The 72,089-nt window shown below is 41.3% G+C and overlaps 2 protein-coding genes and 1 pseudogene across 2 annotated transcripts; 1 reads left to right on the top strand and 2 right to left on the bottom strand.

Annotated features, from left to right (window-relative positions):
• The first annotated feature begins 22,674 nt into the window (after window positions 1-22,674).
• On the top strand, window positions 22,675-23,952 carry LOC147430082 (uncharacterized; annotated as a pseudogene).
• Window positions 23,953-25,016: 1,064 nt separating this feature from the next.
• Window positions 25,017-26,451, bottom strand: LOC147430081 (uncharacterized). Its single transcript, XM_086495099.1, has 4 exons — window positions 26,057-26,451; window positions 25,685-25,982; window positions 25,310-25,537; window positions 25,017-25,238 (listed from the first exon to the last, which is right to left on the bottom strand). Exons 1-4 carry the CDS (start codon window positions 26,449-26,451, stop codon window positions 25,017-25,019), a joined length of 1,143 nt encoding a protein of 380 aa, XP_086351225.1.
• Window positions 26,452-33,049: 6,598 nt separating this feature from the next.
• LOC147430080 (tropinone reductase homolog At5g06060-like) lies at window positions 33,050-40,557 on the bottom strand. Its single transcript, XM_086496261.1, has 5 exons — window positions 40,262-40,557; window positions 39,919-40,126; window positions 35,572-35,791; window positions 35,390-35,496; window positions 33,050-33,320 (listed from the first exon to the last, which is right to left on the bottom strand). The coding sequence occupies exons 1-5, from the start codon at window positions 40,348-40,350 to the stop codon at window positions 33,129-33,131; spliced, it is 816 nt and encodes a 271-aa protein (XP_086352387.1). The 5' UTR covers window positions 40,351-40,557; the 3' UTR covers window positions 33,050-33,128.
• Window positions 40,558-72,089: the final 31,532 nt, after the last annotated feature.

Raw genomic sequence — 72,089 nt, 5'->3', positions numbered from 1 at the left:
CAACGGGAAATGTACCAGGACCTATGGGGATAGAAAGACCGCAACCGGTATTGGGACAACAACCACCTTTACCAGGAGCAAGACCAGTGGGCATTAGATATGCACCAACCTTAGAGAATCAGGAAGAACAAGCCTTAGTGCCTGTTCAAGTCTATTATGAAGAATCGGGTGCACACATGTCTCCGACAGTGTATTACCCACCAGAAGAACCCAAACAACCAGAACCATGGGGCATGATTGGGAATGTTGGAATACCAACAATTACAAGTGCTTTTGATGAAGAGAGATACAATTTGGACGCAAGAACCTTGATGTTCATAGCTCATGGAGGGTTAACAGGACAAAGACCATCCTACCCACAAAGGACGAATCAAGCGGGACCAAGACCAGCACTAGGACCCTGTTACAAGTGTGGAGGTGACCATCTGATGAATGTTTGCCCACATACGGAAATCATTAGAATTAACGCTTATTGCACTGAGTGTGGGGTTACTCACTTCATTGAGGATTGTTCAAAGAATCCAAACAAAGTGCAAAAGACAACATTGAATATGTTAGAAACTATTCCTACCAGCAGTGGGTCTGAAAATGAAACTCTGATACCAACGCAAGTTGTTACTAGAGCTCAAGCTAAGAAAACCACTAGAGAACCTGAGAATGGAAAGTTAGCGGCTGAAGTGGTTAGTCAAGGACCGCGGAGTCAGAAAAACACATGGAAAGCTAGAAAAGCACGCATGAAGTTGAGAAAAGAACGTGAAGACGCTATTCTAGCTGAGGAACTAAAGCAAACTAAAGCTAGATTAGAAAAACTTGAGAGTCAAAACGGGAAACGAGAGATGAGCCCGGAAAGAACGAAACAAAAGAGTATCAAAGAAACAACGAGCTTAAGCTCCGGGGGATCAGTGCTAGTCGACAAGGTACACGAACCATTGGACGCACTGATGAGAGCTTACGAAGCTAGGTTAAGAACAACCAAACACAAGAACAGAGGTGGATGACATACCCAAACGCAGAATTGGAAAAGCAGAGACTTGAAATGTGCCAGAGAATGATCGAGACTGCACAAGCCTTATTAGAACCACCAAAAGAAACAATGAATTGTGGAAAGGAAAACCCAATTCAGCAAGAGACTATCGTTTCACGGGTAGCTGAAAAGACTCCCAGTGCACAAAAGCCTGAAAATACACAAAAGGATGACCGTATAGTATTGAACACAAGCGATCAGGAGATAGAGAGTTTTCATCCAGTCATATAGAGGTCTTACGGAAGAGATGAGGATTACAATGAATTTTGGAAACAAGTGAGAGAGGCAAACTTTGCAAACGAGCTAAGTTGCCAAGCTAATCAGACAAATGGGGAAAGGGACATCAGAAATCCTCCCATTGTGGAATTTGAGGCAGGATCTCAAGTAGACTTGGATCTGCAATCTTACTGGGGAGATGGGGGCTCTGTTAGAACAATGGAGAGCAAACCTCATTCACTGAATACCTTACCTTCATACTTAGGAGAGTATGAAGCAAAATCCGAGATTAGAGCACTTCCCTCAAGAAAAATCTCATCAGAAAAAGTCATGGACTCGCAAGGATTGATAGAGATTTTGTCAACACCAGTGACATGCACTATCACTCTAGCTGAGCTTTTGAGGCTAAGACCACATATGTGGACCACTGTAGGAAAATGCTTGGAGAAATTCGGGATAAAAGATCCAACATCGAGATTGCAAGAGAGCATTGAGGAGCTGAGCAAGCCACAAAAGAACGCTAAGCCTGTACCCTTAAACAAGGTCGGAGAGTATTGCGAAGGTGAAGAGGGGAATACAACCTTACCAGTTGAATTCCAAGGAGTGAAGACGATGGCAATACTAGACAGCGGAGCAGGGGTAGCCATTGCTACAAAAGAAATCTGGAAAAAATGGGGGAAACCAGCAATAAGGAAGACTAGGTTGAAACTCCAATTAGCAGATGGACACATGGAGAAACCTATGGGGTTATTAGAGAAAGTTGTAGTGACTTCTTGCGGCATTGAATACGAACATACTTTTGCTATTGTCGATTTTGGCAAGGAGAATAACTATGATATCATACTGGGAAGACCATTCATGAGACAGTTGAAAATGGTCCAGGATTGGGGCTACGATCACATATACCTGAGAAATATGGAAACCACTACACGTGTGAACCTGAAAGACCATAGCTACAAAGATGTGAACCGAACACCGGTAGAGGAGTTTGATTCAGCTACTTTGGCGGGATCCGAATTTCCAGCTTGGTTAGGTAAACCCAAGGAGTTATGGATGTGTGGAGCTTCGAAATGTGGAAGTCTGAAACGAGAAGAATGTGTTTTAGAAAGGGCTATCGAAGACGAAACTTATGTAGGAGAACCCTTTCCAGAGGACACGTTTGAACCATTAGAATGGACACACATTCTAGCAACCCTAGATGTTTGTGCAATTCCGGATGGTCCCACAACAAAATTTTGCGACAAGGACGGGTACGACGTGGTTCCGTATTTCATGTTGAGAACTGTACTCAAAAAAGAAACTGAAAAGAACGATACACTGGAAAAGGAAGATGAAGAAGAGGTGTTTCACGACATTCCCAATCATCCAGAGTGGGGAAATGAAGCAGACAACGAGTCAACGGACAATTCAAGCGGAAACGAAGAAACTATAATGGATGTCCGATTTTATGATTTTCCGAACCAAACTAAACAACGCCAGAAACACTATAGAGCAAAGAAAAAAACAAAAGGGGTTAGAACCAATCCGATGCCTAGAATAAGAGGAAAAAATCAATTCCTAATGCTAGTAAAGGCTGAAGATTGTGTTAAGGATAAGATTTCTGGAAGAATGAGAGGCAGTGATCAAAAGAGCTTACGAAAAGACAAAAGAGGCTCAAGAAATCAAGTTCAAAAGAATGGAACGAAAACTGAAACAGAAAAATCAGAAAAGAACAAGCGCAACAGAGAACACACGGAGTCCAAGCTAGAACGTAGAAACAAGTACAGAGAGCTCAAGAAAACTCTGAAAGAAGTTTGGACGACAGAAATTGAGAGTGGAGAGGACGAAAACGCCAAAATCAAGGAAAACATGGATGTTCCCTCTCACTATAGGAAATTCACAATAGAGGATAGGAAGGTGATATTAACCCCACCTATTCGAGAGAGGAAGGAGAACGAATCTTATGACGGACCGGAGGATGCAAAAAAAGTTGATTTAGCAGCTCCAGGTGAGACGCCTAGACCGGTGTACATAGCCACAGATTTGTCTCCAAGCGAGGAAGAGAGACTTTTGAGTCTTCTCAGAGAGTATAGGGATGTGTTTGCATGGTCTTATAAGGACTTAAAGGGAGTTGACCCATCGATATGCCAACACTCAATCCCACTGAAACAAGACGCAAAGCCTAGCAGACAGAGACCATACACATATAATGATACTTTTGCTAAGCGAATCAAAGAAGAGATAGATAAGCTAATGGAAGCTGAATTCATATACGAGATTGAACACACTGATTGGGTATCTCCGATTGTGGTAGTACCTAAGAAGAACGGAAAACTCCGAGTGTGTGTCAACTTAAAGAAAGTGAATGCTGCAACAATCAGGGACAATTATCCCCTGCCGATAACTGATCATGTTCTAGAGCGTGTATCAGGGAAAACAGCATACTCTTTTCTTGATGGTTTTTCAGGATATAACCAGCTAGCCATAGCACTGGAAGATCAACATAAAACAGCTTTTGCAACGGAGTGGGGAATTTATGCTTATCGGGTTATGCCTTTTGGTCTAACCAATGCTCCCGCAACCTTCCAGAGGCTGATGACGCATGCTTTCAAAGAATACTTAAGGCTGTTTCTCGAAATATACATGGATGACTTATGTGTACATTCTCTACTGAGAGATGAGCATCTAGAACACCTAAGAAAAGTATTTGAGAAATGTAGGACATATCGCATTTGTCTCAATCCTGAGAAATGTGTGTTTATGGTCCGACAGGGCAGAATTCTGGGACATATTGTCTCACAAAACGGAATATCCACGGATTTAGAGAAGATAAAAGTTATAGTGGATATGCCTAGACCAACCAATGCGAAACAAGTACAGAGCTTTATGGGACATTGTGGATATTATAGACGATTCATTTACATGTACGCTATAATAGGCCAACCACTTTACAGGCTAATAGTGAACTTTGAATGGACAGAGGAGTGTGAGGAATCATTCAAGAAATTGAAAGAGGCACTCATTACTGCTCCAGTCTTGAAATCACCAGATTGGGAGAAGATATTCCATGTGCACATAGATGCTTCGGCATATGCAATAGGATGCATTCTGGCTCAGCCAGAAGAAGGAAACATGGATTTTCCTATCTGTTACGCCAGTCGACAGCTCAACCATGCAGAGAAGAATTACACCACAACAGAGCGAGAGGGATTAGGAATGATCTATGCTGTGAAGAAATTTCGGCATTATCTTCTAGCCAACAAGTTTGTGTTTTTTACGGATCACCAAGCCTTGCTCTACCTAGTGAATAAACCATGCAATACCGGGAGAATAGTGAGATGGTTCATTATCTTACTGGAATTCGACTTCACGGTAGTAGTAAAGAAAGGAAAAACACATCTTAGAGCTGATCATCTTTCGCGATTGACGAATGGAGAAGACCCTATAGGAGTAGATGACGACATGCCAGACGCGTACTTGTTCAACATAGAAATGATACCGAGGTGGTCTCAAAATGTCGTTGACCTATTAACCTATGGAGGAGAGTTCGATAGAAGAGAATACAACCTGAAACATATTGCTATTCAGCAATCCAAGAATCTTCAATTGATTGCAGGAAGGTTGTATCAATTGGGAAATGATCATGTTTTACGACTATGCATCAATCCTGAGGAATATAGTATATATCTGTGCGAAGCACATGTTCAGGAATGTGCATTTCATTGTTCAAGAAGGAACACATATAGGAATTTGTTACAATTGGGAGTCTATTGGCCAGGAATGAAAAAAGCGTACATGAATATGTCACTGTATGTATTGTATGTTCATCAAAACCGCCAGCCGAGTATTCGACATTATATCAGATAATGATCGCTCCAGAATGGAGTCAGTATATTGTTGAATATCTCACAAATAGAACTTTCCCAGAAGGAACGTCAAAAGCTCGTCAGAAATCTGTAGAGACAGAAGCTAGAGATTACGCTTTAATAGGAGATCAACTCTATAAGAGAGGTAAAGACAACCAGCTTAGGATTTGCGCATCAGAGTCTGAGTATGTGATAATCCTGGAGCAAGCTCATGGAGGAGTAGGTGGAGGCCATTTCTCAGGTGATAAGACAGCAAAACTTGTCTTAGCCGCAGGAATATGGTGGCCAACATTACATATGGACGCTGAGGAATACGTTAAACGGTGTGATGACTGTCAGCGGACCAAAGTACCACTTAAAAGAGATGATATGCCGCTTAGACCAATGATGGGGGCAAGAGCTTTTGCAAAATGGGGGATTGATTATGTTGGACCCATTTCGCCTCCTGCATATAAGACTCATGCACAATACATCGTTGTGGCTACAGACTATCTAACAAAGTGGGTCGAAGCAAAGGCAACTCAAAAAGCAGATGCCAGGACCACGGCACAATTTCTATATGAATACGTCTTTGTACGATATGGATTGCCAATAGAAATTGTGAGTGATCGAGGCACACATTTCATAAATGAAGTGATAGAGATCCTTCTAGATGAATTCATGGTAATCCATAGGAAATCAGCCCCGTATCATCCACAAGCAAACGGACAAGCTGAAGCAACAAACAAAACCATATGCACGGTCCTTACGAAGATTGTATCTGAGTCGAGAACTGACTGGGACCAGAAGTTGCATTCAACATTATGGGCATATAGGGTAGCGTATAAAACATCCATAGGAACGACCCCATATAACATGGTTTTTGGGCTAAATGCTATCTTGCCAATAGAATTCTTGATTTCAACCTTAAGGGTGGCTAAGGATCTAGAGTGGACAGGGCACGAGCTCTCTGATAGAATAGATGACCTGGAAAAGCTAGATGAGCTTCGCCTAAAAGCAGTAGCTTCCATCTACGCTCAAAAAAGGCGACAAAAGGAATTTTTTGATAAGCATGTGCGGACTAAAGAGTTTAAAGTTGGGGACTATGTCCTAGTTTACACTCTGAAACAGCATGCTAAGAAGCTTAAAAAGCGAGGGATGGGTCCTCTGGTGATTAAAGATCTATCACCAAGTGGAGCCGTCAAGCTTGCTACATTAGACGGAGAAGAAATGCCCAATTGGATTAGTGGATGCAGAGTGAAAAAGTATCTTTTGCCGCTAACCCAAGACATGCTTCTCAAAATACATCAAGAAAAGCTGCGTGTCCAGAAAAAGAAAAAGATTGAGGAGGAAGCGCAAGCCGAGGCGAAGGAAAGAATGGAGAAAAGAAGACTACTGCGTCAGAAACAGCGCAATGAAGGAGCAATACGAATAAACGCAGTTAGTATAACAGAAATGGGGAATGACAAAGAAGAACCCATCATTGAATGCAAAGTAGGAACCAACCAAATCAAAGCCAGAGCACTATTGGATTCAGGAGCTCAAGCTAACCTACTTCACTCAGTTTGTATAGACAATTGACAAATGACACTAAACTACAAACTGCCAAGCAAGAGTTAAAAAGTTACTCTGAGAATTCAATCAAAACTGTCGGATGCACAGTTTTACATATACAGATTAACCAATATGTGTATCCTCATATGTTTTACGTGGTTGAAGACCAAGCTACACAACATCCATTATTGCTAGGACAACCATGGCAGAAGCAATACAATGCAATGATTGACTGGAGTTCTAAATCAGTGCTTATCAAATACGAAGGTGAAAGTCAATCAGTTAAGTTCACCAAAGGAGCAGAGCCAACTCCAAAGGAAGAATCCACGGACAAGGGCAAACAACAAACAGAGAAAAAGAAGAAGCAATGGCAACCAAAAGTTTCTATACAACCGGATTACTCTTCGACGAGGAATTCTCAACAGTGGATAAGGAAGACAAGCAATAATATAACAGCTCAACCTTGGAAAAAACGGAGTCAAAGTTGGTATGGAGACCAAAAAAGGCTGTGCCAGAGAACAAAAAGGTGGAAAACAGAGTCTTCAATACCAGACAACAGAGTGATCCCCGACAATCAAGGACAGTGAAACAGATCTGGATTCCAAAGAAGGTCATGACGGCACAAAGCTACAGCAAGCAAATTTGGATCCCAAAGATTTGTAAAAAGGAACTCCCTTCATTACAATCAACGGAAACTCCTAGGTATTTCAAGGCGAGGAAATCAACACACAGAACAAAGCAGGTTTGGGTTGCAAAGAGTTTGTGGCAAGCACGAGCAAAGCGGAAGCAGATTTGGATTGTGAAAAAAGACAACAAGGTAACGAAGAATCCATCTACTGATTCTACTAAAGAAGTGCCGAAACCAACCCAAAACCCGACCACCAATCCTTCAATCAAACAAAGAGCAGCTTTATTGGAAAGAATGTTGTATCGTCGCTCTACAATTGCATTGGGAACTTATGACCAAAACAACTACAATGCTTCACCCACAGACACTTCATAGTCGTCCGGGAGGACTCAGACTAGGAGGGGGGGAGGTATACAGGAGCTACAAAGCAGCTACAAGCGGAAAAAAACAAAGAAAAACAAAAATTATATTACAAGGGCAGTGTCTTACATGATTTTGCTATTTTTTATGTTTGATTGCGGATATTGATAATATTTATGCCCTTATATACCTTGTTTTGCAACAAGAAGAGATCAAATGATGAATTTGGGTCTCTATATGTGTAAATATCACTAAATAAGAGTGTTTTTGGAGCTAAAAAGTGGAAAAAAGTGGTAATCCAAGTCCAGAAATCACAAAGAAGTGTATATTCATATACACAGGGTTACCAGCTATTTATCATGTATGTTTGGAATTTTTTGGCTTCAATTTGCTATTTTCCTTTATTTTTTATGATTTTCTTAATAAAAGTAAAATAAAAATAAAAAAAAGCAGGTGAAATGAGATCGGAAAAAAGAAAAGAATAGACGGTGATGGTCCTAATGACAAGGGCAACCCAAGATAAAAATTGGGTACAATTCTGAAAAAGTTGCGGAAAGCCCGAAATGACAGAATTTTGGCAAAGTGGACAGATTTCTCAGAAGCAGGTCAAATGGAGTCCAAATTGAGAAATTTCAAATCCTAAAGTGCATTTCACAACGAGATAGGAGCACATGTCAAATTTGGTAACAAGTGATCCGGGAAGCCCGAAGTTAAGTATTTTTCACTTCACTTTCAAGCTCATTTCCACTATTACCTTCTTGGAGAGAGCAAAGAGCACACAGGAGCATCCGACCTTCTACTGCCTTCTACGACTGCTACGAGAGCTCAGAGGACACCAGACATGAGAGGTAGACTTGTTGCCATAAGCTCTTGATGCTTATCGTTAACTTTTGTCGCGAAAACTCACCAAAACCAAGAAACAAGAGCAGACGGGGAATGGGGAAGAACGCTAGGTAGGGGCACAACCGCCTAACCAAACTTTGCAAGAACTTAGAGGTGGGTTACCCTAACATAGAAGATGAGTTTCTAGCACTCAAAGTTCGAGAAAGAACGACTGGAAAAACCCTAGGTCAACAGAGCCTGCAAGAGGCAAACAGAAAAAAGTTGTCGGAACGACACAAAACTTCTCAGGAAGCTTAACAACATCGAGGGAAATGCAACCATGGAGTATCTCCGGGTTTGGATCACCAAAAGTAGGTCGGAACAACCGATTCGACTGCGGACACACAAAGCGTCATTTTGGCATAACGGCTAAAATTGACGACCAAATGACATGAAACTTCACGAGCAGTTTCAACTATACATGGATGACTTATGTTTGCAAGCAAAACCCAAAAGAAAGCTGATTCACTTACCGATGGTGAAAAAGACGCTTTCGAGCAACCAAATGGATAAAGATGGAGAACGGGGAGCCAAAGTCAAGTTCAACCGAATAGGTGGCTTCACAACATATCCAATGAGCTGGAAATGCAACTCTCAAGAAGAAAAGTTGAAGAAATTCAACTCCAAGGCAAAAAGACGACTTCGGAGACTGAAATGCCTATAAGGGGGCTTTTTAGCTAAACTGATGACTTTTTAAGTTGAAAACTAGTTAGCAGGGCTTAGGGCACTAGCACAAAGCATTCTTTGCACAAAAAGACCAACATTTCAAGAAAAGACATCATACGCGTATGATGTCTCACAGCATGATTTTCACATCCATTTCAACATTTGAGTGCATAGCCTCATTCCACATGTTAATCACATCCTATGAACCAAGTATCATGAGAATTGGAGTTAGAAAACCCAAGGAAAACCAAAAAGACGCAAAGTAGGCCATAAAATTGATTTTTGGTCCTAATTTTGTCAAAATAACTCCAAACTCATTGAAACTTTGTAGGATTGTTGATTAACACATCTACAAGCTATCTGGAACCAAAAAGCACCATTTTGACACAAAAGACATCATACGCGTATAATGTCTATTTGCACTTACAGAGCCAAAAATGCTCATTTGTCATCATACATCCATTATATATATCTAATACATGCTACATATGAAGTTTGGAACCATTTGGTCAAGTGGATCACCCCATTAGCCCAATTAAGAGAAAATCCTTCATACAAAGCCTATTTTTGTCCCAAATCCAACATATTCAAGTCCAAACCAAGATTTGAGTATAAACAGTCCTTCACTAGCACATGGAGAGTCCACAGAACCAATCCCATGAAAAATTGATGAAAAAGACATCATACGCGTATGATGTCTCCAGAGCCATTTTTAGCCCAAAATCTATCCAAACTTCATAAATCCACTGAATAAGCCTATCTAAAGCCAAATCCAAGCTTATAGAGAAAATTGGTCCAAAAATGCAATAAAAGACATCATACGCGTATGATGTCTCACTATGTGATTTTGGCACCTCAGGGCTTCAACCACCAAACAGAAGTGTTCTACATGCCATTTGAAAGTAATCCACCAAGTTTTATCCAATTTGGATCATAAAATCCATTTCCCTTTCAAAATTTTTCCAAGAGCCTGAATTGGACTAAACTGGCCAAAACTTGACCAAATGGGATCCAAACTCAAATCCAAGCATATGACACTCATGTATACACTATCAGCTACAAGCACAACCAATATGAAGTCATTCTGACACAAAAGACATCATACGCGTATGATGTCTCAAGCATGATTTTGAGCCCTGTTTGCATATTTTTTCACCTACATTGCATCCTTAGGCCCTGAATAGCTCATGTTTCAATTTTCAAGTCATTTGAATAGTTAAAAGCTTCATTTCGGCTTTCAGTACTAAAAAGACGCTAACTTCTGAAATTGGAGTTACAGGATCCATGGATTCCGCTAAGTCATCGGCAACTAAGAGAAAAAGACCAACCATCAAGGATGCTCTTGCAGAGGCAGAACCTTTTGATATTCCAACAGAAACCCTCAAGCCAACCAAGACTTGGATGGAGGAAGCAGTACTAGAAAAAGAAGGAATAAAGATCTACCAGGGGACTTTCAGAGATCCTCAAGGGCAATCGGTCGATGTACCTATGATCCCACGAGAATTAGTGGACTATAGCAGATCAGAGAACATAAGCAGATACCTGGAAAAGGCTGACTTACACAGGTTCTTCACCTCGAGACCATCAGGTGTAGACACAAGAAGGTGTATGAGTTGGCAACATCCATTCAGAAGGATGGGAAAGCCACGTTGACAGCCATGGATGGAGAAACAGTTGAAGTACAGATCACTCCACAGCTCATTGCAGATGCATTGAAGCTGCACAACAAAGGGAGTTCTGTCAGAGAAAGAAGGGAAGCCATAGAGGTCTATGGATCAAAGAAACAAAATACAACCTACGGAGATATGGCAGATCAACGAGCTGCAACCCTTTGCCGATTATACAACCAGTTTTTCCATGTGTGCAGCAAAAGACCCAAAAGTATACTACACCACCCCATGCCATTGCGACAACCATCACATGGGCACTAAAGAGCAACATGCCAAAAGAGGTGAACTATGCTCAATACATCCACGAGCAAGTAATCGCCATGCACAACCAGAAGCCAAAGTACATAGGAGGAGGAGAAATCCTAACAAGAATAGCTTATGAAGCTATTGGAGCTAGGGATCAAGGGCCACAGATTCCCTCCCAGAATGAGTGGCTTAGAGAAGCCGATGAGGAGGAAGAACAGCAAGAAGTATCCAAGAGGGCGTCCACAAGAGCACGCCGAAAACTAGAAATAGTTTCAGAACCTGAGGAGGCCGTGGACGAGCCGCTCAAGAAGAAAGTGAAGAAGAAGGCCGATCCCAAGCAAACCAAAAGTCAAAAAGCCGCAAGAATGGAAAGGCTGGTGGAGCAGTTTAGAGCGGAAAGAGCTCTAAAGGGGGACTTCGAAGAAATGTGGGTGCCAGACCCCAGTAAAGTCGGAACCAGCTCAGCCAGGCCACATGTTGATCAATATGATCAATATATTAGAGCTTATGAGGAGTCGGAGGCCATACTGGAGCAGCAACCTGTCGAGCCTTATACTGAAGAGGAAGTACAGCTTTTAAAAGCTGAGCTGCAAAAGGACGACAAGGGGAAGAAAAAAATAGATGAGTCTACTGAACCTAAAGAGACAGTAAGGCAAGCAAACAAAGGGAAAGCCAAGGTGACTGAAGACAATCAGCCCTCCTTTACTGTTGTACCAAGCTCGAAGAAGATGGAAATTATTGTGGAGGAGACCAAAATAGAAATCGAAACAGAAGTTATGGAAAAGCCAGAGGCCGGGACCAAGGAAACGGAGATAGATCCAGTTCAGCAAAAGAAAGATGATTATGAAGATCTGGTCGCGATCGGATACAGTGAAGAAGAGGCCCTGGTGGCAGTTTATGGGATATCCCTACGGATACAAGATGATCGGAAAGGGACGAAAGAAAAGACAAAGGGTACAATGGAGAGTGAAGAAAAAATGGGCGAGCCGAAGCCATTGGAAGTGGTGGCAGAAAGAGCTGTCAAGTTGACAGATGAAGATGAAAAAGACATGCACATGGTGCATGAACTGCTCAGCAAGATTAAAGAAAGATCCAGAGCAAAGGAAGTAGCACTTGAGACAGCAAAACAAAAGGAAGCAGAGTTGCAGAAGCAGTTAGAGAATGCTATGACTGAATCTGAAAGTCATAAAGCATCACTCTACGACCCAGAAAACGAGAGAGACGGCTTGATACTCCAACTAGCCGAAGCTTCAAGAGAGGTAACAAGTTCACAGGAAGCAAAGGAGAGAATAGAAGATGAGCTGGAGGCAGCCAAGGATGAGCTCATTGAGCTAAGGGAAAGAGTCGAACTTCAAGAAAGGACAATCACGAGACTCAAGACCACCCCTAGAGCTAGCAGAGCAGGAACAGAACAAGAGGGAGCCCTCGTACCAGCTCTGGAAGATCATGTCAGAAGTCTGCAAAGAGAGCTGAGGTTAGAGCAAGTGCAAAGATTGCACATGGCGGAGGGATCATTGGCTGCAGAGAAGAGGCTCACATCAGAAAACCAAACACTAAGGACAGAAAATGAGGCCCTCCACAGACAGCTCCAAGACCTCCAAGAGCAACAAAGAAGAGAAACAGAGACACCACAAGGAGAAGCAGGGGGAGCAGCCATAGAGCTACCAGAAACTGGAGAGGCAACCACAATCGAAGATCCAGCCCCAGTTCAAGAAGTGGCCTCGACTTCAGGAATCTCTGAAGGAGAAGAACAAAGGCTCCAGGACCAAATAGAAAAGTCAACAGAGGAAAGTGCCAAGGCGGAAATGGAATGGGAAAGGAGACTCCTCATCTCCATTAGACTTCAAGGTTTAGACACAAAAGTGCTCCATGAAGAGTGGATGCAACCCAGCCTGCCTTTCCCTCTGATGAAATTTGAAGTGATAAAGACGAAAAAGAGAATAGAGGAGGAGCAGTATGTCGCTCTTTATGAAGGCGACATCACAAAGGATGAACAATCAAAGAAGATTGTAGATTCTCAACCTAGATGGAGGAAAGGTTGGCTGAACAAATACCCAGCCTACCTCATCTACTTGGTAGAGGCTCCAAAGGAGATTCGGGAGGATGCAACATTCTGCCCGGTGCCAAGAGTCAGAAGCTGGAAAGAGCATGGCAGGATTGCATAAAAGAAGCCAAATTGGCTTAATTACCCAAGGATGCCAGGACCAAAGGAAGGAGAGAGAATAGGTAAAGCCTACATGGTGAAAACCCTAACGGGCACCATCAAACTCTTTACTGGCTCTCCTGACCTTTCGTGTCAGATGCTAAAGAAAATCTGCAGGACTCTCTTAGCATGCATTGAAGTGTTCGCGCCAGATAAAGCCACGACCTCGAGTCTACTATCGACGGCCGACACAGTGACGGATATGATGTATGATCTTTCATTGCAGCCATCACCAAAGGTGTTACATCTCTTATACCAAAGAATTATGTTTTTGCCTAGCTTCCACATGCAAACATTCGAAGAAGCTTTCTACACCGGCTTTTTCACTCACGAAAGCAAAATATTCGGCCCAACCTTGACCATCGGCAACCTACGCTACGAATCACATTTGCAAATGCTCAAGACGACAGGACTCTATTGACCAAGCCTAAAAGTCATGTCAGGGACGACATGAACGCGGAGGGGGGGAGTGTTGAGCCAGCAGAGGATCACACCCGCATTTTTGCTCACACTCATCATTTTGTAACCATTGATTGTAATAAATGTCTTTTCGACATTAATTTTGATTTGAGCCATTCATTAAGTAACGGGACTCAATTGAGTTTCCAGCTTGTAATTCCGACGTAATTTCACCTGCTGATGTAAATAATTAGAGATGTTCTCACCTCCAAGGCTGAGGTATATAAGCCAAAGTTTTGAAACCTAAAGGGAGATTCAATTATTAATCAAAGTGAGTTTTGAGCGCCGTGACTGTGTCTGAGAGAGAGAGAGAGAGAGAGAGAGAGTCTTATCTCCTTGCTACGCGAGCTACGGGGCCGCCATTGGAGAAGCGACACCGCCATTGTGTTAGCAACGGTGAGAGCTACGCACAGATACCAAGAGTGCGCGCTATCGGCTTCTACGTGTGGTAAGTTCCTACGAGCTTCGGTGTGAGTTTTCTTCCAACTCGTGTGTCGGAATAGAGCGTGCAGCATATCTATAGAACCACAACGAGTAGAGCTACACATTAGTACCATCGGGGTCAAGTTTCGGTCACCTGTATTTTTCGGCCTGTCTTCATACGCGTTTACCGCACGGAGTGATTATAGGTTGATTTTACAGTTCAAGTCTTTAGGGTGTTGTTCTTACCTAGTGCATAGACTTCCCCTTGAGTTTGAGATCGATTCGATGATTCTAGATCCTGTTTCGTATAGCATTCGTTCGTAGTACGGATTTCAGTCACTTGCGTATTTTAGAACTTAGATTTGATTTCCTTAGTAGTGATTGTCATTAGAAGGTCGAGTAGGTGATTTGACACCCACCTAGTTGTTTCCATGCGCCTGCGGGTCAAGCTTCGTCCTCGTCTGACAAATTCTGTTGTTGGTTGAGTTCTCGCTATTTAGCTTCCGCTAGCGGCGTAACCGCCTTAACATTGCTTCCAACAAGCTTCAAATTGCTCAAGAAAAATGAAATAATCCTTATTTATGTCTTTGTGTACCGCCTTCAGCTTTGCACCATCCTCTTCCGGAGTGACAACATTTATAAACCACTTTAGAAATTGATTTTGAAGCTCCAAATTTTGACCAACACGCTTCAGATCATCAAACCAAACCTTTGCTTCTCCACGCATTAACAATAGCATCATTTGCAGCTCTTTTGCATCCGTCAACATATGCATTGATAGCTTCCATAATTCAAAATCTCCTAACCAATCCTCACGGTCTTCAACACCTATAAATATGGGGTCAAAAATCGGCTTCATCATCTCTGCTATCTTCAAATATGACCACCAAATATTCTTCAACCATCCACAAACCTTCTGTCAACTTTGAACATCGCTTCAAACTTCAAATTGGAGCATCAATGCGCTCCTCCATGGGGGCACCAGAAGATGGATAGGGGGAATCTCTATAGCCTAGGATAATCATTGCACCCCAATCCACTAGAGTTCACCTTTAAAACTCACACAATCAACAACACACCACACCAAATTTTGTCTGTTTACAATCGTGCCATAGCACCTCTCTCTCTCTCTCTCTCTCTCTCTCTCTCTCTCTCTCTCTCTCACACACACACACACACAGGCTCAAGGAGGCACGCAGGTCTCAAACACCGACACCACACACTTGGAATAGATCAAAGAGAAGAAGGGGGGAAAGGGGGGAGAAACAGAAGTAAAAAATGATATGGTCTGCTTCAATTGCTGCAAAAAAACCATATACAAGCATCCATAAATCCTACTACTACAACCGGCTTGGCATGACACCATCTACAAACATCCATGAATCCTACTACTACAACCGCCTCGGCATGACACCCTTGAGCTCAAAATTTGGGAAACTTCGGCTTCATTGTTGTGCGGCTCTCCTCATTGAGAGCACGGCAAGAAAAGACTCTTTGATGGCACCTCTTCTAGCTCCAAAACGGCCCAAACACTTCTCCTCCTCCACCGTCGGGAGCTCCACCTCGAGCTCGCCCAAAAACTTTCTCCCCAGGGTTTCCTCTTCTTCTCCCCACTGAATCTCCCCCTGTGGAAAAAAAAAATCTCCAGAGCTCGCTTCTCTCCTTCCAAAGAAGCTCCCCAAAAAGACCCCCTCCCAGGCCATAAATGTTTTTCCCCCCCTTTGGGCATGGTCACCCCCCTTCTATTCCTCTCAAATTCATTTTATTATCGGCCTTCATTGCATGCCTTTGCTATTCCTAGCTGGCTTGAGGCTCAAATCATCAGACGAACACCCCTTAGAAGGGGCACCGATGGCGCCGTCAGTGCTCTCCCCCCTTTGCTCTCACAAATGTTGGGCCCCTTGCTGGTGCATGAACACACCCCCTAGGAGAGTGCCACATCAGCATGTCACTCCACCAAACTATCCACTGCTCATAGCGTGCCACCACAACCACCTGGCTCCACCCGAAGGCGCCAAAACACATTGGGTCTTCGCCGAAGCAACGCCCACACAGAAGCCACCATAGCTCACCACGCTTTGATCTCTACCTCCTTGCTCACACTTAAGATGAGGCCATACCTTGGGCAATAAACCCTGCGCATATGCTTCTTGCATTTGCATGTGGGGGGTTATGCGGTGGTGTCATGTGACTGCAGCCCGTCGGTCCGTGTACTTTTCTATCTTGACTTACAATTTGGTGTAAATACATGGATTTCAGTGAAATTTAATTTTCTAGTTTTGGATGGGAAAATTTATTGTGAGTTTTCTTAACTGCCTTGAATTTTTATTTGGTATAGAGATATGGTGTTGAATAGATCAATTTAAAATCTATGCTTGTGCAAGTGCTTTGTGGGTCCCAACTTGCCAGACGGAGGGGTCAATGTATAGGCAAGTAATTGTCATAGGATATGTCATTAGCTTTCAAATGGTATTCTAAATGCCAATGTTGTGTTGGATACGTCCCAAAAATTCCACGAGCCAACACTTTTGGGCAAAAAAAATGCATTTATTTTGCTCAAAATCGATGTCTTGTGGACAGGGGTTTTTAACATTGTTTGGGCCAAAACAAGCATATCTAGTGCCTTCTAGATGTCAATCAAAGGCATTTTGGTTGTCTCTCTATCTTCCATGGGTACAAAAGGTTGGAAAGGCATTGGTAGCAAGAAAAATTCAATGAATACATTGTTGTGTCTCATTTTCCATTTGAAATGCACACATCATATCTGTTTTGGCCCTAGAGGTGCAAAAGGCCCTTGTCCACAAGGCATCGATTTTGGGCAAAACAAGGGGACTATTTTGCCCAAAATTGTTGCCTTGTGGACAGGGGCCTTTTGCACCTCCAAGGCCAAAATAGATATGATGTGTGCCTTTCAAATGGCATTTGAAGCCTATTGTGAAGGTTTTGTAGCACTCGCCAACAAAATACTCATCCACACTCCTCCCCCTCCGCTTCTCCCCCTCCGCATTCAATGGCGTGGTGCGCAAGAACCACCCGGCAATGTACAGAAGACTTATAAAAATTTATTGAACACAAATTATAAACAAAGAACTTAAATGACATAAGAAGCAACACATTGCAAAATGAGTAGCCATCATTTCATTTCCAAATTTAAAGTCATTACATATCCATTGCAAAAAGGTGTTGTTGTACGTATTACTAGCTACAAGTTCCCTCATATTTAAAGTCATTACATCTCCATTGCAAAAAGGTGTTGTTGTACGTATTACTAGCTACTAGCTGCAGGGCGTCGTTAGCGTCGTCACCGTCATAGTCAGCAATAAGCGGCAGCAGCGAGAAAAGAGGCGGCTCTGTCAGCAAGCGGCAGCAGCAGAGGCGGCCATCCCGTCAAAGCAGGAGAGAGAGAGAGAGAGAGAGAGAGAGAGAGAGAGAGAGAGAGAGAGAAAGAGAGAGGTATGTGCATGGGTGTGTGTGTGTGTGTGAGAGAGAGAGAGAGAGAGAGCGAGAGAGAAGTCTGAGCGTGAGAGAGAGAGAGAGAGAGAGAGAGGGAGTGAGAGAGAGAGAAGTCTCGCTATATTTTAATAGCATACCAGGCAGAGAAAAGTGATTAAAAAAAACGAATCTCATTTTATACCGAGGCAAATCTGAGTGAGAGAGAGAGAGAGAGAGAGAGAGAAGTCTAGCTATATTTTACGAGCATACCAAGTAGGGGGTAGGGGTACCGGTTGGAGAAAAGTGATTAAAAAAAACAAATCACGGTTTATACCGAGGCAAGTCCATTTAACGGGGGACAATCTAGACAGATGATTGCTTGTGCTGGCTCTTGGACCAGGATTTCTCGCACTGGTTGTTGAGGGTGCAGGTGCACATCACGAGGATTGCTTGTAGTGGTTGTTGAGGACACAGGCGCAGATCAAAATCACGTTTACTGTAAGGGTAACGTTTTGTGGCAGGATACCGTCAACAGTGGGATGGTTACGAGGACAACTTCCAAATGTTGTCAGTCACAGTGCGTGATCAAATCTCATGACGCCCTTTTGGAGACTGAAAACTTTGATAGATATGAATTAGAAGGCTGGAGTTGGGAGGAGGAATCTCTAGCACGGGGAGGAATCTCGGGAAGAATGAATAAAGGTAAATATGAGCCAGTAGGAACCTTGAAAAGTTGAAGTTTTTTGAATTTACAAATATGCGTTGGACAGCTCTCCCCAGTTGTAGATCCCATTTGAAGCAACTCGTGTGATTTACTGTGGAAGGTCCACATGGAGAATTTGCAAAGCCTTGCATGTAATAAACAACACTTGCAATATGACCACTTGCAATGCAAACATTGAGTCTTAGTGTTACGAGCAGCCTAGAAGCACCGCAACAAGCACCCAGATGGCACAGGCAGCAGAGGAAAGCCGTGATGGGAGAGCATATAAGAGTCGTCTGTTGTGTGTTGTGCAAGTAGGAGAAAATGAGCGAGTGAGCATGCTTGGTTTGTTGGTTATGGGGGATAGACGAGTGGTTGGATCCTTGCCTGACTGAGTTCGATTTCCCATTCTGCCTTTTAGAGGGTGGAGGAACTCCATTCCAAGGTTGTGACCCCTGGATGAGATTTGGGGGCATTTGCGGAACAAATGAATGAAAGTACCAAGCTGCCAGTAGTAGGGGCCAGTATACAAACTCCCCTACCGGCTGGCACAAAATTTTGAAAAAAAACAAATCTAAAGTGATGCCTTTACTAGAAGGGTCCTAGGAACGAAGGCAGCGAATGGTTACGGGTGGTGGAGGAAGCCATGAAACACCCGCGTGAAAAACGTAGATTGCTCTACATTCAAGAATTGAGCTAGCACGATTGTTGTGGCCGTACTCTGAGCCTGCACCTTTGTACGGGACACAGTCGGGCCTCGTAGGGCGCAAGAAGTGGCGTGCAAGTAGGATGAGGACCTCAAGCAGAATGCAGAAGATGGCAGCAGGTAGTGTGCAGAATGCAGAAGGCAAGGAAGCCGTGCAAGCTGTGTTTTTTTAAAATCCAACGGCGTGTGTCGATGTGGGCAATGACCTATTGGAGCTCAAGTGGTTACGACTTAGTATTTGAGCTGCCATAGAGGATGAGTTCGAATCTGTCCCTACAATTTTTAAAGGGGAAGCTATGGATGGAAGGGTGGGTGCAGTGAGATTCAATATAGGAATCACTGAAGAAATGAATATAATAATGAAGCTGCGAGGTATGTGCCCACGATTGTAGAAAAATAAAAAAAAGCCAAAATCTTTCGAAGATACCAATAGGGGGCACCAACTGGTTTTTATTCATAAAATAAAGAGCATCTTGGAAGATCCTCTAGAACCGGGGAGGCAGGAGGAGTTGAGTTGGCCCGTATTTCCCTCTCTTTCTATTGCGAGGCTTTGTAGGTCGAGGGAGGAGAGGGAGAGAGCTATAGGCAATGGAGGACTGCAGATGACTACGAAAGGGTTGTAGGCTATGGAGGGTAGTGCAGGTCAACGAAGGCCATGCAAACACATGAGACAAGAGAAAGAAGAGGAGCACCGAGGCGAACAAAAGTGAGAAAGGGAAAGAGGGAGAATATTCCTAACTAATGGATTTTATCTAGTGTGAGCCAATAGGGGGTACCATAACATCCTGTGGACATTTTTTATTTTATTTTTTTTAAAACTTAAAAAAGCAAGTTTGAGTCTTTGTGTATGCGTGTCTGACATGCCATGGATCGTGGAGAGCTTTGAGGGATAACGAAGAAGCTTCTTCTCATGACCTTCATGGGAAACCACCATGCTCAAGAGCCGCGAGCGGTGCACACGACCGGCTTGCCTGCTTCCATCGCCATCGCCATCAAGCGACAGTCCAAGAGGCTCTTCCCCTGTTGTTCATGGCTGTGGACGCTAGGGGAGAAGCAGGGTGGCGAGGGCAACTATAGAACAGGGCGGCAAAGGCGCAGAGGAACATAGGCTAGTAGGTAGGGGGCACGGGAATATTTCAATGTATTACTGGGATTCTTTTAAAAGAGAAACAAGTATGACCCATTGAAAAAAATGAAAACTTGAGGCATCTTTTTAAGATGCTCTCTTTTCTCATTGGCGGGGTGGGTCCATCTCTCTCAGCAGCCGTTATCCAATCTTCTCTGTATAATGGCTGCCGTTATCCAATCTCTCTCATTCTCATTCTCTCTCAAGCGTGCATACGTAGAAGAAAGGGAAGGTCTTTTTTATGCACGCGATCACACTATGCATTGTTTTCACTTGAATTAGGGGCCCCTGAGTTGCATACCGAACTGTTATGTGGTTTAAACTTTAGCCGATTGCATGCGGACTGATAGTCGACTTGGAGGGAAGGCAACCGACGACCGCAGATGAAGTGAAGGCCTTTCTCTACATGCATTCACCGGATCCGAAGGGAAGGAAAGCTTCTCTCTCGCTCTCTCTCTCTCTCTCTCTCTCTCTCTCTCTCTCTCTCTCTCACACACACACACACACACACACACACACACACACACATGAGGAGCCATTGGTGGCCCGTACCCTACTTTTCCTCGGTCTGTTGTTGATGAAGTTGCTCGGATCTTTCTCTTGCAAGAGACCTGAGAGAAGGGTAGCTCGGTGGGCTGGCCGTGCAAGGCACAATAGAGATAGGAAGGAGAAGTAGAATGTCCTGACTGGTTGTAAGTGGGGGTGTGAATATTTTGAGGTAATGAATATTGAAGTATAATTCATGTTGGAGAGCAATGTCAATGTCCACCTTTGTAAATAGTTGTAATGAGTGTCTTCCATATCGTGCTAGAATAGTCTTGATGCTTTGATGGAGCCTCCACCGCTATTGGGGTCACCCTCGTAGACATGGACGTCTAGCTCTCCCAAGCTTAGTGACCAGAGCTAGAAAAATACATTTTTCCTAACCGATTTACCGGTAATTACACTAAAACTTGTGCAAATTTTCCAGTTTTCTTAAAAGGCAAGCTCAAAGTCTAAATGGGATTTTATAATTTCAGCCGGTTTGGTTCTAACACTGTTAGTGGCTTTGTCTACTAATATACCTTTGGTATAAGTGGGCTTTGAAGTTTGCCATGAGGCCCGCAAAGCGGCACGGCAGCATGGAATCTTGGCAGATGGAGTTAATAAACCTGACAAGCTACTAGTATGAATCTAGTATATTATGCGAGTACAGGTTCCTAGGTTTTCTTTATTAAAAAATAGCCAAAACCTTAGCATCCAAGACTCTAAGAAAGGGTTTTTTCAATGCAATAACAAAGTCTAACCACAATTGTAGTCGGTCCAAAAATACAATAAAGATTTATTATTTGTAAACAGTAATTGTGATATCAACTTATTGTGTATGAGAGAGGATATGGGGGAAGAAAACCAACACACATTCTCATAATTTACTTATTGGATACACCTAAAATGCTCAAAGAATGAATTCAATTGTTTTGGAGGTCACTTTCAAGCATTTCAAGTACATCTCTAGCATCAATAGTTTAAGTGCACTTGAATCGTGTCCTATAGTATTCATTTAGTTTGAATTGACTACTACGCATTTCAAGTGCACACACATACCGACATATACACACATATATTAATCTACATAATACATACATGCCTGTATATAGTTGAATTGTGTGTGTGTGTGTGTGTGTGTGTGTGTGTGTGTGTGTGTGTGTGTGTGTGTGTGAGAGAGAGAGAGAGAGAGAGAGAGAGAATCTTTGCCCAAAGGTTATGGCTGATTTGAAAAGAAAACGTGACTCTCAAACTGATGGTATCTCATCTATTTATGACGATTTGGCAACATCTACCCAGAATACAGATGACATAGGTATATCATACATCGATAATTCAAGAGAGGTTTTTTATAATTGCATTATGACCTTGCTCTTCTAATATAGATATTTGTTATTACAGATAAAAGCAATCCCAAGATTCTATTGCATGAATTTCTATATGATTGTGGAGCCATGGAATCATATGATTCATTTTATACAATGTTTAATACTCCTTTTGAACTTGAAGAAACTCTTATTTTTCACAAAGAAGCTTTACAAGAGTACAACAAAGAGTTTGATCAATTGGTGGATTCAAGAATGGTACTATACCTTGACGAAGAATATATTCACGCTATAGATTTGGTTCAAAAGAATCCATCACAATCCTCTAGGCTTAACAAAAAGTATTCCGCCTTATCAAAAAATTTCAAACTAAATCTTCCAAAGTGTTCAAAGTGCAAACACAAATGTAGACTATTAAAGAAAAGTGTGGGGTTTATTGTGTTTTTGTTCTTAAGAGATAGTGATGATGAAGAAGCAGAAAGGGATGACAGTAACTCTAAATCAAGTGAAGTGATCAAAGATGAACGAGACAATGAAGAAGTTCTTGATGTAGAAAAAGAGTGGCAAGAAGTTGAGAGTCTTCAACTTTCTAGGATTCGAGAAGACAGTATTGCATTGGAGAAGTCTTTGTACCCTACTTTTAAAGGAACATTGCCCTTGCCTATTCTACCATGATTTCCTCTTGGCCATGGAGAATATATAATGCTTTCAGATATCCAAAGGTCATTTGGTATACGAGAGGATGAATTGTATGCTCTTTTGGCACAACACTTGAACTATAATGTTGGGACCGATGAAGAGCCAGTTAAATACAAAGATTTTGTAGAAAAAGATTCAAAAATACTTTATGTATGCAACCTCTATTTAGCGCTGATTTCTGCTGAATTCTCTTCTCTCCTAAAAGAATGGGTTGCTTGCATGATCCATTTAATATTTATAGGTTACTCAAGCTTGTTTATGTTAATTATTGTTGCATGACTAACCTTCCATTGATGTGGATTCGCACTAAATGGAGGTTTTTGCTAGGTCTCTTCATGGAGAGAACTATCAATGTGTGACGGTTTGCAACCATCTCCTCTCTCACATTGCACACAACTATCAATGTGTGACGGTTTGCAACCATCTGCTCTCTCACATTTTGTAGAAAAAGATCCTCTTTTAGGCAAGTTGGATGTTTGCTTTGAGCCTCATAAAGCATTGGAGATTTGTTTCAATGAAGCTCTTTAGTATAAAGAGCCTATCGAAGAAGAGTTTCTCAAGGCACAAGAGAATATAACAGATCCTCATATTTCAGAAGCCGATAGCGAAAATGAAGATGAACAAGATAAAGATGTACCAATCATTCAAGAGCCAGATCTCAAAATACAAAATGTCGGTTCGATAAATCTTTGGAAGGAAAATCAACTTGTGTCAGATGAGAACATTACCGTAAGCACTTTATTTGTATAAGCTAAAGTTTTTTTTTTTTGCTTTCAATGTTTCTAATGATTAATAGATTTTATATGTTTGTAGATTCAACCACCAAAAGATGAGTTCTTAAGACGGTCATCTAGAGTCGTTGATCTTACCAAAGATGTTGCTCTGAAGCACTACATTAAGTACCTTGCTTGTCGTGATTTAGTTATTTTTCGCATGAAGTACTCCTGTAATGGTTATATACATCTGTTTGTATACAAGACATTGTCAAAGTATCTTGGTGGCTATGTTCTTCATCCAAATGCTACCAAAGTAAGCCTTTTGGAGAAAGAGTGTGATATCAATGTTTTTGGATATGGTCATGCAATGCAAGGATCACTTGCAAGAAGTTATTTAGCATATACTAGATATGCTCTTGCAAAGGGAATTAAACATTATAGAGAGCTTTCTCCTTCCGGGAAATGATTTCTACTTCGACACGATGATTTGAAGCAGGTTGAATACAAAGAGGGCACTTCAAGTTTAAATCAAGAAGATGTTGAAGACATTGAAGATATCATTTGAGAATAGATTTGTATTAAGTATACACTTTTATAGAATTTTTTCTGGATCTTGAGGTAGAACCCAATCTTTTTTATCCCTCACTCTCTTTGATCTCTACTGATGTAAGATTGCTTCTGCAGTAGAATCCTTCCAGCTCTGTCGTCTTTGAATTTGTTTGGATATCTTTATTGCAAGAGCTTGTTTTTTGTTTTTAGAAATTTTCTTCTCCCTTATTAGTAGCAATACTCTTCTATAGAACCAAAAAAATACTTCTTTTAAGCTGTTCGCTCTGTTTTTTCCTCTGCCATGTTGAGTGTATCGAAAGTATGCTCCACGAACTTGATAATGGGATTTTTCCATTCCTTGAGTGGACCATATTACAGGACATCCATATTTCTTTGTGAACCAGGGCATATGATCGTGTAAAATATGTTGCATGTCATTAAAAATATATTTATACAAATCAAATAGGTTGTAAGAAGAAAATTATCTTGCATACTTTTACCAAAATCTTGAAGGGCTAGCTTTAATTTCATGTTTTCGTTGTCTATCCGTTCTTTCTTGTCAAGTAAGCAGAAAACCTCATCTAGAGCCATCCACACTTTTGCTTTGCGATTCCTAGCCTTTCCATTATCAGCATGGTCTTTAATAGCATTATGAAGCTTCTTCCACTACTCATACTTTACCGTTGAGCAATTATGACTCTTGTTGATTTTGCCCAATTCACCATGAAATGACAAAAACCAACGAGCTTTCACACCTCCAAGTGAAGGTTTTACCGGAACTTCATGTGATGATGTTGAACGCTTTTGACAAGAAATTACCTTTACTTTACCTCCGTGGAGCCCCATCTTTGATAGTATTTGCTCTATCTTTTCAATTGCTTTTCTTGACTCAGTCTTTGGCTTCAACTTCCATGCATATTCAATGTATAAATATACAAGCTTCTCAACAATACTTCACAATGCATGCAATATACATATATGGACATGCGAAAGTGGAATATCAAGAATGGCGCGGAATTTAGGATCCTCATTATCTCTAGAGGGTTTTTGGTTGTGCTGCTTCAAGCTCAAAGAGTGAGCTTAGTTCATACAATATAGACAAGGTGATTTAGAGCTAGCACCTTTTGCAATGTTATACATGCACTTGAGTGTCTTGAGATCACCAGCAAGATGCCACTCTACTTGGAAGCTTCCAATATCTTCAACATGAAGAAGTTCTCCATTTTTTTGTCTACAAATGACATCAGGAATATCTGTTTGGTGAAATGTCCAGTACAAAATGTCATGATCTTCTTTGTCAACCTGCATAAATGACTTTTTGTTACTAACATTACTTGATACATTAACTAGAGAAAGCTTAAAAGTTCGTATACCTCAAAAGCTCCTAGCCACCATATATCATTCTCTGATTGTACACTGAAGCTATCATCGTTGTTCACAAAATTTTCTGCTACTCCTTGAAGTGCTCTATTCATCAAAGTTATGGTGACACGTTCTGTCTTTTTTTGCTTCAATATCTCACATTCATCTAGCTTAAGCACAAAGATTAGTTTGCCTAATACCTCCTCCCTTGTCACATTATAAAATTTGACCATTTTCTTCTAAAGATTTTGCAAATTGAACAAAATATTAGACGATTCATTAAAGTGTACCACTCGTCCCGCATTTCTAAATTCTTGGTTGATGAAATATGAATCACCCAAGTATTGTGAAACTTCAGTGTTGAGACCTTGTCGTGCTTGACATACATGAGCTGGTATAGGTAAGAGAGAAGATGAGACCTTTTTATATTTGAGCTGGCTCTTTACTGATTTAAAGATGCATGAATATCCTTTTTGAATGATGCCACAATTATCTATGACACTTTGAACATCTAAAGTATCAATGGTTGTGCTTTGTAGAAAATCATTGATTATATCCTGCTTTATCTTCTTGAACTTTGAAGCATCCAAAATTTCTTTTGCAAGATGAGGTGCAATCAAAGAGGAATATGAAGATTTGGCCATTTGAGGATCAATATTTTCCTTTTCAGGATGAAGCATGCCTCTGCAAAAACATATTTTTGATTAGCTAATAATCAATACTTTGTAACAACAAGAATATGTATTAAAAAGGTATACCTTATTGCTCGAATCCTGCACTTAAGACCTCCACTTCCAACTTTGAGGGTTTCAATGTTGGAAACACTTCTGCATCTTTGACGAAGACCAAGTTGAGTGGTTTTTATCCTCGTCCTTCTCACCTCCTTTTCAAGCTCAGCAATGGTTTCTTTGGAGGATAATATTTTGTTCTTCAAAAGTGTTTGTTCTTGCAAAAGCTTACTTTTTTGCATCGATAAATTGAACAAAGATGATGGTTGCTGCTTCAATATCTCTAGATTTATCATTGCTTGTTGTGTATTCTTCATCACCAAGTTATTGCAATAACCCAAGAGACCATGAGACCCATCCCCAACAAAACGTAATAGAGATGTAAGATTATTAAATGGAGGAGTAGACATAGCAAGGGGATCCATAGGATAAAGTGTTCCATCACACCAAATATCAAGATGTTTATGGTTAGTATGTCTCAAGTGATCCATCTACAGCTTAGTAAGTGTGAAAGATCTATTCCTTTTTTGAATGGGCTCATAATTTGTGTCTGTCTATATGAAGATGGTATTTACGCTTAAGGAGTAAAGAAGATTGGCTGTTAGATTGTGTATTCTCCATAATCAAGGATTGTTTAGCAAAATGGTTGATCTTTGTAAAAGTTTCTCATAGAAATAGATTGGTGCTTCCGCCAAATTTTTTTAGCTCAAATGAGTTTGAACTTTCCCTCTCTTATTTCAAAGTAGAACGTCTATTTAGATCTTGTAAGATCCTTCAAGGCACAAACTTTTAGCAAAATCTTGATCATTGTAACACGAAATCTTTGTTTACCTTATTGAGAGATTTTCTCTATAACTTCAAAATACTTTTGTGCTAAAAGAATTGCATGAAAAATTTACTGAGGTGGAAACTCTTACAGGGCCCAAACAAGACCCCAAAATTTTCCTAATGGGTAGTTTAACGTAGAAATGGGGTCTATTTGAGAGTTTTGAAAAAAAGGGACTTTTTGGGCTAGGGTTATGCACGTTTTTGATGATGTGGTAAGGATGTGGATGGGGGGGTAGTTATTGTTATATCCTCACTCTCCCTTGTCATGTATGAAAATCTAGAGAGAGAGAGAGAGAGAGTATCTATCTCACCCCACTAGTCTCTATTTAAGTTCAGAAAAGCCTATGAGAGCCTTAAAAAAAGCCTATACAGCTACTCTCAATCATTGCCCTTGTCCCCTTAACCACACACATTTTTAGCCTTAAACCCTTAAAATTAAGAATCTTTACAAGGACCTTTTGGGGTTCATATTTCTCCTAATGTATATCAAAACTTTGATCTTTGATCATAGCAAATTGATATCTTAATGTTGTATCTTTGTGTGTCCACCCTTTGGAATGAGCCTCCACTACATCTACGCGAAGAAGGATCCGGCTATTACATGCATTGATACAAAAACATTTAGCTAGAACTAGCTATGTCTGTGCGTGTTTCAGGTGTCAACACTGGATCCAGTTGTCATCCATGTCACACCTGTAGACCTAGTTTACAGCTTACCCTTAAGATTAGCCTTTAAGTTGAGCTCTTAAGTGAGATAACTTCTAAGTGAAGAGTCATGTGTATCCCAATATTCAGTGAGTTTCTTCACAAACATGCTAGTGCCTACTATCATATATGATGCAAATACCTATGTATTTTTTAATTAAGTTGTATATCATTTGACAAAAAATTGGGCATCTTGTAATTTGATTAGTATTTCCATAGAATCAATTTTTGTCATCTCTCCACAAGACCCTCCACGGAAGGTTTTAGGCTTCATTAACAAAAACAACATGTACCTCATGTATCAAAAACTAGCAGTATAGCACATGCTACTAGCTCATATACCCATCTTCATAAAAAAATTGTTAGTATCTTGTTTGCAACTCAATAAATTCATTAAGACTACTACACTTTCCAGGCATTACCTTTTAACAATCCAATATAGTACATATGTTCAAACATGAATGAGAATCAATAGCCATTACGAACCATGCCCGAGATCTACCAAACCCACAAGCATCATAGTGGTTGTGTGTGTATATACCAGTCATCGTCAATTATCTACTAGCTGAAGCTAGCTCCGTGTGTTCATGATAGGAGCCATTTTCTTACCGCCTTGAATCAAAGAGAGAAAGATCTCAGACGGTAAGTAGGTAAGGTAAAGAATTAATATGGACCACTTAGACTAAATTTCAATAGCATCTCCTTTGAAATTGAACGAAGTTTCAAAATTTTCAATTAATGCCATCTCACAATGAGACCCTCCATGGTAGTTTTACGGCTTACCAAATGTAGCGGTTATACATGAACCTTAGCAAGTATCCATGTACCTTACCCTTTGACATACATGCTTTTATTAAAGGAACTCCCACGATTGGAATAATTACTCACGTTTCTTCTTAATGTTTGAAAGTAAAACTCAATCAATCATGAATATTCCATAACTTCTTCAATGCACTAAAAGAAAAACAATCAATCATATGAAGTCAACACAATCTACACTTTTCATTTTCCCATCATTCCCAACATCAATGTTAGATAATCAAAAAATATCCTTAGAAGGTTCCAAAGAAAGTCAAAATTTAGTTAACTTTTTGTTGATTATCATAATACGTTATGAGATGCCAGACTCGTCACGTAACCTCAACCCAAATTGGGCAGCATTTCCTCTTTAGAACGAACTATTCTCAAGAAAATAAGGTGCCATGTTTCTCGAGTTTCTCCAAAGGATGTTTAAGGCAAAGACATCTTGACAAACCCGCAGTACCATAGATGAGTAGGTATAGTTTCTATGTTTTTTATGCACAACATAATTCAATTTTCCTACAAAACTCCCAAATTCTAGAGCATTGAGTTGAGAAAATCTTCACATGTTATATAAGTGAACACTAGTTTGTTCAAGACAAAATACTCTATACAAAGCATGATTTTCCTACAACATCAATCATGACCAAATTCTAAATAGGTGCATGGGCACCTACCTGTGTAGCCAGTTGGAGCATATTGTCCTTATGGTAGACAGAGAGCAAGTTGTTGTAGTTCAGGCCTCACCGTTGAGAGAGCCGATCTTTTCAAGCCAAGGCCGAGAGAAAAACATCGAGAGAGGGTGAGAATTCATTGATCACCTCCATGCAAGAATATCATTTCCTATTTGTACGTTGAGTCGATAGGGTACACAAAATTGGAGATCTACGTTTTCATGTGCTAGCAGAGGGGTATCTCTTGCGAGCGAGTTCAAGGTGATTCAAGACGGGTGTGGCATGGGTGTGATGCTCACATAAGGGTATGTGTGTGTGGCGCGCATGCGTGCGTGCGTGCGTGTGTGTGTGTGTGTGTGTGTGTGTGTGTGTGTGTGTGTGTGTGTGTGTGTGTGTGTGTGTGTGTGTGTGTGTGTGTGTGTGTGTGTGTGTGTGTGTGTGTGTGTAATGATCACACGTTAAGCAAAGCACATGAGGAAAGTAGCACAACGCATATAGCAGTGGTATAGAGAATTTCACACAGATGATCACGAATAGAGTTTGACCAGATATAAAGGCTTAATTCTGAGTCATTCAATTGCAAGTGGCATGCCTCACATACGATGCGCAGCTGGAGTCATTTATGAGGGTCCAAGTATAGATATGTATTATTAGTATCAACCGAGCTTGGTTTTCAATGGCGTTATAGCATATTAGGCATTCATGCCAAGATACTAAATATCAAAGACAACTTACATAAGTAAGTTACATGTTTTGAGATATGCCTAGTTAGGTAGCATGCTCACAACATTACATAGAGAAAACTAGAATGAGTTTTTCATTGAAGAAGGTAACTTGTATAGGCCAACATTCCATAGCCGTATACTAATATAGAAAAGCCCGAGCAAGGAGAATTAACGCTATTCCACAAAGGGCATGTATGCTAAGCTTTTGTAGGGAGTCAATTTATGAGGGGACTAGTTTACTAGCACTTGTGTCCACTTATATGTCGGGGTAAAGGTAGGACTCAAATCCTTATATGTGACATTTTTTAATAGTATATTGGATGGGATATACTTAAATCTATCATGCCAAGCAGCTCTCGATAGATCTGAGTAACTAGTACTCCGATTTACTATGAGAGAAAAGGTTGTGTGGGTGTGGGTGTGGGTGTGGGTGTGGGTGTGGGTGTGGGTGTGTGAACCATTCATTTAGATGTGGGTATACCTATGTAGATGTGTGTGTGTGTGTGTGTGTGTGTGTGTGTGTGTGTGTGTGTGTGTGTGTGTGTGTGTGTGTGTGGCCCTCCCCATCCCAGAGGAGAGATCCACTTGGTGGAGGATAGGCCACCAAGTGGACCTATCCCCCTCCAATTGCAATAAATTCTTCTTGTAAAGATTCAATGTTTATAGATCACTCATATTGATTTAGAGAGAGATCTCAAAAAACTGCTTGACAAGTCTTGACCTTAAAACCTTTGTGTGCATGTGTGTGTGTGTGTGTGTGTGTGTGTGTGTGTGTGTGTGTGTGTGTGTGTGTGTGTGTGTGTGTGTGTGTGTGTGTGTGTGTGTGAGAGAGAGAGAGAGAGAAGGGGGGGGGGGGGAGAGAAAAGTTAAATTGATCTGAATAGATATCAAAGGTCTACTCAATCTTGATGGAGAGAGAGAGAGAGAGAGAGAGAGAGAGAATTGTCATTTTCCTAGAGTGATTATACAAACTACAAATCACCCTCTTCACTTGTGTACATAGACACACTCACACACACCTACATGATGTAGATGTGTTTGTGTGACTCAATGGCCATGGTTTTCTTGACCGCAGCAACGTGTGGGTCACACAATAGTTATCATAATTCATGTACAGTGAATTAAGTACCTTGTGTGTAGTGAGATAAATTGCATTCTTATACATAGGATGTCCTAGATTTTTTTTTGTAATCATGCCTTTTTACTTTAATCCATATTACAAAGTTCCAAAAAAAAACAAATGATGTCCGAAAATAAATGAATCCTCTCATGAAAAGCATTTTATGGAAAGCAATGGATTTCCAATACCTTCATTTATTTTTTTAGATTTATTTCATCAATAAATAAATAATAGAACATGATAAGTAATGTTTCCAGTTGTGTTGGGGATTATATATCTAGGTCAGTAAAAGTAGAGCCAGTAGGAACAACTATGCAGCCTCGTAGTTATATATTAGCAACAAGAGCTTTTACACTTAGTTTGGTTGGATGGATTGAGCAATAGTTTTGTTATTGGCATGCCTATATTGACGAGTATTTCTCAAAAACTCTTTTTGTTGGAGAGTCTTGCTTACCTTTGAAGATTAAGATGAAGAAGCTTGAGCATATACACACGCTACACGAAGTCTTTGTCCAACCGACTAACCCTTGGTTGCATCAAGGCCAAAATCCCATTAGAACTTTTATTCTTCCTTTCTATCTCATGACAAGGATTGTTACTTGTGGACCTTTTCTTTCAATAAAGCATTATTTTCAGATTTTCTTTTGTTATGAAAAAAAAATTGTTCTACTTGTTGAAATCCACCTATTTTGCTTGTCATATCATTGTAGGTGACCAGAGATTCAATACATGTACCAAATCTTTTGATGTGCCTAGGCTATAAATCTATAAGAGTAGCTATTATAGGTTAGAGCAATTAATTTCATAGTTTACTGGCTCTAGATGTCCTTGCTCTTTCGTATGATATTCACTCAGATCAGACACTATTTGATGCGTGAATCTCCAAGTTTCTAGTCACAAGAAATTTTTTCCACTTTCAATTGTTTTTAAGTTTTTCACTTTCAATTATTTTAGCTCAATGTCTCACAATCCATTGGCTCAAATGATACCAAAACCACAAAGAATTGTTTTCGCTCAATATCTCACAATCCATTGGCTCAAATGATAGCAAAACTACAAAAAATTAAAGACTTATAATGATATTTGCTAGCCTAGCCTGATGTTTAAGTACTCTACTATGTGGAGCCTCAAAATTTGTGATTTTTAGGCACCTCAAGTGCATGAAACATTATGGAATTGTGCAGTAAACTAAGAGAGAAATTTTTATATCATGTGAAAATTTTAGTCACACTTGTATATGCTATTAGTGTGATAGCGGTATGTAATTGGTATGAGCTTGTTAATATTGTTGGTATGAAATTGGTCAACCGATCTGATACTAATACCTCACAAAGATACTATTGAGTTGATGAATGAAAGAAACTATAAGACAATCAGACTAGAGATAAAAAACCATATTTTATGCATGGTTTAAGTTACACTATGATTGTATGGATATATGGTGTCCCTACAGTGTCTATATCAAATTTGAGATTTGATAGTTTAAAATCATTTTATACATCAAAATTTGAGATTCGATAGAATAAAATCATTTTACACATCAAATATGGTCTTACATCGTATGGTTTCCATACAGTGTCTATGTCAATATTGAGATCAAACTTGGCATTTTAAGGAGAATTGAAAGATCAAGTTATAGGTTCCTAAAACCAATGCAAAGTCTTCTGATTGGAAATGAACCTAAGTATGTCCCTACAATCTTTTTTATCGTTTGTTTTATAGGGAATCTAACATGATCCTCATAGCTTTCTTTGAGTTGAAGGGCTTTCATTATAAAGAGGTTGATATTTTTTTAAGGTCAATGCATCGTGCAGGCGACAGATGGATAGAGAGAGGAAGACGCAGGGACCACTCATCTCTCAATGGCAAGGCAAGAGCGGACAAAAGAGAGGGTACTTAATTGTATATTTTTGTTGATTATGAGTTATTACAGATAAGTGCAAAATAAGAGGAAACCCTTTATAAAATGCCATGCTTCCTACTCTTGAGAAATTTTCCTTGATAACGTATATCTCTTTGTTTACTAATGTATTATTCGATTATACTTTGAGTCAAGTTTGAACATCTAAAGCTATAATAAACTAAGAAAAGGTTTCCTCTTATTACATTTTTGTGTCGATTAGTTGATATATGTTTTTGAGTATTAGTTTAGATTCTTATGGCCTTCTTCCCAAAAAGATTCGGTGATTCACCATATTTTTATAAATAAATATGGGTTTTTCCCACGTTACAAAGGTGCTTGAGCTTGATTATGATCTCTGAAACAACCCGTTTATTACGGTACCTCCATCGACTACAAAAATATGACCAGTACAATAGGATGAACATGGCATGCATAAAAATGCAACAGGAGCTCCAACTTCTTCTGGTTTTCCTTGTCTTGCAAGTGGAACATGTCTTGAAAAGAATGTTGGATCTTGTACAAGTAAAGCATTGATACGCTGCCATAATACCATAAACAACATTAGCATTCAAACTTAAACTAGAAATTTCTCGTATTTGAACTTTTCAAAAACAATTCTCTGGGTTAACACATTTTAATCCTCATAATGTCTTTTGCAAACACTCGTAATGCTACAAAAAATGAAAGGGTACATTTGTAAGACACCTTCTCATACCTCGTTGCCCAAGCCAAGAAAGGGACCGCGCTAGTAGTCGCTCCACAGACATTAACTTCAACAATTCATGGGTTCCTCTAGAAATTTGTCACATGTATTTCCAAACATAGGCCCAAAACCCTACCTAGGACCTGGGTCTATTCCCCAAGTGGTTACCTAATGTGATTCCCTAATTTTCATTGGTAACCTTGGGGGTGACAAGATGTAGAATTTACCCCAATGCATTTCTCGACATTGTTTACCCTTTTGAAACCCTACCATGAAAGTTAGTTTAGTCAAGTTATCCAGAAGAAAATTGAAGATAACATTTAGCAATCAAAGGTTCCAATATCTTGGTTATAACATGGATCATTCCATCATTTGTTCATTTCCTGAGCCCGCCATGTCATTGCAAGTCAAAAGTTTTCAGCAATGCAAGTCCAAAACTCCAACAAAAACCATAGTGTGGCACTTGTGCTCATGGGACTTTTAATATACCCCTCAAATGTACCTTATATAGAGAGATTTCAGATAGTAGACCCTTAATGGTCAATTTGAGTGTTGGAAAGCTATTGTATTGCCTTGACTTTTGACAAGAGATTAAGCATTAAAATTTGTTTAAGCAAGCACATTCTAGCCCCATTAATAGTTTCCAAACAAGTCTCAAAAATTGGCTTATTGACACTTTCCATGTGTAGTTTAGCAACCTGATTCTATATGATTAAGCTTAGCACCTTAATTATATAGAGTGGGATTCAGAATGTATTTCTAGAATTTACAATAATTGAGGCTTCAATTGTCTTAAAGTGGAGTGATTATTGAAATTCCATAATATATTACACCCTTTGTTACCACTATTTGCTATACTATATGTCCTTCAAAATATTTATCTACAACTCCCCTCATGAATAGACTTCAACAAATGACATTTGGTGGGTAGAAGTTAGAAATTCCATAAGAGAACGAAAGCTTATACCTCTACAGCTCAAGAATATATATACAAAGAGTATGTTGTATTGTAATTAGTTATGCAAAATGTAGGCATCAAACATGTTTTGGTAATGGCAGCTAAAGATATTCAAGATCTGCATAATATTATTGGGAATTGCGCAATCTCATAAAAAGTAGTATATTTTTGCGAAGTGAGTCATTGTTTGGGCTATGCATGCTACTCACAAAACAATCCTTGAAGATATAGTTTTCTTTGAAGATTTTGAGTGTAATCTAAACACTAAGAATACAATGTTTTCCTATCTAATCCATTAAACTCGTTCTTCCTTCCCATTTCTACGCTTGTTCAACATAATCTATAATCCTTGAAAAGATTTTCAAAGAGTTAAGACATGCATTTTTGTTTTCTTGTAGAATATTTAAAATCTAGAAGGCCTCAATTCTAGACCTCTTAATCTATTATGTATTGTTTGAAAGCATGCTTGAAAACCATGCTTATTAAATGAAGGACTTAAATGTCTTCCATGCATGTTTAAGAATTGCCCTATTGTAGTGTTGAAATTGTGTGTGTGTGTGTGTGTGTGTGTGTGTGTGTGTGTGTGTGTGAGAGAGAGAGAGAGAGAGACCCATCACAAATGTGCACCAAAACTAACTAGAAAAACAATAAGTGGTGCACACTACAAATATAGGTATTAAGAAATTGTGATGTACACCAATTATACACAGATAACATCCTATACTCACCTCTCCAGCCAAGTAATTTTCACGCATGCATTCATTTGTTTTCCATTTGGAAGTTATCTATACCTTTATCCTACTAACCCCATGTATAGAAGCACCTTATGCTTTGCAAACTAGAGGCTATTTTGAAAGTACAAAATAAAAGCTTAACTTTTGGCTTCAAAGGTGCTCCTTTTATACTGGATGCAAATATGATATAATTGCAAGTCTCAATTAAGTACCTCTCTTGTCGCTTCTGTCTCTATGCCACCAGGTGCCACACAATTGACACGAATCATATCCTTAGCCCATTGATAGGCTAAGCTTTTTGTGAGTTGATGCATTGCACCTATTGATCATACACAATCTTAAGCTTATGTAGTCAAAGGACATTATACAAAAAAACAAAAGTTTCTTAAAATACCTTTGGTCATGCCATATAAGGTGGTGGGGTGTGCAATGGGGTGATACCCTGCTATAGAGGAGACAAAGATGATACTTGCATTTTTGGATAGCTTTAGCATGGGATGTGCAAGCTGTGATAGATGGTATCCAGACTCTAGATTTGTTGAGAAGACTATATTGTAATCATCTTCAGTTTGTTCTAGCATTGGCTTCTCAACTGAAAGTCCCACATTGTTGACCTACAAAGACAATGTCAAGTTCAAGCTATACTAGATTTCAATATTCACAATACTACTAAGGCTTTAAGTGCTTGGTAACCTAGAAGTGAATTGGGTAAATTTTTCTGTGTGAATACCTACATAAGGTAAGAATTTCAAAGTTAGAGAGCATTGAGAGCCTTCACGGTCTAAAATGATATTTTTGGTGAATAAATAGTTCCTTTTATGTCCAATATTCAATGAGTGGTCAAAGGACACTTAATTAGGTCTAATCACTTACTCTAATTAAGTGTAGCATAATCCCCCTCCTACACAACTATAAATAGCCCCCCTTGGAGAGACTCAAGGACACACACCTATATTTTCAACTTCATGTTGTTTCTTGATCAATAGTAGAGAAAACCCCAACTCTCCCTCTTTCACATCCTCCCTCCTAACCCTCCTCTTTGGAGGAAGTGCAAACTCTATTCTCCACTCTTTCCATTCTACAATCTCTTACTCCATCAACCCAATAAATCATTTGTAGCACCTCAATAACTTGTAAGTACATCATGATCTCTCTCATGGTTATGTTAATGATCATGAAATCATCTTCAAAACTTTCAAGTGTCACAATTCGTGATGGTTAGCCAGCGTCTGTCCTCCCCTTAAAAGGTGTGCGAGAAATCAAGTAAGTGTTCTATTCTCAATTTACCATTGGTTTGTTTCTCCACACTTATTCAATTGGTCTAAAGAAATTTCTCACTCCAAATCTCTTTTGCTTCATTACATATGCATGTGGCTACCTCTCATGGTGATTTTATTTGTGTCACGGCATTGCATAGATGGAGATGAGCTCTCTATGCAAAGTGTGTTAGTTTGATGTAAGTGATTCTCTTGTGTGTTTGAGAGGAAAGTCTTGTGCGCATGATTTTTTGATGAGTGCTTGAGAGAGGAAGAGTTTGGATGTATTATGGGTATTCTTATGGGGAGAAGGTGAATGCTATTCCACAGATTGCATATTTCATTTTGATGCACGGCATTGGGTTGCATAATCGTTGATGGTGTTCAAGTGTCCAAAGTGTATATAGAGTAAGGGGGTTTTCAAAGTGTGTTGCTTGAGTGGGTGAGTGCAAGTGTTATTTTGATTGGTTTCCTTCTCCCCTCCCAAAAGAAGGTGGTGCCCCAAGTAGTGTGCGTACCTCTTTACGAACATTTTGTGAGGGTAGGCCCATTGGTTTGGGTTTAGAGGCCCCATTTCAAAAAGCTCGCTCTCACTACTTGTTGTTTGGTAGGGGAAGATGCCAAGCACAGTCTGATGGTCCAAGAGAGAAGGTGATCAAGAATCCAGTGCAACCAGCTCCTCTAGATGGTGGTGAAGTCCCTTGGGTGAGTTGGGGTGGATAAGCAAGATGTCAAAAATTTGGCCAACAAAAGGGCAAGAGCTGAAAGGGAAACAGAAACCAAGCAAGAGACTAGAGCTTGTAAAGGCAAAGAGAAGGTGTACAAGGGTAGAGAGCAACCAAAAACTAGCAAGAAGAGAAGGCATCATAAGATCAAGCAAGAAGATTTCCAGCTAGGGCACGACTACCCTGAATATGATCTGGTAAGTGATGTGTAGGGCCAAAAGGCTAACAAAATTTTTGGTCAGCTATCGGTTTTGAATCCTAAGCAAAGAATACAATGGTCTGCGAGCATGAGCATGAGGCTACCAAAAGCTAAGGGCAATGTGCATACAGTGGAAAACATGGAATTAAGGGTGGGTAGCCCAGCTAATGTTCTTCCTTTGGTGGATGCTGCCATCAAAAAGAGGATGCAGGTACATGCTTATATAGATGGTGGAGCACAGGCTTGCATCATGAAGGAAATTACAATGAGGGAAAAATTTGTTAAATTAGTGGCCAAATGAATGTGCTGCTAAGGCTAGGTGTTTAGGCGTGGTTCAAGATGTAAGCGTAAAGGTGATGGGAATTGAGTACCTAATCGACTTTTTTGTGATGAAAGCAGGTGATAATGTGTAACCTATCACCTTGGGTAGGCCATGGCTGAAGTTGCAATAGGTGCTAAACAAGATTGGGAAAGTATGGTGTTCACCTTGCCTGATAAAGAGAGAGGAAGGAAGGTGGTGCTAGACTTGAAGACCAAAGAGAGCCGTTTCTATCCTATAGTGGCAAGAGACAAAGATGATACAACAAGACATGAGTACAAGATCAAGATGGCCTATGATGAGGGCTATATAGATACAAAGGAGGAGAAAATCAGGGATGATATGCTAAAGATTCATGTCAATTTGTTTGGGAGTCACTTTGGAGGACTCTCATGCAAAAGAGGAAGTACAACAGCAGGTTCATGGCATAGGTGCGAAAGAGGTAGCCAATATGTTGAGCGAAGATTTGACCAAACAAGAGAGGGAAGGCTATGTTCAATTGCGTGCCTCTTTTCCATATTTTTTTTGCACCGGAGTACCAGGATATGCAAGGGGCAAAGGATGTTGAGCACAAGATATCTCTCAAGGAAGGGTACAAGCCAAAGCACAAAAGCTAAGACTGGGGAAAAAATTCAAAAGAAAGCCCTCTGGCAAGAGATCAACCAGCTGTTAGATGCAGGTATTATATACCACATGAAGGAATATGAGTGGGAGCACCTTACTTACATACTGCTGCTGCAAAATAACAGCCATTAATCCCATAATTTTCTGCATAACTTTCTCTTGGTCTGTTGACATGACTGGCTCCGTCTTCCCCGGTCAAGTTCGCGTCGGTTTCACCAAAGCGTCGGAGTGCGCATCTCTCCAAGGTCAATCGGGAAACCATTGGGCTTCTGGTTGTAGACAGAGAAGTAGTTGAAGTGTAAACCAAGCAAAACCAATGCGGTTAGGGCCAAGTTTAGTGTTAGTAAGAGTACATAGGGATGAACACAGAGCAATCCCAAAAGAAATTCACGACTCAGATCATAAATACCAGCGAAAAATAAATTTAAAACAGTTATCGACACTTAATTGATGCTAACAATTAAAAGATGCTTCTAATTAATTGATATCTGAAACCCTGTTACAAATCGGTTGCAGACGTCGTTGTTGGTTTGCATGTTGATTTGCGAACCCATGATCAGAAATCCCCAACCCCTTGGAAGCAATATGTAATTACCAAGAAAACCCCGCACTGTATAGCTCCCCTGATCATCATTTCCAAAAGAATTCCTTTTTTGCCCTCTGCCTGGTCAAATTATGGCATGCTTTCTATCTTGTAGATCACAACCCCTTTTTCACTGCTTGACTTTCTCAATTACAATTGCCTTTATCGAGAATCCTTCCTTCCCTTGAGCTCTTCCGTTTTTGCAAGCTCCACCAAAAATCCCTTCTCTTGCCTCCGGCTTCTCGTCCTTCAATATTGTCAACAGAGAAAGAGAGAGAGAGAAAATCCTTCATAGCCTCAAACAAAACAAAGAGAGAGCCCTTCTTTGCCATGGCCGATTTACGGCTGCCTTTTCCGCCTTTGTTGCTTCAAGTCCACATGGAGAGAGAGAGAGAGAGAGAGAGAGAGAGAGAGAAGAAGGAAGCCTCCAGTTTCTTGCTCACCCTTCCTCCCATTTTTGTTCATGCACTCCCCCCCTTTTAGCCCGTTCCTTGCCCCAAGACCTTCCTCCACCCTTGCTTCCTTCCTCCCTTCCCCTTCATGCTATATTCCTTCCTCTCTTTCACGTTTTTCCTCCCTCTCACCGTCGCAAGAATCTCCTCCCTTTTCTCCCTTGTTGCCTCAAGGTCCCAAGAGAGAGAGAGAGAGAGAGAGAGAGAGAGAGAGACTTCGAGAGATATTGGAGCCGCCTTCTGCCCTTCACCAAGACACGAGCCCTCCCTCATGGTCCTCCTCCTTGCCTCATGCAAATTCTTTCTTCTTTTCTATAACCCTCATCACCTTCATGCCCTTCATCCCCCATTTCTTAATAGCAATGCTGCCTTTCCCATATTTTCACAACGATAGCACCATCGTTGTGGGACTTGACTATTTTTTAGATGTTTTTTAACTTTCCTCTCATGGATTCAAAGTCAAAGGTCTAAAACTCCTGAAGATGTGGTCTTGGCAAAACTCTGGTTATCATATTGATGTAGAATGCTCATGAACGGGAATTGAACTCTAGACGTTGTATGGTCGAGAGGAGGGAGAGCATACCAGGATGTCAAGGTTGCCGGCAAAGTGGTCAGAGACGCTCTTCATAAGCTCGAGTCGTTGGGGCCGGGAAGAAACATCGCAGATGGAGCCTGCAACGTCGAGTCCGGCGTCCTTCCATTCTTTCAAGCGATCTGCCAAGCTAGAGCTGCTGCGCGCACATGTGTAGACAGATGCTCCAAGGGCAGCAAGTTCATCCACGATCCCCTTGCTATGCATGCACACACAGAAAATGAGGGTAGGGAGAATGTGTGAATGTGTGTGTGTGTGTGTGTGTGTGTGTGTGTGTGTGTGAGAGAGAGAGAGAGAGAGAGAGAGAGAGAGAGAGAAAGAGAGAGAGAGTCACCCGATTCCTGCGGTTCCCCCCGTGACCAAGGCCTTGTAGCCTTGAAGGCTCCATCGCGCAGCAAGCCTGCTCTTGAGGTCGTCCGCCATGCCCTCTCTCTCTCTCTCTCTCTCTCTCTCTCACCTGTGTGTACTGCATAGGGATAGGGATGTACATTTTATTAAGGACTCTGCCGTTGCCGTCCATGCTCTTCGTTTACAACAAAAAATAGTGTTCCTTCTCTCAAGCCGGCCAAGCCCCTCATTGCCAAAAGCTCTCTTCCAACAGGCCAAGCCCCTGATTGTCAAAAGCTCTCTTCCAACATTCTTTCCTACTACTGCGGCCAGGCGGCCTCTCTCTCTCCCCTCTCTCCCTTTTTATCGCGTGCAAAGGGGTTTGTTTTTGTTTTGGACTTCAGTCTTCAGGTCGCAGATTACGACACGTGTAAAGGGCTCTCCCTTCCACCATATTATGTTAGTAAATGAGGGCATAGCTTTTAGCTCTCTTTTCACCCGTGCTAATACACATGAGTGTCCATTGGCACAAATAGTCCATCTACCGTTGTACTTGTAAGGGTAGGAACCACATTAAAGCAAGCTTGTAGGCAACTGATACACACATAGGTGCATACATATCATCCTTTGTGGGTGCTATTGTATCTTGTTGGTGGTGGTATTGCCAAAATAACATCGCATAACACATAGATTTTCCTAGGTTTACGTCATACATCATTCTTCCAGTCTTATCAACGATGGAATGTCATTGATAACATTAGCCACAGTCAATTGTGTGATAAGAAACTTAGGATAATCAAATAAAAGAAAATCTTGAGTATCTATGTTATTTTCTGTTAGGATTCACCTTCTTGAGCAACTAGCATGATACCTTAAGTGCCCTGTGCATTCTAAGGTGGTTTCAAACTTATACACAAACTTAGCTAGTGTCACTTGTTCCTAATGAGGTTTTCTTATATATAAACTTCTACATAAACATTCTCAATGCTCTCTAACTTTGAAATTCTTACCTTATGTAGGTATTCACACAGAAAAATTTACCCAATTCACTTCTAGGTTACCAAGCACTTAAAGCCAAGTTTAAAGGGGCTTCTGGAGCACTATCTAGCCAAGACTTCGAGAAGACAAAAGTGGGGAGGTAGGCTATAAAGAATTCCAAATAGAGAACTTAAAAGATTTTTGATTGGTAAGGATGTCCTTAAATAAAGAAAGCAATATATGTACGTTTTGTGCCCTTTGGCACATTGTGAGCATGCAAAGCTCCCTACTAAAAGTGAGATCCGAGCAGTAATGTTAGACATCAAGTAAATCAGAGCATATTTATAATATAAAATCAATGAATATACAAGATCCTAGAATGGCTAGGGTCTTGGGACTAGGCATAGGTTCTAAAGATAGACCACGCGCAAGTGTGTAAGTAGGCTAGATGGTTATGGCATGTGCAAGCATGGCTGCAATACAAGGACAAATGGGCCAAGATTAGCCACGGATTGACCAAGTGCAAGTGTGTAAGTAGGCTACATGGCTCTTACATGTGCAAACGTTGATGCAGCACAAGGACAAAGGTGCCAACATTAGCCATAGATTATGGCAAGTAGCTAAGAATCTGGCCTATGCTTGAGGGTGCTTATAAGCATTAAAAGTTTCAACATGGGACAAGGATGCCTATGGGAAGAGGATGCTCGAGTGGAGCCTCAAGGGCAAGGTCTCATGAATTCTTCTAAAAAGGAATAGATTGTTCTGGAAGGGCAAAAGCTTTTCCTAAATAAGCTATGGTTGGGTGGAGAGTTACACACACTTAGCTCTATTTTCACCTTCTCTATGTCATTTTCTATACGGGTGAAGGGAATTTGTAGTTTTTCCATCTCATATTTGGTATCATAGTCGATCATTCATCTCTGTGAGGATCCACACATGCACACATAGGTGATATTCTTCCTTTTCTTCTTAGTGCAAGAGCTCTAGAAATAAGTAATTTCTTTTGCAATAGCAAGTTGATTATTCTATTGAAGAGAAATAAGAATGCTTTATTTGGATGCCATTTTTGAGTGTTATAATGATGTCAAGAGCCCATCAAAGTGAAATCAAAGCTTGAGAGCTCAATTCTATTGAGAGGGGGTATAGTATGCTCAGTGTGGGCATCTTTATCTTATAGAGTTACAAAAGTTGAACTTTGTATATGTCAAGGGCATTAAACATGGCATGAATATACTGTTAAAAATGCTTGCAGCTTGATGAATCGAACTAGCACCGTATTGGCAGAAGCATGTCAATGTTAACACAAAAAATAGAGGTCACATATAATTAGGCTGGATAGACACCAAGTATATGCATGCATGTCACTTTTGCAGATTGATGGGGCAATGTGTTATACATAAAAAAAAGGATAGAATTGTTAAAAGGTTGGAAATTTTCCAGTTGAGCTATGTAGTCTATTGGCTCGATTGCAACAAGTGAAGAAAATAGCGACACTACAAAACACATACAAATTAGAAAACCGAATTGCACATACCTTGTGAGGGGTAAGAAGAGAATAGAGAGGGAGAGAGAATGTGGTTGTGCACCTCCTAGAGCAGAGTACTATGCACACACACACACACACACACACACACACACACAGAGATTGGAATGAGCTAGTCACGTGACAGTTATTCTAGGTTAGGACTCTAGATTCCTGTTAGATCACATCAGATCAAATAAGACAATTAGAATCAAGCTTTAGATGAACATAAGGAAAACTAGACAAACAAATGAACTAAAAGAGCACCTTCAAATGTTGGACAATAAGATAACTGAAATATATACAAATTGTTGAGTTAGAAGTACAACTGAATGGCATTAATTGTTGGATTACAAAAGAATACAAGTGTTCCCAAAAATCTTACGAGTACAACAAATTAGATATAGAGAGACTACTAGAGCGATAGCCCGATAGACCTCCAAAATGAAAGTGGTTGGTCCTATTTATAGATGCGCGTACTGGGTTTTGACCGAGTGTGCGATTGAATAGTTACCAACCACTACTTACTACACCTACTAGTAATCCTACTATGTACTAATGCTTCCATAGAGCCAATTCTTGTTATCTACAGACTCCTCCTGTCAGGCCAAAGGTAGGACCGGGTAGCAAGCCAAGGGCCAGGGACTGAATGGCTGAGTACGGCTAGGAGACGAGGGCCAGGCATGAGTTCAGGGCACCTACTTGCAAGGGCCAAGGGCTATAAGTAGGGAGGTTGGGAGGAGAACCACATGCCACTCCATCCTTTGGTCTTTCATTGGTATCAGAGCTCAGGGGTGAGAGCCATGGAAGGGGGAAGGACTCTCTCTATTGCTCTCTCGATCTCAGCATGAGGCATGGCCTCCCTCCCTCTCTCTCTCTCTCTCTCTCTCTCTCTCTCTCTCTCTCTCTCTCTCTCTCTCTCTCTCTCTCTCTCTCTCTCTCTCTCTCTCTCTCTCTCTCTCTCTCTCTCTCTCTCGTCAAGTCATCATGGCATGGAGGAAAGAGCTCGTGAAGGCTCGGCAGAAAAAGTTCGTGGGCAAGATCCCTTGGCCACCAAGGATGGCGAGGGGAGGCGGCCATGTGCAGGCGCCCTTGGAGCGAGAGAGGGTTAACAGTCGATCTGTGGAAAAACTTGCATGCTCAGGCTTGTTGAGATCACGCTACCGTCAGGAGTGTTTTTCGTTTCTATGGCAGTGCCCAATTTGGCCTCCTCTGTGGAACATCTGTCTCCTTCCATCGGCGGCAAAACCTGCGCGATGACCATGGCTGGTTGGGAACGCGTTTTGAAACCCAGAGTACCTTGGTCACCCTAAATACTTTAAGGGTACATGCACACTCGTTACCAGTTGCAGCAAGAAACTGCGATAAGAGATAAACTGGGCAAGCATGCAAGGCATGCCACATCTCGCGGTTTCACAAGCAACAAGGGCTGGGAATCAAGGACCCACAAGTGAGGTCAATTGCTTTGAGGGCAAAGGCATGCCTTCGTGTTCAAAAACACGGCCATGTGTAGTTGAACTCTCAAGGAGGGCGATACTTGAAGCAAGCAAATAAATTTAGTAAATATTTTAACATACAATCGATGACAAGTACGGGACTTATGCAGAATCCATGCAGAGCATGGTAGTGGAGAAGCAAGTCTTTATTGAACTCGAGATCCGACACACAAGCCACTGCTTGGTGAGGCAAGTCAATGCAAGAAATTAAAAAGCATGCACAGGATTTCAAGGCATGGTCACCTTGGCATAGATTCAAGCATGCACGTACGTGATGCTGCAACAAGAAAGTCCATGAAGTCCGTATGCCTCGAACTCTCTTGGATTCGAGTGAATCACATTCGAAAAGGTTTGCAACCAAGAATTTGTAATTGATCCTTGCTTTAAGCTTCACCATGAGTTGCACATAAGGCAAGGCATTTTGAGAGAAGCCTTGCAACCAACCTCCATGAGGGTACATGAGGGTAGGACAAGCTTCAAGGTTTGACGTGGGTTACAAAGATCATGAAAGAGCTACCACATAGGCCATGCGGCCAGCAAGGTAAATCGGCACAAGTCAGTAATGAGGTATGCATTTGTTTTTGAAGTTGTTTCGCAAATTTGTTCGAACATGATGAGTGATTCTTGTCCCAGCAAGGCTGTTGTACAAGCTATCAATCTCCATTCATTTGCATGGTTTTCCTAGCATGAATGATCATCACTTGCACATGCAACTAAATTATGCCTATAATGTGCATGTTGCATTGTTACTTTGAAATTTACATAACATTTTGGGCAAGCAAGGCTTGCATTGCCTTCTAGCAAGGCTCGCATGCAATCGAGGGGAGTGCACTTTAGGCACTCCAAGCACAAGCACGGCTTGTGATAGTTGTTTTTTAAGCATTACAATTTTGTTGGCATCGACCCAAGGCTTAACCTGCCAACATGACTCAAGCATGGCTTGAGTACCTGCAGCCCTGATCTGCTGCACGGATTATCAGCAGTTCAATTTTGATACCCATGGAATCTCAAGGAGATCGGCACACCCTGTGGCTCGACTTCATGAAGGGTGCACAGAGCTCGGCATGGCCGACTTCTTGTCACTGCTTCCAGAAGCCGGTAAAGATACTCGCCACACGGCACTAGCCAATTTCAATTGAAATTGCTTGACAAGGTCAATTCTTGTTTGCCATGATCTTTGTACGTCGGTACCAGCATCTGTTGGCTACAATTTGGGCATCTTGCATTGAAGATTCCTGCATTTGGACTATGCTATGAGCATACAAACTTGGCGGGAGAAATGGCAATATGATTGCAGGTTATTTCATTACATACCAGACGGGCGTATATGATATACAAGGTTGTATATGATACGATATTCTCTCTCGCTCAACACATAGGGCTATGAGCTGCATTTGAGCGAGTTTTTCCTTGACATATCAAGACAACTTGTTACAGCAGGATAACCAGGTTAGACCATGTTCACTTTTGTTTATTTTTCCATGGTTACACCTTTGATTGGAAACTACTACTTTTGTGCAAAGCAAAGTGCATTGACAATTTTACAAGATAAATTAAGAGGCAACATGAGTCATGAGAAGCAAATTATTGTTTACATTGAGACGGGTAGAGTTTAAAAATCATAACCCACTGAAGTATGGAACATCGATATTCATAAGAAACTCTAGAAATATGCAAGCAGTTAAGTACCACTAACTTCACGGTCTATTACCTTTCTCTTAGGAAGGCAATTAGTTGTAGCTTATCGTGCTTTTCTAGAAAGAGTTGTATGAACAATGGAAACATCATATGTGCTAGAAAAGAGCATTCATTACAAGAAAAATTATATATATATATATATAATTATATAGCTATGTTTTCAAACCAAATTTTGTTCAAGACTTATGGGCTACACGAGCCATATTTGGATTCAAGTGCAAAGGGAAATTTTTATTATTTATGACTTCCAATTCCGGTTTTGTATTTTGAGCTCTAAGGGAAAAATTGATTTAGAAAGGCAACCTTTATGCCAAATAAAGAGAATATGAAGAAAACCTTTATTGAAAAACAACATATATCAAAGATATTGCTCACGTTATAGAGATATTTTATTAGCCATAGTAGCCATAGCCTAAAGTTGTGATGAAAAGCAATATTTTCATCGACAATGTGTGTGGGTCTCCAGCATTGGAGATAGTATTGTCGTGGTGGGTGTCGAAGAGTATCCTCAATGTCTATCATCGAAAGGATTCATAGTGGGAGGGCGAAGAGAGATAGCAAAAATGAAATGTTATATTACTCGTCTTCAAAAGGGAAAACTTACATATGAAACATAGCTGATACAATTCTTTTGGATCAAAGCCAATGTCTGAGTACTAAAATAAAATGAAGTCAAGTGTGTATATGGGAGTGGTGCTTGATAGGGCAGAAGATGGGTGGGAACCACTCGTTGTTCAATTTATTAAGGGGGACAAATGGAAAGGTTTTGTTTTGTTAAGTTACCTGCACTCCCATTATGAACCCATTAAACTCTTTCCATGGCAGCAGGCGCCACCGCCCATCTCCCTCACGCTCTACAGATCGGTGGTAGTGATCTCGGTCATGTGAACCCAGACAATGTTGAGGGCTTACACCCTCAACAGGGAAAAACACAGAACGACTGATCGCCAAAGTGTTGAGGGCTTACACCCTCAGCAGGGAAAAACACAGAACGACTCTCAAAACTGCATGCGTAAAGATTGAGAGAGAGAGCAAGAAGAGAGAGAGAGAGAGAGAGAGAGAGAGAGAGAGAGAGAGAGAGAGAGAGAGAGAGACTTGTAACTAATTTCTCATATGACTCGTCTAAAAACTCCCCAAGAACATTACAATTTATAGCTTTAACCTCAACTGACTAAACCTACCAGAATCTGACTAACCAAAAAATCCGACTAAGCAACATCTGACTGACCAACAGAATCCAATAGACCAACATCTGATAGACCAACATCTGACTGACTACAGTCTGACTCACTACAATCCGATGAACTACAATCCGATTAACCAACAAAACAGATCCGATTGACCAACCTATAGTGTCTGTCAACACATGGCACAGCCCGGTGGTGGATTTCGTAGAAATCTGACACGGATTCACATATCCCTTGATCGGAGTCAAATGCCTTATCACGTGACATAGGATTACAAAAGATTTCAGAATAAAACATGTGGGGAAAACATAATGATTTCATTTGGCAATGGTTCACCAAAAGATTTCTCCATAAGCTGTCCAAGATTCCGCTTCTTGCACTCTTTGCGTCTCCAGGTAGTACATCCGATCTTTTGCCTGGTATGTCTCCATTGGATCACTTCTTCCTTGCAACAAAGTCTTCTCTTGAATCACCTTCCAGAAACTTCTCTTGATGTCGACTCCTTGAGAAACTCCCTCTTGATCATTATCCGCCCCGGTTAAGTGCGTTCCTTCTCCAAAATCTTCCTTCTTCACTGAATCCCCCCAATCGGAAATCTTTCTTCCATTGCATCTCCCCTCTTGCCACTGCTTTGGACTGCTTTTGATGTATCTTCATTAGCACAACTTTATTCTGATTTGAATCTGCTGCAGCATCTCTCTTCCAAATGCTTGTCCTTCATGCAAATCTGCAGATAACAGGTCGTGGGATGCTTGGCTGAAAGCTTGCTCTTTAGGTTGCGCTAAGTGATGCAGAGAAAGCTGTGGAGTATAAAATCAGAGATAGTGCTAGAGAAAGAGAAATCAAAGAATGGAATTGGGTATGGGCAAGAGAGAACGATGAAATCTTGCTCGCACAGATAGTGGATAGTGGAAAGATGGCCCCACCTCAGTAGTACAGGAAAGCATGAGTCTTCATCACTAAACACCATGATCGCCAAAGTGTTGAGGGCTTACACCCTCAACAGGGAAAAACACAGAACGACTCTCAAAACTGCATGCGTAAAGATTGAGAGAGAGAGAGAGAGAGAGAGAGAGAGAGAGAGAGAGAGCAAGAAGAGAGAGAGAGAGAGAGAGAGACTTGTAACTAATTTCTCATATGACTCGTCTAAAAACTCCCCAAGAACATTACAATTTATAGCTTTAACCTCAACTGACTAAACCTACCAAAATCTGACTAGCCAGAAAAATCCGACTAAGCAACATCTGACTGACCAACAGAATCCGATAGACCAACATCTGACTGACTACAGTCTCACTACAATTCGATGCACTACAATCCAATTAACCAACAAAACAGATCCGATTGACCAACCTATAGTGTCTGTCAACAAACAGGCCCACCGCCTCTTCTTCCTCTCGATCGGCATCCCCATCATGGCTTCCTGTCAAAGTATCAGGCAGGCCTTCCTTCATCAGCATGTGGGCTCGCAAATGACATCGCTGACGCGGTACTTGCTGAGGGTCGGGTGCTCAGACGTGCGGCCATCGCTGCATCCCAAAAATGGAATGTTTTCTCCATGACGCGTAGAATCAAGATAGCTCAAGAAATAAGAATGTTTGCACCCAGCAACTTAGCCTCTGTGGGTTGAACTCCCGCGCATATGGCAGTGACTTAAGCTAAGCTGCCACTTCAAAAGTTTTTGCCATGAACTGTAACTATAGCAGGCAGCATAGATGGGGCTAAAGAAACAGGTATGGAGGTAGCCGACAGAGGTTAGCGACGTTTTGATCCAGCTTATGAGACTGTCCGCCGCACTCTTTCTGCTCTCTAGCTTTCTCCTCTGTATGTGTGCTACTGCAGGATGCAGGGAAGTGGGGTGAGAGAGAAAGAGAGAGAGAGAGAGAGAGAGAGAGAGAGAGAGAGAGAGAGAGAGAGAGAGAGAAAGAGAGAGAGAAAGGGAGAGATGATGGGTTGTGTGGGCACCATTTAGTGGTAGGAATGTAATCACAGAGGGATGGAATCGCAGACCAAGACCAGGGAGGGAGATAGAGAGAGTGAAAGTTGGATGACTGCTAGTTAGTGGACAAGTGTCAAAAAATAACGGTGGTCTGCATGTCGAGTGAATGGTTGTGGGCGCCACTAAGTGGGAGAGAGAGAGAGAGAGAGAGAGAGAGAGAGAGAGAGAGAGAGAGAGAGAGAGAGAGAGAGAGAGAGAGAGAGAGAGAGAGAGAGAGAGAGAACAATTTCATGCTCTTGGTGCCGCCATGCAATAGAGAGGGGATAGAGAGAGGGAGAGCGGGATGATGGCCCGTGAGCATGTGTGGGTTGGCAAGGTTAGTTCTGTTGCAGCATGCAGAGGTGTGCAAAGCCACCCACTTTCGGGATCACTATGTGTAGGTGGGGGTTGGTTCAGTAAACAGAGAGAGTGGATGGCTGGCTAGTCGCAAAAAGCCTGCATAGTGATTGGATGGTGCGCAATAGACGTAAGAAGGCATCAAAAGCTGCAAGGGTCTGATGGGTGGCCCCATGCAAAGCCACATGGCAGGGTTAGCTCTGCTTTGCAGACGTTGTCCAATAAGTCATCAGATGGCGGAACGTGCTGCTAGAACTGCCATGCTAACTCAAATCGGCACCCGAGCGACGGTCCCCTACTGATTTGTGCTCTGCAATGCTCTCGGCGTTGTCATGATGTCGACGACCATCGTGTGGAGACTGCCATCTTTTGAGTTGCCACTACTAAGGAAATTGAGTTGTCATGTGGGAGCACACGGCAGAGTGAGCATAGCTGAAAAGAAAAACGAAAAAAAAAAGAAAAAAAAATGAACCATGGTTGATTTGGGCTTCTTGTTCTTCTTCTTGTCCATGAACTTAAAGCTATCCTACTCCTCTGTCTAACCTTGCACAGTTAGTAGCACGGAGCGATATAAATTTTTTGTATGTATTTAGTCCACAACTAGATGGTTTGTGAGCATACTATTGCCTTATGGTGCGGGTGAGGTATACTACCTTTTCAAATCTTCTCTATTAACGATGTAAATAATATAATATAACCAGCATCATTCATCAATGCACCGTTATGCTATTTTCTATCTAAACACAAATTCACAACTTGCAATCCGTACTTAAGGCAAGCATCATGAAGTAATTGTAATTTCATGTACAAAAATGGGAAAAAAGACTTATCTTTGAGGTTTATCATATCCATAGCTTTGGTTGTTGCAAGCCCGAGAACGTAGCCATCGCTCTGATACCACTGCTACAGTCGAAAGTCGTGGCTCCCTACAAAATACATAGAATAACATGCTACAAACCATAAATCAATAGATCTCCATACCTGTGCCATCGTGTATGTGTAAACGCCATAACAAATCTCACATGAGAGAGGGAGAGAGCGAGACAGGGTAAGCGAGCACGTGCAGGCGCACCTCTTAGAGCGCAGTGCTACGCTGGCATGGTGAGAGAGAAGAGAAGAGAAGAGAGGAGAGAAGGATACACAGACATTGGGTGCAATCTCCCCCCGTGCAAGAGTGACCATTTCCCACTTGCACGTATTTGTTTTATAGATTTCTTGAATGGTCAAATTGGTTACAAACTGGCCGGCCGGTCATAAATGGCCAAAGCTCATAAAAGAGCACTTGAATATAAAATGTACAATGTATATATTTTCATTTGCATAGGCCTAGCTTGGTCCATTCTTTTCCACCTGTCATCACAGCTGCAATAAATAATAAAATATCAATTCCATAACAGCATTCTCTCTCTCTCTCTCTCTCTCTCTCTCTCTCTCTCTCTCTCTCTCTCTCTTTCTTATTTTTCTCAAAGAATAAAGAAAACTTGTTAAGAATCTTAATCTTTTGATACATGTTTTTCTCGTGAGTCAACCTGAGCCAAGGTGCTCTAACTCTCAGCTAGCGGGTGTTTACTCAATCATCCCATAGGCATTGAGGATCATAGTTTGATTTATCCCAGTTGTACTTTCAAGGAAAGAAGTCCGCAATCTACCAGGGGGTAGTGGACAAATTCAACTTTTCAAGTTGATTCCAATCATTTTCATACACGATCGACTATGTTGGTTACCGTTACCTGCTAGTTGGGCAGATTCTATAAAGGGTCTTACCAAGGGGTTTGACTATGTAGATTATAACCAAAGGGTTTGGATTGCGACGGCAACACCCAGGATACCCAGTGCAATGTTGCTTGTTTTTTTTTCACAGGTGGAAGACGTGCTCCCGTGCCTTTGAATACGAGTAAGTGAACATATAGTTCAATCCCCAGGTACGCATCTATTGATTTGGTGTTATTCCATTTTTTAGTATGCTTTGTTTGATTTTTTCAACTCGTATAAATACGATTGAATGTTTCAGAGACATAATAGAGGCATGTCGGAACAAAGTATTTTGGGCCGTAGTGTCCAATATACATTTCTGCATTATGCTATTATGAACCGACTTGTAGGGTTCGCTTGGGCACATGTTGTCACATGGGATACAACATGATCTAGGAACTCAAGGAGTTTGGTTTAGCCAGTGTGGAGCAATGATAATGAGGGTCCCTCTCACTCTTGTTGCGGAGTGTTTTGCAGTTACCTCCACACACAAGTACAATTGTACTTGATTGATGTCGCTTTTTCGGCCATCCTTATTTGAGACATATTCCAATGTGGAGAATATGAGTCTTTGGGACTAACACTGGCGCCTAATTCCTAATGATGTGTCGCGAGACGTCCCTACGTGCTGGTCACATCCGTTCATTAGACCATTTGGAGCACACCGTATCAGGAACAATTTCAGTGGCCAGAAATTGTTGGGTACTAAGTACAGACATGTTCCGATTACAAGTGCTGTGAAACCACCTTAACAGAGGGTCGTTTCTACATATAGCCAAGTATGCTATGTTCATGAGAATGTCTCATGGTTGGTACCTGGGTGTGACTGGGTTGTCACATTCTCTTATGGTCCAACTTTTGTTGCCATGCTTTCCTGTATCTACCTGGAAAGTCTCGTCATGGAATTGTGGTTTGGATAAGTTTTTGTTAAATGCATGCACACTAGGTGTTATGGGCCCTTGTGTTTAACATTGATTTATTTGGAGCAGCATGCAAATTCATGGACTTTATTGTTTCTGCACCTTTTTGCATTGCAAGTGCAATCTCTACTGCATATTTATTATGATTTTACACCCTGCCATACAAGGTACTGGCTCAGGATGGGTGTATGTGGTTGGATGGTCTAAACTCTATGAGCTTACTCCAGTCCAACCCGCTTTCAACCTAGTTGGTTGTCTCCACTCCATATCAAATATATGGTTGTAGTTTATCGTCAATCCTGGAAGTGTGTAAGTGGTTGGGGGAAAGCACCTCACTCTTACTGCTGCTATTCATTTCGTGTTGGATGGGCAGCTTACACGTATTCTTTGCTAAAGGATCTGCTAAGCGCATATGTTAGCACAACGCATTCTGAATAGATGATTCTCTCCCTATTCTAGAATTTTCTTAGGTTAGGTTTTCAGCTTTGAACACCTGATGTGGTGGGGTTGGATATCGTTTCAATAGTTTCATAATTCAAGGACTTAGTAGGTGTGCTGACAAAGTATGTTAGCATGCAACCTTCATTAGGGGTGAACAGGTACTTCTGTGTGTTCCAAAATGTTCAGAAGTCTGACATGAGGACACTCCCTATTCTATCCCTCAGTAGCTATGAGCTTTTCAAGATACTTACACGAGTTGGAAATCTGGCTCACAAATGTATGGAAAGTTGCGCCAAGGTTTCTTGCATTTTTCGGTGTTTTCAGAAAGTCTGAAACTTGGGTTTGTAATTAGACACCTCTTAGTTGTAATAACTCGTTTAGCATTCTCAATTGAGTTCTATATGGAGTCTTCACACTAAGTTGTTTATGCATCAGTTAACCAAGACGGTTTCACAGGGACAACAATGTGGAGAATCAAGATGTTATTCTTGCTTTCATTGAACCTTCTACTGAACCGGGTTCCGCTCTAACGAACCGTTGAATCCATGTGGGATGCCACGGTGGAAAACATTAGTGTTCTTATGAAGATAAAACACTTGTGTTTTCGAGGACAAAAACGCTTCTCCAAGGGGGGAGTAATGCCAGGCCAATGGTAGGACCGGGTAGCAGGCCAAGGGCAAGGGATTGGATGGCTCAGTACGACTAGGAGCCGAAGGCCAGGCATGAGTTAAGGGGACCTACTTGCAAGGGCCAAGGGCTATAAGTAGGGAGGTTGGGAGGAGAACCACATGTGAGTCCATCCTTTGGTCTTTCACCTCCTCTTTCTTGAAATTTTGCATATCCCTAAATTATTTTGTTGTGATGTTAGTGTTTTTGTTTTTGTTTATTTGGAGCCTTCTTCAATGTTCTCTTTGGCACATCATTAGGTGTCATCTCAAGGACTTTGGTTGAACTTGACTTGGAGCATTGGAAGCAGTGTTCTCTTTCTGAATGAGTCTATAAATGGCTTCCTATTCTAGTTTCTTTTTTTGCTTTGTGAGCATCTCCACTTTGTATGGTGTGAGAGCATTCTAGATTTTTGTATCAGGGTCCTATAGGGTCTTCTTGCCTTTAGTGAGCCTCATCCATGCTAGCTTATGACATATAAAAGCAGTGTGTCTCCACCTTGTTGGATGTGGTTGATTGGCTTTGATACGAGATTCGAAGGGAACTTCAGCTACCTCTCTAAACAAAGGTTCAGACCTAGATTTACTAGCCAATTCTTCTGCTTCAAATACTCCTCCTATGCAACATCTTTGCCTCTAGCTACTATGCCAACAGAGAAATCTATGCATCCTTGGTTTCCTTTGCCTTCCTCATCAAGTGAGTTCCCCTTCTCTACTCGACCATTTTCACAGGGTTCAAAAATGGGAAAGCATGGCACAATGTCTACACAGTGTCAGGACACGGGTCCTACGGGCAGGGCCCTACCCTAAAGGGGGGTCACGGACCCCGGCCACCGGCCAGCTAGCAGTGTGGATAGGGGATCCTAGGGCTAAGAGCCTATAAGTATGGATGGTTGGGTGGAGGATCCAGGTCTCTAGCTCCTAGGGTTCTTACACTGGTATCAGAGCAAGGTGGAGAGAAGGGCGAAGCAAGGAGCTATGGAGGAGGGATGCATGGTGTCTCTCTCTTCTCTCTCTTTCTCTCTCTCTTTGGAGAACCTTGAGGAGACCTTTTTCGACATGATGCAGGGCGTGCATGGCCCCTTGTATAGAGGCAGGGTACTCGGGACCGCTTGACAGGGAAATCCTGTGTGTAAGGCCGCTTGCGGCGGGGAGGGAGCAAAGCTCAACCTCCACCAAACCGCTCGCAGGTGCAGTCGATGGGAGCACAAGGCGGAGGAGACCACTGTTCATCACAGGGCCGAGCCCAAACTCGCAGCAGAAGTCGGGTTAGCCGGCTTTCTCTCTGCGCAATGGCTCCTGCAGGTTTTCTCTCTTTTTTTTTTCTTTTTTTAAAGCTTTTGGCCGTCTTCAGTTGGGCGCTGTCCAACCCTGGCAGCCCATCCCACGCTGTGGCCTTCCATGGTTTGCCTCAATGCAGTCATGCATGACTGCATGCTCTTGCAAACGGCCTATCCAAGGTACCAGGGAGAAGGGGGGCATGGAGGAGCATGCAAGGTGAGCAAGGCTTAGTATGGTGTCTCTCTCCCTCTCTCTCTCGCTCTCGTTCGTGAAGATCCCCATGGCGGAGGAGTTTTGCATGGCCTTGAGGAAGAAGGGATAGGAAGTCATGGACGATTGCATGCAGCATGTGCAAAATGAAGTGGTTGTGGTGCAGCGCGAGAAGACATCCCTGCTAAGGGTACCCGAGGAGTAGATGATAGGCCGCAGGAAAGGGTTCTTGCACCACACCAAGTCACCGCATTCGGGTGAGCACGGTTTTGGCAGGGCCATAACCTTAACGGTTTGGACACGGCAATCTACATTAGAAGCATGGCTTCTCCCTATGATGGGCATCCGACACAGTATCTCGATTGAGCATGCTCGTCAAGCAAGGCCTGTGGTTTGGCTTGGTGACGGGGCAAAGCTCCTGGCAAAGACGATATTGTTGATCGATTGGAGGATATGCTTGCCGTGTATACGGACGAACGCCATGCTCATTAGGTTTGTTTTTTCATAATTCCACGTATTTTCTTAATCTCTGTGACATTTTACTTTGCAGACTTATACGTATAGCATTTCAACGGCAAGGCCGGTGGCTAATTTGGCTCATGTGTGCAAAGTTGTTTTGCATGGTTGGATCGCTAATCGCCATGGCCAATTTCAGGGCGACTAGCAAGAGCCCTGAGTTGGACTTGCGAAGAAGAAAGGCTTCTCTACCTATACATCGTTCAACCACACTATGTGGTGATGCAGACACTAATGCTAGGGGTGATGATTGTCACGAACAATGGCAATCAAACCTAGCAGGGAATCGTGCAAGTTGGGCAAGGCCCTTGACAACATGAAGTAGAGTAGTTATTGAGCATGTGCTTGATAACTCTCGTATGCAATGGAATAAGTGATCACGATATCATTCATAGAGCCAAGCAGGTATGAGATGCATAACTTGTATGTGTTCTACTGTTTTTCCCTTACATTTACAATTCGACAAGGTCGATTTTTTGTGCATGATCAACAAGGTCGACTATCTTTGCTATGACATCTGTCGCTAATAGCATTTGTTGGAAATGAGGTCAGACATAGTTATATGACGCATGGCTTCTCCTGTACTTTGATAGAGCACACTCGTCAAAGGTTACATTTCGCTTCAAAGGCAAGGCCAAGGGCCAATTTTTCAGTATCTCAAGAAGGCAGGCATGGCCTATTACTGGACTTGTTGAAGGCAGCAAGTTGCTCAGCATGGCAGACTCCTTGTGACTCTTTCTACAAGCTGACAGAGGATGCTTGCCACATAGTACTGGTTACTTTCAGTTGAAATCAGTCGACAAGGTCGATTCTTTTCGTCATGATATCTCTATCTCAACAGCCGACTCCGTTGGCTAGTCCCACAACATTATTTATGCGAAGCAAGGATTCAAGCCAGGCCTTTTGCATTGAGACTCCACACGTTCGGCATATGCTATGAGCATACAAACTTGGGAAGGATTTGGCAATATGTTTGCAGGTTATTTCATTACGTGACAGACGGGCGTTTATGATACAAGGGACGTATGTGTACATACGACAACTCCCACCCGTGCAAGAGATATGGCTATGAGCCATTGTTAAGCGAGTTTTCTTCCATGAAATCTCATGACAATTGGTTGTAGAAACAACTACCAGGTTATCCAAGTTTAAGTTTTCCTTGTTTTTTCCATGTTTACACTTTGCTTGGCAATGACTGTCATTGTGCAAAGCAAAGTGCTTTGGCAATTTTACATGAAGCAAGGCTTCTCCCTTGTGCCAAGGTAATGCCCAATGACTTGGCATCAAGGGCAGTGGTACACACGTTTGAAAAACTTGCAAAATAGGGAATATCACCTCACAGAATCCCTACCAGTTTAGAAGTGCAAGGCACTTATGGTTTTGTCTCTCACGTTTGAGGCAATCACTTTTGCCACGGGCTTAAAATTTTGCATGCACGGCATGCTAGCTAAGTGGATTCAATTCTACCGCCTCATGAAACACTCTTTCGCTATAACACCAGATACTTTGTCAAGGACAAGATAAGTTCTAGATTGTTTACCATGATTTTTGGGTCGTCACAACCACATACACGGTAGGTGGGTCAGTTTGTGACTTGTTTGTGTTTTCCTGTTACCTCTCTAGATGAGAGAGTCATAGAAGAAAATCGTTGCATGCACGTTAAGCATAAGATGCACACGAGCATGGCAATCAACTATACACGTCGTAGTCGTTCAAGGAAAGTTCCTCAGCCCAGCATGCTCTTCCTCTCTCTCTTTCTCTCTCTTTAAGGGAATAATGAAAATCTTCTAAGAAGCTTTTGATACATGTTTTTCTCGTGAGTTAGCCTGAGCCAAGGTGCTCTAACTCTCAGCTAGCACGTGACTAAGATGCTACTCAAATTAGTCTTCATCGGTCCATCCATTGAACACTAATTTGCATAAGGGCTATGAGCCACACAGGCTAAGAGCCATTTTTAGGCCAAGGGTAAGACCCAACTATTGGCATTCTTCGAGTGATTGTTTTCACGATCAAACAGATCTACCCAAGGAAGTACACATCAATGTTAATGGGCAAGCAAGAGTCTTGTCATTACGGATGATTAAGGTGTCATTTTTGCACTACATGTTTTCAGTGCGACACTCAAGTTGAGTTTTTGATAATCTTCAACTCACATTCGCTGATCTCTACAAGGAAGTATAGATGCAGCAATCAGTTGCGACAGCATGGCCGTCCACTAGAGCTAGGCAGTTCACTTGTGTGGATTCCCTGCTCTCTCTATAGCACTACAGAGTGTCTATGGACATATTGTTTTGGGATACGACCTGGCGGATGACTGCTACATCACCCCATAGGCATTGAGGATCACAGTTTGATCTCTCCCAGTTAGCCTTTCAAGGAAAGAATTCCGCAATCTACCACGCGGTAGCGGACAAACTCAGCCTTACAAGTTGATTCCAATCATTATGTACACGGTTACCTATGTTGGTTACTGTTACCTACTAGTTGAGCAGTTTCTACAAAGGGTCTTACCAAGGGGTTTGACTACGTAGATGTTAACCAAAGGGGTTGGATTGCGCAGGCAACACCCAAGGGTTCCAGTGCAATATTGTTTGGTTTTTTCAAGTCGTACAAATATGCTTGAATGTTTTAGAGCCATGCCAAGGGCTTGTCAAAACGCGTATTTGGGCCGTAGTGTCCAATGTACATTATGTTGTTATGAATCCATTTGCAGGATTCAATTTGGCACATGTTGTCACACGGGATATAACATGGTCTAGGGACTCAAGGAGTTCGGTTTAGCCAGTGTGGAGAAATCAATGAGGGTCCCTCTCACTATTGTCGCAGAGTATTTGTAGTTACCTCCACACACAAGTACCAGCTCGTACTTGATGGATGTCTCTTTTCTTGATATCCTTGTTTGAGACATATTCCACATGTGGAGAATATGAGTCTCTGGGACTGACACTGGAGCCAACTATCTAACAATGTGTCGCGACGAAGTCCCTAGGTGCTGGTCGCATCCATGGATTCGACCATTTTGAGCACACAGTATCAGGAGCAATTTCAGTGGCCAGAAATTGTCGGGTACTAAGTACAAACTTGTTACGATTACAAGTGTTGTGAAACCACCTTAACGGAGGGTTGTTTCTACATATAGCTAAGTATGCTATGTACATGAGAATGTCTCATGGTTGGTACCTAGGTGTGACCGGGTTGTCACATTCTGTTATGGTCCAAAGTCTCGTCATGGAATTGCGATTCGGATATGTTTGTGTTAAATGCATGCACACTAGGTGTTATGGGCCCTAGTGTTTAACACAAATTTATTCAGAGCGGCATGCAACTTCATGGACATTATTTTTTCTGCAATTTTTTGCACTGTCAGTGCAATTTCTCTTGCAGATTTAGTCTGGGTTCACACCCTGCCATACAAGGTGATGTCTAAGTATAGGTGTTTGTGATTGGATGCTTGAAACTCCAATCTGTTTTCAACCTAGTTGGTTGTCTCCATTCCATATCGAGTATATGGCTGGATACTCAATGATTGAGTCATAGTTTGTCGTCAGTCGTGGCCGACTTTCTGTAAGTGTTGGGGGAAAAGCACCTCACTCTTACTGCTGCTATTCATCCCGAGTAGACTGGGCAGTTTACAAGCATTCATTTAGTACTAAAGGATATGCAAAGTGCATACACTAAAGAATATGCTAAGTGCATACGTTAGCAAGAAGTGAAACAACTGGATCGGTTACCTTTCTAGTTTGGAGTTTGCTTCAAATGATGACAGGCATGTTACGGCTACTTTTAGTCTCTGCCTGTTATTCTCAAGTTATCAACCTTAATCATCAGTTTTGATACAGTTGTCTACTGGCAAGAAATCATCAGTTTTGATACGGTTGTCTACTGGCAAGAAACCATAGCAAGTCAAGGACTTGGTTGCTGCTGATGAATATGTCAACATAGTACTTTCATGGAAAGATGAGCCGAGGTTATATTGCACATTCAAGTACCTCCAGAAAGTCTAAAACTTGGATATACATTTAGACACCTCTTCGTTATGATAACTCGTTTAACATACTCAAGTGAGTTTTAAATGGAGTCTTCACAATGAACCTTCCAATGAACCGGGTTCCGATTCAACAAACCGTTGGATCCATGAGGACTGCCATGGTGGAAAACATTAGTGTTCTTATGAAGATACCACCACTTGTGTTTTCGAGGACGAAAACTCTTCCAAAGGGGGGAGTAATGTCAGGACACGGGTCCTACGGGCAGGGCCCTACCCTAAAGGGGGGTCACGGACCCCGCCAGCCACGGGCCAGCTAGCAGTGTGGACAGGGGATCCTAGGGCTAAGAGCCTATAAGTATGGGCGGTTGGGTGGAGGATCCAGGTCTCTAGCTCCTAGGGTTCTTACAACCACCTTTTCTTTGAGGAATTACAAAAGCCTATTCAAATGCACACTGTTTAGCCCTATTCTTTCTTGAAAATGACTCTTGCAACAGTAATGTGCATAATGCATCAAACATGACAGCTTGAGGGTTTCCTTGGGTCATAAGTGTCCGAGTGCTAGCAAAAATCTGGTAAGAATATGGCAATGCATCAAGAACAATCTATACAAGTAAATTGCCAAAAATGATGTCACATGCAAAAATGAGTTGCTCATTGATATCCTTGACACAAACAAGAAAAGCGTCCATGTCATCTTCCTCTTGCAAAATCTTTGACTCTAGCTCTTTAGGTAGCAACGCAATTTTAGCCTAATTGCAACTTGCATAAAGGCCGGCTAGAATATCCCAAGCCTGTTTTGCTGATTTAGTTGAGCAATGTGAGGAGTAATATCGTGCTTCATAGATAATGCAATCAAAGCATGAGCCTGCACATCTCTAACATCCCAACCGTAGATTGCTCAACTGTAGGCAAAACAACTCTAGTAGCAACATACCTGCCACCAAAACCTGCAGCATCCTCAACAAAGCCTGCATCCATAGAAGGTGGATGTATATCAATGCCCTACACAACATTCCAAATGCCTTTGGACACAAGAACATGTGTGATCATGTAAGCCCACATTGGATAGTTGTTTCCATTTAATGTATCCTTAGCAATAGCAAACATCTTGAAAATGTCTATGTTGTTGTCGGCCATGGCGAATGACTATAAATAATGTGAAAAATGCCTAAAAAGAAGAAAAACAAAGTAGGACCAACACATGCTATATAGCACATTCCAAAGATGATTCTAAGGAACCTATTCTACAAAAAAATGCACTAACAAAAATTTTGCACAAAAAGGACAAAATTGCCTACATAGTAATGCATGTAGTAGAATTAGAGGCCAAAATGAGCCCGAAGTATTTGTTAACCTCGTGACGCTCACCAAAGCTCACCCAAATTAGAGAAAGTGAGCAGGTGGGTGCTAGCGAGACTGACAACTATGCATGAGAGGATGCAAACTTCTCTGATACCAATTGTTGGAATTAGGGTTACATGAAACACACAAGATTGGAGTAGCTGAGGTCACAAGCTCCCATTGTGTTCTCACAAGATTCTAAGATTTCTTGATCTCTCCACCATCAAGAGCAAGCAAGCTATCACCTCAAAGCTCTCAACACTGTCATATACTCCGCAATCACTATGCACTTTGATACCAATTGTGAGTGTGCGAATGCGGTACGTGTGCAGTGAGGGAGAAGGGGGGAGAGAGAGAGAACACAGGATGTGGGTGGAGAAACTCACCACAATATGTGTGAGAGAGAGCCCCTATTCTTCTATCTAGTAAATAATAAGGTGTGTACAAGCGATGGGCGATCGAACACCTATGGTGCGTCCGAATGGGGTAAGAGGCATGCCGCCTTAACCCAACATGGGCAAATTTTTTTGTGTGAATACCTTTGTAAGGTAAGAACTAGAAAAGTCAGAGACATTGAGAATGTTTATCTAGAAGGTTATATATGAAAAAACTTGATTAGGCACAAGTGACATTAGCTAAATTAGTGTTTAAATTTAAAACCACCTTAGAATGCATGGGGCACTTAAGGTATCATGTTAGTAGCTCAAGAAGGTGAATCCTAATAGAAGACAATAACATAGATGCTCAAGATTTTCCGCTACTTGATTATCCTAATTTTCTTATCACACAATTGACTTTGGCTAGTGTTATCAATGACATTATATTGTTGATAAGACTATAAGAATGATGTATGAATTAATATAGAAAAACCTATGAGTTTGTAATACCACTACCAGCAAGATACAATAGCACCCACAAAGGATGATACATCATGCATGCACCTATGTGTGTATCAGTTGCCTACAAGCTTGCTTTAATGTGGTTCCTCCCCTTGCAAGTAAAATGGTGGATGGTCTAGCCATGCTTTTGGTGCAATGCATGGTTGCCATGGAATATCATGGCCATCAAACCATGTTGCAATGCAGTCATTGCCATGCACACACACACTTCGATGCCATGCAAGGTTACCTTTGACGGGTAATGTTCCCAATCAAATTTCAGAGATTGTATGTATGTTTTTGGTAATTGTACATATTTTTTAAGTGAAAGCATTTTTAATAATAAAATAGGGAAAAAACCCCAACATGGATAAAATGCTCGCCAAAAATCAAGTGTTGTCAACGGACACTGATCTTTGTCCAAAACCCTTTTTGTTCCTTGTGTAACCAATGTGGTTTGCTCTATGTGGGTTTCTAGAGTCACCATATGGTCCTTAGAGACTTTAGTCTCACTCAACTTCAATACTAATTTTTTCACATTCACATGTTCTCGAATGCTCATGGCCCAATATAGATGTTGCCATACATACTAGGCTTTCATAAGTTTTGGGTTTTGACCTTGGTTGTCTAGGTCACCGCACTCCTAAAAAAATGGAGCTGAGGTTAATAGGCATTTTGTTGTTAAGTGCCCTTGCTAAAAGCATACTGTTTTTTTTTTCTAAAACATAAGTTGGATGCTTTTGAAGCTGATGGCATCTACACAAGTCTATATACTGCTCTATTTTCTATGGTAGATATTAGAATGCCTTGCCTACTTGTCTTTCTCTACTTCTTGGTTTGGGTGTTTTATTTAGGAAGCCGTTAATTGTATCAGTGCTGCATGTTTGTGCCTTCTGGTCAAATGGGAATGTGAAAATGTGTGAAATCAAACAAGCCATAATTTGGATATTCTAATCATTCAATATAATTGTTCCTATCCTAGCATCAAAAGGATCCACTTGCTGAATGATGTTAAAATCAATAGGTAATTAAGCTGCTTCCAATAGAAACATGGTTCCCAAGTTCTAATAACAATTCCCTTTCCATATCATGAAAGACGTATTTACCAATAGGTTGCTAGGACATTGTGAGTTGAGCCTCTCTTGGTACTAACCCCTACTTAAGATCAGATATGGCTTGATTCTGATCATCCAAGATGACCAACATGGCCTGTGTGTAAGAACCCTAGGAGCTAGAGACCTGGATTCTCCACCCAACTGCCCATACTTATAGGCTCTTAGCCCTAGGATCCCCTGTCCACACTGCTAGCTGGCCCGTGGCCGGGGTCCGTGACCCCCCTTTAGGGTAGGGCCCTGCCCGTAAGACCCGTGTCCTGACAATGGTACCAGCAATGTAGCCACTTCCCATGGTTCTTCGGTGAGTAGAAAATCACATTTTCCTAATGCTTTTGCTAGCAACACCTCATTTGAGAATTTTTGTGAAAAAGGCAAAAAGAAGATATGATGCCATTATTGCAAGGCTAATGATCGATTGATAAAGTAGTGTCCTAAATTGAAGGCAAAAGAGGCCAAGAAGAAAGAGGCTGGTTTCCCTACAGTTGTGACTATTGTAGAATCTTTCATGAAAGGAGATTGTGATACTCATGTAAACGCAGAGTGGACATTTAGTGCAAAGTGCACTTATGATCCTTCTATCCATGATGCATGCATGTAACTTTTGTTGCATATTCACATGTGTGGTACTTTGACAATGGTGCTACAAAGCACATTACTTTGCATTGTGATGTTTTACCTCTCTCTCAAGTCTGTCCCTCATGGGAATACACTTGTGACAATAATGCCTCTTATTCGGTCAAGGTACTTGGAAAGATTGTGTTGATTGCTGCAAATAGTATTTCTTTCACACTTGTTGATGCACTCTATGTACTTGAGATTAAAGAAAAAACCTTTTGTTTGTATCTATAGTTTCTAGACTTGGTCTTGTTGTAAAATTTGTGGATGATAGATGTACAATCATGATCTTAGTTTTGGTGTTGAAACGATTGCATCGGGTAGTTTGTACCATGGGCTCTGTAATCTCACTTCATATGACAAGTGTGTGCAAATTTCTTTTAATGCAGTTTTGGATTCAAAGGTTATTTCAAATGAAAAATTTTGGCATGCACATTTAGGGCATCTAAAACTATCTAGTTTGCTACATTTGTAGAAATATGATATGGTTGCTTCTTCGCCGCCTCTTGAATCACCTTCAAAGTATATTTTTGAATGCTTTATTTTGCTTAATAAGTATCGTTCAAAGTTTCCAAAGGATGGTTTAGTAAGGGATACAAGCAGATTGCAACTTGTGCATAGTGATGTTTATGGGCCTATGCAAACTCCATCCTTAGGCAATTACCTATACTTCGTGAATTTCATTGATGATTGTTCGAGGCATGCATGGGTTTATCCGCTTAAAGCTAAGTCCAAAGTGTTTATGCGCTTCAAGAAATTTTTGGCTATGGCTAAAAATGTCTCTAAATGTACTATCCAGATTGAGGGGTGGAGTATATGTATCATGAATTTAATACATTTTTTGGCCAATCATGGGATAAAACCTCGGGGGGTTTCACCATTCAATACCCTCATATATAACCTGTGTTCACAAGGTGTTAAAACGTCCCTCTATTATAACATGTTTGAATGAATAAAATGACCCCTTACTTTAGGATTTTTTTCCAAAATTGCATATAAAAACCACTTATTTTAATGTATCTCTATTAAATTGCCTAAATTTTTTGCATTTAAAAACCCCTCCTTTTGAACTCACGTTATACATTAACATGATTACATAGTTCGCCCCCCGAGAATAAAACACCAATGTACAGTGCCGTACACACCTCAACAAAATGGTGTTGCTAAAAGGAAAAACATGTTGCTTGCAAAAATGGCGCAAAGTACGGTCAAGAATCAAGCTTTGCCACATTTGTTTTGGCGTGAGGCCATCATGTGTGCTACTTACGTACTTAACAGTTGTCCTACAAAATGTTTGTAGTCTATGACTCCTTATGAAGCATGGCAAGATAAGAAGCCATCTACTGATCATATACGAGTTTTTGGTTGTTTAGCTTATGCTTTGGGCCACAAACGGAGCATAAAAAACTGGATGATAAGGTTATTGAATGCATTTTTGCTGGTTACAGTACTGATAGCAAAGATTATAGGTTATACCATCTGCAAACAAAATGTCTCTTGGTTTCACGAGATGTTGTGTTTGTGCAAGATTATGTTCAGCCTTTGTTATCATGTATCAAAGACAACAATGTAAGCTCACATGACATTTATGACACTTTTGCCTCTTCTTAATGGTGAAAGCATGAATGTAAATTCCAATCAGGCAAATGTCCAACCTATGGGGGTTTCAAAAAATGCTATGGATCACCCTATATTGATGCAGATGTACATGATATCATTGATGTGAAAAGGGCTGAAAATGAGGAGACTAGAGGTTTGCCAAAATGATTCGTGCATACTTTGCATGATAGTAAATTGGATGCACCTATGTTCAGTCTTACTTGTTCAGGTTCTCTTCATGCATCTTATGCGTCTTCTATGCTTTGACTATTTCTAGTTTATGTGACGAGGAGGAACCTCTTTCTTTTGATGAAGCACAAAAATAAAAAAATTGGATGGTTACCTGCAATCAGAATATGATGCACTTATAATAAATGACACGTGGGATTTATGTGATTTTCCTTCTAGCAAAAAGGACATTGGTACAAATTCAGTTAGTTGAAGCATAAGCCGAATGGTGAGATTGATCGCTACAAGGCTCGACTTGTTGCAAAAGATTGTGCATAATAAAAAGACATAGATTATGAAGAGACTTTTGCCCCCACTTGTTGTATGACTACTATTCATTTTCTATGTACATTGGTAGCTCACATTTGATGGGATGTACATCAATCAAACATTGTTACTGCTTTCTTGAATAGTAATATATTTGAGCAAGTTTATGTAACACAGCCTCGTGGTTTTTGACAAGAAGATAAAGTGTGCAAATATAAAGAAAGCTTTGTATGGGTTGAAGTAGTCTCCTCATGCTTGGTAGGAGAAAGCTGAAAGTCATTTGGTTAAACGAGGCTTTCATCATAGCCAATAGAAATTACTTTGTATGTAAAGCATGAGGGTGATGTATTTTTCGTTGTTGTTCTATATGCAGATGATTTGTTGATCACAAGTCCAAATGAGATACACATTGTTGAATTCAAGGCTGATTTGAATGCTACTTTCAAGATGAAATACTTGGGGTTGTTTCATCATTACTTGGGCATACAGTCTAAGCAGCACAATGGGTGTATTCCCTTGTGTTAAACAAGCTACATAGAGACATTACTATGTAAGTTTGGACTTGAAGATTGCAAACTTATTGCTACTCCAATGGAAATAGGTTTGAAAGTGAGCCTTCATGATGCTGGTGATCTTGTCGATGTCACTCTTTACCAAAATATTTTTGGATACCTTATTTATGGATGCAATACGAGGCTTGATACGAGGCCTTATTTATGGATGCAATACGAGGCTTGATACTCAATTTGTAGACTCACCTGTCAACAGACTTATGCATAGCCCAAGATCTAAGCATTGGCAGTCTGTCAAGAGGATTTTTTGCTACTTGAGTGGCACTTTTCATCTTGTCTTGATTTATCCAAAGGAGGGATCATTGTTGCCAAATTTACATGCTTTTTTGGACTCAAATTATACTGGTTGTTATGACACATGAGTTTCCACAAGTGGTTTTTGTTTCATGCTCGGCAACTCATGCATATCATGGTTGAGCAAGAAGAAACCTAATGTGTGGCCCACTTCTGGTTGTGAATCTGAGTATAGGCCAGTCTTCACAACTACAATTGAATGTGTATGGCTCAGACACCTTATGGCTTATTTGGGTGTTGCATAGGACACTGCCAACATCATCTACACTAATAGTTAGAGCACAATTCCAATTGCAAGAAACCTAATTTTTCATGCTTGCATAAAGCACATTGAGGAGAATTATTACTATGTTAGAGAGAGACTCTTTATAAAAGAGATAAGCTTGGATTATGTGCCGACACTAGACAACCTTGTAGATCTTTCCCAAAGGCATTACCTTGTGAGAAGTTTGAAGATTTCTGCAAAGCTTTGGGCTTCCTTCTCTTTGTGGATTGATCATGTCCTCAAGGCCTGGAACTTCTCCATACACTATGTGCCAGCTCTCATTCACTGCATCACTCTCATGGGGGATTTGCTACCATATATATGGTAGTGATGTGTGTGAACACGCTTAGGATTGTCGAGGCTTTTTCCCCTCACTAGAAGGTTTTCTCCCCATGCATTGTATATACGCCCATCATTCTAGGGCTAACTTATCTTTCCATTTTCCACTAAGCAATATCAAGGTGACGCAGGCAGCGTGTGTGAGTGCAAGTGCGAGAACAGAGAGAGAGAGAGAGAGAGAGAGAGAGAGAGAGAGAGACCTGCTTTGGGTGGAGCACACAGCAACGTAATCCTGTTGCAGCTCCTTATTCTTTTGTGTATTAAAGAATAAGTGTATATAGGTTAAGTTAGTAGATGGGTTAGGGGTAAGTGGGATGTCCGACCAGTTGGCCTGAATCCCAACAAACTCCCACTTGAAGGCCAATGCAACCCAAGTGACTTGGTATGTACAACCATGAAGCAATCTAGTGGCTTCAACCTATACCCATAAACTCACTGCAATTTGTAAACCACTCCAAAGCTAAGCCTTTCAACAAAGCATATGATGGGTTGTCGTCAATGTGTACCTTGACCAAATCAATGAGCTTTTTGGGCAAGAAATCTCTCACAAGATGATACGTGACTTCAATGTGTTTCGATTTGGAGTGAAACACGGGATTCCTTGCCAATGCAAGAGCTCTAACTATCACAATATATCACTAGAGTCTCATCAATTCCAAGATTTTTGACCAAGCGAGATAACCATACAGCCTCTTTACTTGCATCCGACAATGCAACATACTTTGCTTCTGTAGTGGAAGACGACGTACAATCTTGAAGACATGACCTCCAAGTATTGCTACTCTAGCAAATATGAAGACATGCCAGATGTCAATCGCCTATTGTCGACACAACCCGCATAGTCTACATCCGCATAGCCCACAATGGATTCATCATTGTTCCCGAAGAGTAAACACCTTGAACCGTACCTTTGAGGTACCTAAGAATGTGCTTCTTTGCTTCCCAATACTTGCTGCCAGAATTTGCCATATATCGGCTCACCACTCCCACTACAAAAGCAATGTCTGGTCTTGTGGACACCATAGCATACATGAGACTACCCACTGCCGAAGAATATGGTACCTTAGCCATTTTTGCTCTCTCAGCATCAGATTTCGGTGCATCTTCCTTACTGAGTTTCCAGAATGCTTGCATTGGGGTACTCAATGCTTTCCCCCCCTGCATATTGAAACGCTGCAAAACTTTCTCAATGTGTGTTTCCTGAGATAACTCAAGAATACGACGTTTGCGATCTCTTTTGATCCGCATGCCAAGAAAGTGTGTACATCCCCCAAATCTTTTATTGCAAAATTATTGCTAAGTGTTTTCTTCAAGTTGGCAATTTCCACAATGGATTTCCCAGCTATAAGCATGTCATCAACATACAAAACTAGAATGATCATCGAGCCATCATCTAACTTTCTTGTGTACAAGCAGTGATCCTCTTTGCTCCTTTTATACCCTTGAGACCTCATATATGCATCAAATTTATGATACCACTGCCTTGAACCCTGCTTTAAGCCATAAAGTGCCTTTTTTGAGCTTACATACTAGCTCCTCACGAGTTGTGTTCTCCTGAACAGACCCTTCAGGCTGCTACATGTAAACATCCTCATCGAGATCCCCGTGAAGAAATGTTGTCTTCACATCCATTTGGACAAGTTCCATGTCCTCAATCACTACAACACCAAGTACGGTTCTAAGCATTGTCATCTTGACCAAATGCGAGAAAATTTCACCAAAATTGACTCCCTTTTGCTGTTTGAACCCTTTGGCTACAAGTCTAGCCTTGTACTTTTGGATTTGGATCACCTGAGGTAAATTTTTTCTTGTAAACCCATTTGCAAGGTAAATCTTTTGCATCATTTGGCAGTTCTACCAGGTCCCAAGTGTCATTAGCCAGAATTGAGTTATACTCATATTCCATAGCCTGCTCCCACTTCACCACATCATCCGTCATCATGGCTTCTTGGTAGCAGCTTGGCTCACCGCAATCAATCAACATGATGTAATCAAGACCTAGCTCAAAACGCGCAGGTGGACGAGAGACTCTAGTAGACCATCTCACTCCTTGACCATTGCTATCCGCTCCCTCTGGAGCATTGCTAGTGGAAGGTACATCACTAGCCCGCTGAGTTGATTTCACTGTCTGTGAGGCAACATCCTCAAAAGTGGCTCTCCGAACCTCTATTTTGAACCTCTATTTCCTTGATAGGTTGTTTATGCATCTTCGACTCACTGAAGATCACAACTGAACTACGGATGACTCGACGAGATTTTGGGTGCCAGAGACGATATCCCTTCTCTCCATCTGCACCATATCCAATGAAAATACATTTGTGTGACTTTGGCTCTAACTTCTTTCAAAGTTGTTTAGGCACGTGAGCATAAGCTTCACAACCAAAAACACGTAGATGGTCATAGTGTGCTTATGTTTAGACCATAACTCTTCTGGAATCTCATAATTCGACGGCATACTAGGCGAATGATTTATAATGTGCATTGCGGTCAAGACGACGTCAGAGGTAAGTGGCATAATAACCACTCGAAGAGTCTCTACAATAGGAGCATTTGAAGACTCTAGCACATTGATCTCCTCTAACTTTGCTTTGCCCTTGTTTGAATCATCAGACTTTGAAGTTTCACCGGATTGTTTATCCTTCTTGCTTTGCTGCCATTTCCTGCAATCCTTCTTCACATGACCTTTTTTATGGCAGTGATAGCACTCGACATTAGGCATAGAACCCCGAGACTTACTGTGTGAGCCCCCACGTTCCTTGCTTTTGGCACGACTTTGAGTGCGACCCCTCTGTCTATCATTAGCAACATATGCATCACCATCCTTCTTGCCTTCGAGAGATTTCCTGCGAATCTCTTTGGTAAACAGACTCCCAAGGACATCATTGTACACTAGACCGATACCAGGTGTTGAGTTTCTAATCACAGTATAGAACGTATCCCAAGATGAGGGTAAACTGCATAGCAAGAAGATACATTTGATTTCCTAATCAAAGACCAAACCCTGAGTGGTCAACTGAGTGAAAATGATATTGAACTCATTAATGTGAGTAGAAATAGTGCCCTCTTCCTTCATACGAAGTTCAAACAGCTTCTTTATCAAGAAAACCTTATTAGTGGCACTTTTGTTCTCATAACTGGAACACAACTTATCCCATACATCTCTAGCAGTCCTTTCTCCAACTATAGTAAAGTACACAGATTCGGCCAAATGCAAACGGAGGGTAGATTTGGCCTTAGCATCAAGTTTCTCTCACTCAACATCTGTATACTCGCCCTCTGGGTGCTCCATGATAGGATCCAGCTGGCCTTTTTTTATAAGAACATCTTGAATCTGCTCTTTCTAGATAGCAAAATTTGTCCCATCAAATTTTTGGATATTGTAAATATCCTTTTCATCGCTAGATGACATGGCTGCAAGCTAAAGATAATATGGAAATAAACACTGGTAATTCTGGGAAAATTTCGGCAGAGTTTTCCCAGAAAAATTGACAGAATCTCAATCCAAAACTGTCACAAGAGATCAGTAATGCATCAAAAGTAATGCTCTCAGAGCATAAGACAGGCGCATCAACTACTAATTGTGCATAAAAAGTCAAGACTGCCAACACAGCGTCAAATGCACCTAGCCCTCTCTATACATGTCCTATGGAGAGGCCACAAAAAAGGGATACTCCAGCAACCTGTATCACCAAAAGGATCTCAACATTCTAGAATCTCCCAACTCCAGAAAACCTCACGCTATCGGCCCTCACAAAAGGTTATGCAGACAAGAAACCAACCCAATCTCAGAAAGGGACTCCTATCGAGTCTCAGAAATGGTTGGGACTGTCAAAAACAAGCCAAATCGGGTCCACAAAAGGTACATATGGCAGTTTCAGCAACTCAACGTACATCCACTGTCAACAACAATACTGCAAGGTGCAGTATACGCGCTCAAACAGTGCCAAACAAAATGTGCAAGCAGTAAACAAATCCCTGCGAGAAGTAAAACCGCTCTCAAAAGAGCTCAAGCACTATCAAAAGTGCATAAACAATGTATATGTGCATCAAGTACTCCCACTGAAAGCTGTGCTGATGCTAAACACTGCAACCTATAAGAAACCTGGATGTTCTGTATGTATGCAAGAACCTAGATGTCCTGTATGTATGCAAGAACCTGTGAGGAGATGGATGCCTGAAAAAAACCCAAGACAATGTCAATGCCAAAAAGTGCTCCTAATCAGCCCATAAACACCATTTCAATAACACATAATAGCCATAAAACGGCTATATACCATCCCAAAATAGTCTCTGAACAACCTGCACCTGGGTCTTGTACCTGTAGCTGTAGCAAAAGTGGACTTGAAAAATAAAACTCCTGAAGCGTAGTTGGGATGAAGCTTTTGACTGCACGAACAGCTTCAAAAGGGGGATAAAACACCAGTACGGCTGGTGGAAACGCTCTGGAACGCTGAATTTTCCGATGCCAAAATTGAAAACTGTTTGCACTTTTGAAAGTACGCGCGCACGGATGTGAAAACGGCAAGCACAAACCTCGCTCTTATACCAGTTGAAGGTGCCGCGTGAAGCGTGTGTGAGTGCAAGTGCGAGAGCAGAGAGAGAGAGAGAGACCTGCTTTGGGTGGAGCGCACAGCAATGTAATCTTGTTGCAGCTCCTTATTCTTTTGTGTATTAAAGAATAAGTGTATATAGGTTAAGTTAGTAGATGGGTTAGTAGTAAGTGGGATGTCCGGCCAGTTGGCCTGAATCCCAACACAATATACTCTCTGTTGTGTGCCTTGAGCTTCTTCATCTTCTCTAAGATGTGTGTGTCTCCTTGCTACCCTAATTCCAACATTTTGGAAGTGCGGCAGGTGCTCAAAGTTAGGTGCATAAATTTTGAGGTTGAAGATGCAATTTTAGCTTGTGCAGAGCTTGAGGTTTGAGGCTTTCTAATAGATTTGGGTAAAGAATTGCGGTGTTTATGCACCATCAAAGCCGTCTCTTAAGAGACACACTTTTTTGAGCACACAATTGGAGCTTCTTTCACATGACATTTTGGCAGTGATTTTGTGCTTCGGTTCATGGTCTTTGAGAATAGATTTTCATATGGTTATAGTGCATGGTTGATGCCTTTTATACATGCATTTTGGTGAGCAATATTGAGTGCCAATGAGCTCCTTTGAGAGATTTTTTTTTGCATTAATTAGTTTTCGAGATTGCACCTCTTTTGGCACTTGTTTATGTGCAGACATTCCATTGATGTACATTGAGTGCAGGTTGTCATTATATGTGACATTGTGGAGCCACTTTGGCATTTCTTCTCATAAGCATTGAGCAGTGTTATGGTTAAT

The sequence above is a fragment of the Adiantum capillus-veneris genome, chromosome 22 (assembly GCF_014529385.1).
Source record: "Adiantum capillus-veneris isolate H3 chromosome 22, ASM1452938v2, whole genome shotgun sequence".
Taxonomy (NCBI): Eukaryota; Viridiplantae; Streptophyta; class Polypodiopsida; order Polypodiales; family Pteridaceae; genus Adiantum; species Adiantum capillus-veneris.
This window is presented reverse-complemented; position numbering and strand designations above follow the sequence as displayed.

Bases quoted from the DNA above. Each gene is read 5' to 3' on its own strand.
- LOC147430081 (XM_086495099.1), bottom strand. From the start codon at position 26,451: ATGGATCCCCTTGCTATGTCTACTCCTCCATTTAATAATCTTACATCT. The intron at 25,983-26,056 runs GTATACCTTTTT...ATGTTTTTGCAG, and splicing joins TGCAGGATTCGAGCAATAAG to AGGCATGCTTCATCCTGAAA. The intron at 25,538-25,684 runs GTATGTCAAGCA...CAAAATCTTTAG, and splicing joins TCTTACCTATACCAGCTCAT to AAGAAAATGGTCAAATTTTA.
- LOC147430080 (XM_086496261.1), bottom strand. From the start codon at position 40,350: ATGGCGGACGACCTCAAGAGCAGGCTTGCTGCGCGATGGAGCCTTCAA. The intron at 35,497-35,571 runs GTATTTTAAGAA...TATGATCAATAG, and splicing joins CTTATATGGCATGACCAAAG to GTGCAATGCATCAACTCACA. The intron at 33,321-35,389 runs GTACTTAATTGA...GTATTATGGCAG, and splicing joins AGACAGAAGCGACAAGAGAG to CGTATCAATGCTTTACTTGT.